Source organism: Scyliorhinus torazame, chromosome 17, assembly GCF_047496885.1.
Source record: "Scyliorhinus torazame isolate Kashiwa2021f chromosome 17, sScyTor2.1, whole genome shotgun sequence".
NCBI classification, from domain to species: Eukaryota; Metazoa; Chordata; class Chondrichthyes; order Carcharhiniformes; family Scyliorhinidae; genus Scyliorhinus; species Scyliorhinus torazame.
In genome coordinates, this window is record NC_092723.1 from 64,034,482 (window position 1) to 64,106,570 (window position 72,089).

Below are 72,089 nucleotides of genomic sequence, written 5' to 3' on the forward strand. Positions count from 1 at the left end.
GGGGAAGGGGGATGTGGGGGACAGGGGGATATGAGGAAAGGGGGATATGGGGAGGGGATATGGGCGATGGGGGGATATGGGGGAAGGAGATATGGGGGAAGGGGCGATATGGGGGAAGGGGAGATATGGAGAGAAGAGGGATATGGGGGAAGGGGGTTATGGGGAAGGGGAGATGTAGGGCATGTGGGGGAAGTGGGGATATGGGAAAGGGGATATGGCAGAAGGGTGTATATGGGGGAATGTGAATATGGGGGAAGGGCATATGGAGGATATGGGGGAAGAGGGGATATGGGGACGGGGATGTGGGGGGAAGTGGGACATGGAGATATGGGGGGATATGGGGAAGGGGGGATGGGGGAAGGGGAAAGGGTGCAGGCAGTGGGGCGTCTCACTTGGCGTTGCGCAGCGAGCTGCCATTTTGGCGGGTCTCCGGGAGGGGGGAGGGGGCGTCTTTTGTGCAGTCACTACTAGCCCATTCCCGGCCGGAGAATTCGCGACATTTCGGGAGGCCCCACGCCGGAGTGATTCGTGCCGTTTTTGGCGCCGGGTTCAGGAGAATCCTGCCCTATGACTTCATTGCTCAAAGCTGGGAGAATTTCCCCAGGTACTTTAGGCACAAGATCACTGTCATAATATACACCAGTATATCATGGTGCAGACACACACACTGATGGACACACAGCAAGACCAATCAACACACACAACACCGCAGCCAATAACCAGTTAGAGCACACTCACTATAAAGACAGAGGACATCAGTTTTCCCGCTCATTCGGGATGCAGCCTCTCAGAAAGACAGAGTTTACAGCACAGATCTTCACCATGTGCTGAGTGCATAGACTGGTTAGGACAGGCATAGGTCTTCAGTTTAATCTAACATCGTGTTAACCCACAGTGAAAGTATGTTCAACAGTTTGTAGCTTAATAAAATAGTGTTGTACTATTTTAAGTGTTGGTGGCCTGTATGTGTTCCACGGATCCAGAGCACCCAACACATCAATCACTTCTGAGATGATCAAAGTGGTGAAGGTTAGGGTGCCCAGGGAGCAATGTACTCAAATTTCAGTGATGTAGAGTGTGAGAGGCAGGGCAAAAAGAGTTGGGTGTTCTGTTGTCTTTTCTTCACTTAATTATGCTTTGGCTTAAGCAAACAGTCAATGTAGAGCTGGGTTTGCAGAGATCGCGCCAAACAGATTTGGATTTAGCATTTGCTTTATGTTGAGTGAGCTAGTCGAGGCTGTAGTCCCCACTTTCCAATTCGTGTCGGGTTGGGGTATGATGTGGAGTTACAGTGGTCATAATGTTGATACTGAAGTATGTGGAATTATCATTTGGGAAGCATGTGCACAGACTATAATAGTTTGATAACATACATCTCTCAATGGACAAAACTTCACTACACAAAAGGAGAAAAATGACACGCAAGTAAATAATGTCTGGGATAATTTGTGCAAATGGAAATCAGTGAAATCATGTACAAGGAAACACAGTCCAATTGTCTTGAATGGCTTCATATTCATGTTCACTCCTAAACCTTCTCAAATTTTGCCAGAATGCTTGGGAGTGGATGAGGCTGAATCACTCACTAATAAAAGATCACAAGTTTTTATTTGCCCAATTCGACTTTACCATCATCCTGTTTCTTGCTTTATTTTGCTTCTCTACTGAATGAGGCAATTTCCTGCTGAATATTTCTTTTAGATTTCATGTTCAAAATTCCTGTAAATTCCAGGGTTAAAGCTCCATTCATTTCTGACAGCCCACAGCCTCCACCACTTCCTGCAGTTTGCCCAAATGCATTGGCCATCATATAGAATCGCAACAATTAATGTCACCGGGACTGTGGCACAGTGGTTAGCTCAAGGTCCAGGGACCAGAGTTAAATTCCAGCATCGGGTGACTGCGTGTGTGGAGTTTGCACTTTCTCGCCGTGTTGTTTCACCCCCACAACCCAAAGATGTGCAGGGTAGGTGGATTGGCCACACTAAATTGCCCCTTAATTGGAAACATTTATTGATTCTCAATTTTAAAAAATGAAGCCAATGATTTAACAATTAGGCTGGCATGAGACAACGAATGCTGGGCCGTACAAAGTGGACACAATAGGCTTATTGCCAATGCTTATGAGTTTCAGGCATCGTTTGACAGTCAATGTATCAACAGAGAAACCCTAGTGCAGAAGGAGGCCATTCAGCCCATCAAGCCTGCACCGACTCTGTGAAAGATCACCTTACCTAGGTCCACGTCCCCCACCCCATCCCTGTAACCCCACCTAAACTGCACATCCCTGAACACTAAATGGCAATTTTACCATGGCTAATCCACCTAACCTGCACATCTTTGGACTGTGGGGGAAACCAGAGCACCCGGAGGAAACCCACACAGACATGGGGAGAACGTGTTTGTCATAGCAATAGGCTTCAGCCACACAGCCAGAGGTATCAGCCCTCAGGTGGGGGTTATTTGTGGCCGTTGAGGCAGAAGGGCAGGGACAAGGGTTGCCCCGGAATGGGTGCACACAATCCAGATGTTGGCATGGTGGTGCCACGAGCAGTTGGTTCCCAGCGCCTCCTCCCCACCCTCCCTTGGCGGCCTACCCTGCAGAGGGACCCTCACCCCCCACTGAGCACTGGGATGGCAAGCCCCTCACCCCCAGGCTCTTTGCCTGTGAACTACTCACCTCCTCGACTGCTGCCCGGTTCACATTTTTCAAAAGAAGTACTAATCGGCGCCAGCATAAACATTTGCTGGGGAGGCCGCTGATTGGCAGGAGGTCGTTGGATATAGGGTGGCTCCTGTTAATTGTATGGAAATAGGGTTTAAGTGCTGATAATTGGTTTCTCGCCACACTACGGCGAGATCCCGATTTTGCCTACAGGATTGGGCCAGTTGGATCACAGACTGTTTGGTGCCTGGTGTAGATGTCATTTTTGGCCTCTCCCGCTATTTACCAGCCTCGTTTCGCTCGAGCGAAATGAGGCCAGAGAATCGCACCCTACATGTTGAAATGCACAGTATACTGATAAGAACGGAGTCATCACCACCTTCTGAAGAGAAATTAGGGAATGATAATAAATGCGCACCTTGCCAACAACACCCATTTTCTGTAAAATTCATAAAACATGCTAGCATAATCACGATATGTTGAAATGCCTAATAACTATACAGTGATTGGCTCAAGTACCAGTCCTATCACAAATGTGATAAACCAGGGGCTGGTTTAGCACAGTGGGCTAAACAGCTGGCTTGTAATGCAGAACAAGGCAGCAGCGCGGGTGTAATTCCCGTACCGGCCTCAGCCAGAATGTGTCGACTAGGAGCTTTTCACAGTAACTTAATTGAAGCCTACTTGTGACAATAAGCAATTATTATTTTATTATTATTATTAAACGTATAAAACAAGAGCTGATGACACTCTAAGCAGGAATCTAGAGCCAGAGCACCTCAGCAACACTTCCAAGAGTCAGGTAAGAGTAAAATAGTTATCTCTTCAGTTCTTTTTTAATTAATATGTACTACCTAAGTGAATGTGGGATGATGCATCGCTCTACAATCACAGTTTAGGTCATGAGCAGGAGATTTCACAAACTTCTTCAGTCTGAGGGAGCGGTGATGTTGCAAATCCACACCTCAGATCCACAGTTGATGCTGCCATCCTGCCTGGATGGCCTGGACATGTCCTGAAGTGGGGCCTGCGCCATCCATAAATCAAAGTAAAATCGGAATAATTACCCCACTGTTCTTTCATTATTAACTAATTCAATTTTCATGAATATTCCCCTTGATGTGGTTTCAAATAATGAAGCAATTCCTAACAGTCCTCCTCCGGCACTTCCTGCATTTAGTTGTAAGATTTGTTTTTGGTTTTGATTTAATTCTGGTTTTTGTGAAAGATTTATGAACATGCTTTTCATTTTGATTTTCTTACAATCTCCAGAGACCAGTAAATATTAAAAATGATTTGAACTACCAGTTATTAACTGAAAGAGTGACATGTCAAGATTTCTCATTTGAAAACTTGTATTGTATCATATAGCTAAAAAAAAAAACACTTCACTAAATATTATTTTCTTATGTAGGCAATTAAACATTAAATTATATAAATAAATCAGTTCTTGTTATTTATCACATAGGGCATTCCATGGAATTGTAGCTCTGACAGCAAACAGTGCACAGTCTTTCACAGCTTCAAGTGGGTTGATCCTTTTTAATCTCCCCACCCGATAACTTTGAATCCCAGAACTATCTCACCACGAGGGTAACTTCCACCAGCTCCAAACAAGACAAATCTTCCAGCCTCCTCCAACTCCACGAGAACTCTTTAAAGTCTTTAAACTGAGCATGAGCACTCTGTTTATTAGAAATCGGTGTTGGTGTCTCCACAAATAAATATCTTGCACTCCCCACTCGGTAAAACAATCTGAGTCTTCCTCACATTTCTGACAATTAATCAACCCCGAGTTACTGTAAAACAGACTCCAGCACATGTCACATGACCCATTTCATCTACCCGAAAGTTAAAGCTTCAGTTACAACATATAATAATCTCATAAACCAAAAGATCCAGTCTTAAAATATAATCTGATAAACCGCATAATTGCAACAATATTTTTCTGGAAATTGCTTTTTTTTTTTCCTCTCAATTTTCTGTATCCCTGTTCTGTAGCCCCAAAATGGCTCAGGTATCCAGGAGCACTCCTTGGCTCTGATATATCGCCCTTCATATGTGAGCCTGCATGGTAAACCACTGCAAGCAACTTAACCAGAGGACTATCATTATAGATTTAAACTGATCTTTAGATATGAACTTTTCAGGTCAGTAGATACGTCACAGAAACATGAGCCCAGCCTGATGTTACCCTGTTCCCAGCACAGGAGCTGAAAGGTCTGTTGGAGCACCACCATCGCTGTCCTTGCTGGGGTCAGTAAAGTCAGCTCGGACCACTGATCAAACATGGGTTTTCCTGCTGTGCACGGCTCGGTTTTACACTGGTCAGTGCTCTTATAAAACTATCCATCAGGTCAGATGCCAATTCCAACTAAATGTATTCCTGGAGATTGCTTCAAATGATCTCCCACCCTGTCCACCCATTCCCACACTCCCGCCAATAATCGGCAAACTCACCAACCTCAGAGCACACCACATTCCCATTAACAATTAGGAGGTGAAAGAAAAAATGAATTGTCTGACAGGATGATTAGTGACTGTGAGGTCAATAGTCACTTTTCTAATCTCTTCTTAGAAGTAATAAAGAGGATAACTTCTGGTGACGGTGATGTGCTGGGCAGACGCACATCAGGTGGCTCTTCTCTAAATCAGACCCAAAATAGTGAATGTTTTGAGTTTTTTGGCCCCCAAAAAACAACAAAACTCTCCCAAACCCAGACGGGAGCAGTGGAGAAGAAGATGCCAGAAAATGGCCGTTCAAAGAGCCGACGAGAAGGCAGAAGCTAAACCAGCCCCTATCGGAAGGGAGACTGGCAGACAGAATGGAAATAGGGCTAAACCAGCTCAGGGAGGGGAGCCACCATACCAGCAGAGAGGGCTAGCACGGAAAGACAGGCAGTAAGAGGGGCAGCGCCACACATCTCAGGGGAGAGGGAGCATCTGGCCAAGGTGGGGGTGAGTGGGGGGGGGGGGGGGGGGGGGGGGGGGTCGGGGGGGGGGGGGCAGGGCAGGAGGGAGGGAGGGAGAACTCACAGAACAGACAGGAGGCAGAAAGATAGGAAAGGGTTGGTAGCAAGACAGAAACAGGCCTCAACGGGGGCCATGGAAAAGGCCAAGTGTGTTGAATGGAACTACTGTTAATTCACCTGTGCACTGTGATATCATGTTACAGCTGTATCGTGTTACGTTACAGCTGTATCGTGTTACGTTATGTGTTTAACCCTGTGGGCTCCACCTATGGGCCATTGTACGGCTTGACCCACAGGGGGATATGTCGGGGCATATACGGGCTCGCCCATGGCTCCACCCCTTACAGGAAGTATAAAGGCAGCTGAGCTGCGGTGCTGCATTCATTGTTGTACCGGTCACAGGCAGGCTCAGTTGTAAGCTGATTAAAACCACGGTTTATTTCTCAATGTGTCTCTCAGTGAATTGATGGTCGCATCACCAAGAAATCAAGATGGAGCCGCAAGCAGCCACTTTGGAGGGTCCCTAAACATATGGAGAGTGCAGGGGTGCACCTGCATGTTGTACATATAGCTGGCGGCCATGTTGGGTGCCCCCTGGACAAAGGGACACCCTGGAGCGCAGGGGTCCGACCTCATGGTGAGAGCGGCGACCGTGGCCATTTTGGACGGCCCCCTAACAAAGGGAAACCCTGGAGTGCAGGAGCGCATCCAACAGGTAAGTATGCTTGATCCCGCAGGAAATGGAGGACAGAAGCCCTCCCACCAGGATAGTTACCTGGAATGTAAGCAGTGAAAAGATCCAGAGTCTTCACCCACCTGAGAAGCCTGAAGGCTGACAGTCTACCTACAGGAGACACACCTGAGGGAGAAGGACAGACCACTGGTAAGGAAAGGCTGGGTGGGACAGTCGCACCATTCATGTTACGGGACAAGGGCTAGGGGAGTAGCCATACTGATCAGCAAGAGGGCAAGATTTACGGAGACCAGGACGGTTGCGGTTATCGTGGAGGCTCCCAACTGGGACAACACAGAATTTATAAAAAAGACCATGGCAGAAATCCTCGACATTGACACACACCGACTGATTATGGGTGGGGGGCGGCTTTAACTGTGTACAGGACCTGCTGAGACTGATCGAACCCCAGAACGGGGAAAAAGACAGGCATGGCTAAAGAAGTGGGGGTGGTGTATCCATGGAGGTTCCTACACCCGGGAGACAAGGAGTTCTCATTCTCTTCACAAGTACACACGGTATCGGCTTCTTTGCAGTGGGGAAATCGGTGCTTCCAGGAATTGGAGGAGCGAAATACTCCATGATAGTCATCTCCGACCACGCTCGACACTACATGGATGTGAGGTTGGAGAGGGGCTGTGCCCAGCACCCCATATGGAGGTTGGACATGGCCCTCCTGTCCGACAAGGCCTTCTGCCAGAAAACGTCGCAGGCCATAGGTGACTACGTGAGTAACAACCAGAACGGGGAAGTCTCATCTTCCATGTTCTGGGAGGCACTGAAGGCTGTGATCAGAGGGAACATTATAGCCGACAAGGCACGTAGAGTCAGGGAAGAGAGGGCGGCCAGGCAACAGCTGATCGATTCCATCTGGGAGCTCGACAGAAAGTACTCCGAGGCCCCGACCATAGGAAAAAGCTAAAAATGGACTTTAACCTGCTATCTACTAGGAAAGTCCCAAAACCCGGGGGATCCTCTACGAACACGGGGGGGAAACACTTGGCCGCCTACTGGCTCACCAGCAAAGGCAGCCACGAGGGGAATAGCACAGGTAAAGGATTGCAGAGGCAGACTGGTAGCGGAACAAAAAAGGTCAATCGAGCATTCGAGACATTCTACCGAGGGTGTACACCTCTGAGCCCTTCGACGAGGACGCGGGGATGAAACATTCCTCAACGGACTGGATATGCCAGTTGTGGGAGAGGACAGGCGGGTGGAGCTGGAAGCACCAATAAATCTGGGAGAAATCATGGAGAACATCAACCCCATGCAGGCGGGGAAGGCACCAGGACCCGACAGGTTCCCAGCGGATTTCTACAAACAATTTGTGCCGGCCCTGACTCCTCATCTAAGAGATATGTTCACAGACTCACTGGCTAGGGGCACTTTGCCTCCTACACTAGCGCAGGCCTCAATTTCATTGATGCCCCAAAAAAACAAAGACCCAACAGAATGTGGGTCATATAGACCCATTTCACTATTAAATTTGGATGCGAAAATACTGGCAAAGGTCTTAGCCAAAAGGCTGGAGCGCAGTGCACCAGAGGTGCTCGCAGATAACCAGACAAGCTTTGTCAGGGTAGGCAGCTCACTGTGAACATCAGGCGGCTGATGATTATAATAATCATCCCCCCTGGGGAGAGAATACCAGAGGTGATCGTCTCCCTGGATGCAGAAAAGGCCTTCGACTGAGTCGAATGGAACTACCTCCTCGAGGTACTGGAAAGGTTTGGGGTAGGAGCAGGATTCGCCGCCTGGATGAGACTCCTGTACAACGCTCCCAAGGTGAGCGTTCGACCCAATACCACCAGCTCTGAATACTTCCAGCTACAAAGAGGCACTAGGCAGGGATGCCCACTGTCCCCGCTCCTGTTTGCACTAGCAATCAAACCCCTGGCGATAACTCTGCGGGATGCAAAAAGCTGGAAGATCATTCAAAGAGACAGAGAGCATACAGTTTCACTCTATGCGGATGACCTGCTCCTATACGTCTCAAAGCCATAGGAAGGACTGAAAGCAATCATGCAGATCCTGAAAGAGTTTGGAACCTTCTCAGGTTACAAACTCAACCTGGGCAAGAGTGAGGCATTCCCAGTGAACCCAAATGGGGGAGGGACAGAGCTAGAGGGGCTCCATTTTAAAATAGCCCAAAATAGATTCCGATACCTGGGGATCCAAATAGCCAGAGACTGGTCACAGATCCACAAGTGGAACCTGATAAGCCTGGTGGAGGAAGTCAAAAAGAACCTGCAAATTGGGGCACACTCCCACTCTCCCTGGCGGGGAGAGTGCAGAAAATCAAAATGAACATGCTGCCGAGGTTCCTCTTCCTGTTTAGATCCACACCGATCTTAATCCCCAAGGCCTTCTTCCAAGACGTAATCAGCTTAATTATGGCGTTTGTGTGTGTGTGTGTGTGGAGAGGGGGGGGGGGGGGGGGAGAGAAGAATCCAAGAGTCCCCAAACCAACACTGCAAAGGAGGAAAATTAAGAGAGGCCTGGCATTACCAAATTTGCAATATTACCACTGGGCGGCAACAGCGGAAAGAATGAGGGGATGGGTACACGAACCAAACTCGGAATGGGTGTGGATGGAGGAGGCTTCCTGCAAGGAGATGACCCTCTGGGCCCTAGCCACAGCAGCACACCCATCCCCCTCAGCAAAATACGCATCAGGCCCAGTGGTAGCGGCCACACTGAAAATGTGGAACCAATTAAGACAGCATTTTGGTCTGACCGAGATGTCCCCCATGGTCCCCATCTGCGGAAGCCACAGGTTCCCACCAGCCATGCTCGACACAATCTTCAAAAAATGGAGGCAGGACAAGGGAACACTGACAGTTAAGGACTTCTATATAGGAAATAGACTAGTTTCCTATATAGAACAGACTAGCTGAACGAACTGATGGAGGAATGGGAACTACCGGCAGGACAGGAAATGAGACACCTACAAATAAAACACTTCATCTGTATAGAGACAGTAGGATACCCCTGGGCCCGGAGACAATACTATTAGAAGACCTGATGAACACGGACAGTAAGGAAGGGGAACTCTACGGGAAAATATATGGACAGTTACTGGACAGAGCCTGAACATCACTGGACGAAACCAGACAGAAATGGGGGGACGAACTGGGGACAGACGTGGGTTGAGGACTCTGGAGCGAAGCACTGAGTAGGGCTAACCCCACCTCCTCCTGCGCAAGGCTCAGCCTCATGCAGTTCAAAGTGGTGCACAGAGCACACCTGACCAGAACCCAAATGAGCAGGTTGTTCCCGGAGGTGGAGGACAAATGCGAAAGGTGCCAGAGGGGCCCGGCCAACCACACCCACATGTTTTGGGCCTGTCCCAAACTTGTCAGGTTCTGGACAGCCTGTTCTGAGACAATGTCCAAAGTTGTGGGGATGAGGGTGAAGCCATGCCCAAATGTGGCAATCTTCGGGGTATCAGAGCAGCCAGAGCTACACATGGGGAAGGGGGCCAATGTCCTCGCTTTCGCTTCCCTAATCGCACGCTGGGGAATCCTGCTCGACTGGTGACCAGCAGCACCACCCACAGCTGCAGACTGGCTAGCAGACTTATCGTAATTTTTCCACCTGGAGAAGATTAAATACACCATCCGAGAGTCGGAGGAAGGCTTCTTTACTGCATGGGGGCAATTTGCCGGCCTGTTCCAAAACCTGTTTGAAGCCAGGAACAGCTAGTAGAGAGGAAAATTGGAAAGTAAAAAAAAAGGACAAAGAAGAATGCCAGGGACACACAACCCGGGGGGGGGGGGGGGGGGGTGGTTAAAGAAGCAACAGGGTGCACAGTTTTAAAGTAAAGCTCTTTCATTCATCTTCTACTCCCAAAGGGTGTTTACAATTCTCCCCCCCAATTAGCATTGGAGGTTGGGTCATTGAATGTATTCGAGGCTGACTTAAACAGACTTTTGATTGACAAAGTGGTCAGAGGACATGAGATAGAAAGGAAAGTAGAGTTGATGGCACAATAGATCCGCCATGATCTAATCGAATGGTGGAGCAGGCCCAGGGGGCTGTATATCCTACTCCTGCTGCTATTTACTATGATCATTTGATATTGTTTCACTGTATTATTGTCCAGGTTGAATCCTTCAAATATATGGTCAACAAAATATATTGCTTCCTGACTATTTTAATGTCAATTGGCGTACTGATTAATTGTTTTGTGCTTTCACATAGAGATTAGGCCTATGAGCTGTAGCCGTAACTTGTCAAAAGATAGAAAATTTGCAGCTTGTTTTTTTCCCAAGATAATTGGTGACAAAACAGCAAAGAAATGACACAAGAAAACAGATATTTTGATGCTATGGATCATCCTATATTGTTTAGGTACTTGAAATTGAAGGAATAATTTTTATATATATCCAAGTTCTTCACTTCGGTAACTAAATTTCACAAAATCCGTGAAGTAAAAATTATTAAATTACTTGTGTCTGTCTACCGTGCCACTGTTGTTTTGTGGTGCCATCGTTGAGCAACATGTTTCATAATGGGTTTGTTTGATGTTTCAATGAGAAGATCTTGAGACTTGTATGTTTAAACATGAAAAAGTTATTGTTGATCCTTTAACTATGTACTGATCACATCTATAACCCTGGTATGCTTGATGCTGCTCCATGTAGGCTGGTTCTTTACAAAGTTCTTTCTAAACTGTTCTCTCAGTCAATTACCATGTGACCCTATACATCTTACTGTGGGTGGAACTAATCTCCAGTCCCATGTTAATCCTTGCTCAACCAAGCACCTTAACATTACAATGCCATGCAAGCACTTACAATATTATACAATAGCCACCACACTGTCCATTCCAGCTGACAAACTGTTCAACAGGGAATCTATTGGAGCAGCTTTTCCATTTTCATGCCACAGCAAAATCCCAGCTCTTCCAGTCTCCCCACACAACCTGCATCTCTGGTGCCATTTTAATAATGTGGAGAATCCGGCGTTGGACTGGGGTGAGCACAGTAAGAAGTCTTCCTGCGCCATTTTCATGAATCTCCATTGTATGTACTTCAAAGCCTTGTTATCGTCGCTGAGGTATGGTGCCCAGAATTAGACACAATTCTCCAGCTTGGGTCTAACCTCTGTTTTATAAGGTGGAAGCTGTAGTAGATACAATACAATGTCAACATTTAATAATAGGTTAGATCGATACAGAAGAGAATTAAGGACAATGAGAACAGGGCTGGCAATGAGATTAGAACTCACTATGGAATCTGTGGGCACCATTTGCTCCAGTGAGTCTGGTACAAATGTCCGCATGGATAATCAGTCTCCAGAAACAATTTAACCAGAGGGCTATCACCACGATTTCTATACAATATTCATAGATGTGGGGCGGGATTCTCCGTTTCTGAGACTAAGTGTGACACCAACACAGAATTCGTGGACTTTCACGACAGAAAAACTGGCGCCGAACCTGGACCGATTCCACTACTATTGAGGGACTAGCACCGGAACATGTGGAACACAATCGATTCCAATGAAAGATGGTGCGGGATTCGCTGGGTCCGTGATTGACACTCAGGAGGCTGACAAGCTGCAGCCTTTTATACACACTTCGCTCCCCACACACACTTATCCCAGCTAACAAGATGGCACTGGTTGTGCTGGAGCGCGCCCATACAGCTGATGGGTTGGCTGGGGCCAGAGGGCACCTAGAGGGGGTACCCTGGGGGGGGGGACCTATATGACCCTAGGCACTAAGTTCAAAGTGGGTGTTACCCGGCTGCGGCAATGGTGTTCCGTGCCTGTCCACCCTGACCCCCATAGCCCACCTCCTGGCAACGCCCCGCGAATCCCCCCGGCCCTGGCAGAAGCCCCTCGGCCAGCGGCTTAACTGTCAGCAAACTATGGCAATGTTGGACACTTTCCATACCCTTTCTCTCTCCCTCAGCAGCCGCCATGCCAGTTTCACAATTTTTAAAAGCACTAGTGAACCACACCGTCGGGAACTCGGCCCATCGGAGGATGAGAAATGTGGAGTCCCCGGAGAATACCGGGTCGGGCCCGCTAATGATATGCAAACAGTGTTTACTGTATGTGTGTTCCGGAACGCATTGGCTTCGCTGTTGAGATGAAGAATTGTGATTTGGCATCAAATTACCGCCTGCCGCGATTTTCGCGTCGGAACTGATTCTCCACCCAATCGCCTTTCCTGATTTTGGCATCGGCTAACGGAGAATTCCACCTATGAACTTTCCAGTATCAACAGAACTAAGAGCTCAGGCTGATTTTATTCCGAAGACAGGAGAGATTGAATGACAGACGCATTCGTCCTCGAGGGCCAAAGAGAACGGAGATGGGGCAAGAAACTGGCCGTTCATGCCTGTTGAAGGCGCACCTCCGCCACGGTTTTCCCGACGCCGTTGGGTGGAATCAATAGTAAATCCCATTGACAGCAGCGGGACAAGCCGTCCCCGCCACCGGTGAGGAGCACACCGCCTCCTGCCACCGAGAAACAAGCGGTAGTGAAGCCAGAGAATCCCACCCAAAGAAACAAAAGATATGCCGAGAGCAGCTTTGCTGCTGGCTGAACTAAAAATAAACAAACGAAGGAAAGGAAACAAAATGGAAGACAGAGATTACAGTGTGAAATTGCTAAACCCAATGTGGAGTCCAGAAGGCTGTGAAGTGCCTGATTGAAAGATTGGAAAATGAGGGTCCTTCCTCAGCTTGCATGTTTTTTCCCCACCCTATCATCTTTCTACCATGTTGCTTAAAGCCGGATCCTAAAGGTTAATCTTCAATTCCTCAAATCTCAAGGGCAGTCCCAGAGGTTGAGCAATTCAGCCTGAGTGATTTAATTTCCATTGTATCTGACAGTTACTGTGTATTCTCTTTTACAGCAAGCAGGCTAGTGCCATAACTACCTACATTTATGTCAAAAATGACACCAAAACTATCAAGATGACTGACCCAGGGCAAGCATGTTCACAACCACGGCAGTAGTACGTGTGTGACAATCCTAGGGGCTGGTTTAGCACAGGGCTAAAGAGCTGGCTTTTAAAGCAGACCAAGGCAGGCCAGCAGCACGGTTCAATTCCCGTACCAGCCTCCCCGAACAGGCGCCGGAATGTGGCAACTAGGGGCTTTTCACAGTAACTTCATTTGAAGCCTACTTGTGACAATAAGCGATTTTCATTTCATTTCATGGAGCTCAATGTTTCCAGTCTGGGGATGGGGTGAACTGTACTGAAAATCACAAGTGTGAAAGTTGAACAGACTCGGATCAGTTATGTTAATTTCCATGTTAAACTAACCTTCAGCATGTTTAACAATGGAGATGACAATATAACGTTGTATAAGCTCACACACTTCCCTGCAGTTGAAGGACCTTTCCTCCCAAATTTATTTGGGAATCGTTTTGGGTGGAGGGGATGCATATTTCGGTAAAGACAATCCTTCACCCCATGAATGTGGACCTGCCCCATCCCAATTCCTGTCGTTGGTGATATGTGACCGTATGGGGTTGGTGCCAATTCACTGGGACCACTGGACACCAGGCACTGGAAATTCAGAATCGATGCACACAGCAGTAGTCGGGTATCTGGAGGAAACTAAACATTTGCTGCTCGTGTTAAATGGGCCAGTTTCCGTACCAGAATCAATTTCTTGAGATGAATTGCAGCGCAAAACTCCTGCCCTCTTATAATTGGAAAGCCTTCAATGGCCTGTTCCTCAGGCACCTTGACGGCCCAGTGTTGATGAGGAAACAATGGTACGATTGACCTCATTCCCACAGCTCCTGCACCATCCCCAAATGAGTCAGAAATGTTGATGGATGAGTAAAGTAATAGGGGCCTGTTGTGGGTCAGGGCTTAGAAACTCCAAAATGTATTATGAAGTTCACCTGATGTAAACTTTAATGTTGAATTTGGCGAAGGACGAGTACAAAAACCTTCACTGCGGGTGGATTTATCAGACTTCCTAGACACTTTAATCAAAACAAGGTTTATTCTAAGAATGTAGTTAACACACACACACATATATATATATATATATAAAAAACACAGGAAGAATTTTTATCAGTTACAAATAAAAAGACACCACACAGCTACAGTAACCTATATATGTAACACTTAATGAAAACCCCCTTAGCAGTTCCAATTCAATAACAAAATCCAATTAAACCAAAACCCCTTTACAAGGGCATGGCCCAGCACACTGTATTCTCACTTGAATGGGACTGCTCCTTTTCCTGAAATTCTGATCCAGTTCCAATCAGCAGATTCAAACTCCTTCCGGAAAACAACTACATCTTTAATGTTACCAATCCCACAGTCCAAAGACGTGCAGGTTAGGTGGATTGGCCATGATAAATTGCCCTTAGTGACCAAAAAGGTTAGGAGGGATTATTGGGTTACAGGGATAGGGTGGAAGTGAGGGCTTAAGTGGGTCGGTGCAGACTCGATGGGTCGAATGGCCTCCTTCTGCACTGTATGTTTTATGTTCTATAAGGCAGTTAGCCACCAATGGGCTTTTTACTGGAAGCTTTTAAAATGAAAACCGAGTAAAACATGGAAACACTTCTTTCTCCTTCTGCTGTCCAAAGCAGTCAAACTGAAACTGAAACCGAAAAATGCCCTCTCACCTAACATCCACAGCCCAATGTGCTACAATTCACATGATGAGAGACTAAACCTTTTCTGAAGAGACACTCACATGACAGGGCCCAAGCAAATGGGTCTTACCTGATACCTGTCTGACTTGATACAAGATCAGCGACATTATGCTGAAGAAAAATTATTTTATGTTTCATTGCTGAATTCTCTTATTTCAACAATGTAAAATGAATGAATCAATGTTCTTTACTGTTTATCGTGACTGGAAAGGCAGTGCCATCACTAGAGCATGCTGAACAAGGGGAAGAGAAGGAAATTGCCTTCACGAAATGTCCAGATGGAGATTGTGCAGGGCTCATCAGCTACCAGTGTGGTGACAAGCAACTGGTGGTACTCCTCTGCAAACCATCCACCTTCAAATGATTCAGACCCTCCAGTGTGCGCGTTGAGTATTTGAGATTACAAAATAATTCTGGATGAGAATCTGTACAAAGCCAGGCTTCAGGAGAAGGAAAGTGATAGCATGTTTAACAAGAAATCAATCACAGCAATGGAACATTTGCAAGTCCTGGAGGCTAATGGCCTGAAAGTCACTGTTATATTAGAGGATACTGCTTCCATAAGTATAACTGTAACAAATTAGAAAATGAGTCACAAATAATCATCATTTTAAATCTCAAATGTTAATAGCCAGACCCTTAATAAACGTTTACAAAAGAAATATAGGATTATGCTTGTGTGTTATCTGTGAAGTTTCAATAGTGTCTTGTAATCTAAGTGCTCAATGTTTTTCTTTGAATAACTAGAACTATGCGCATTTCATATTTTCTGATGTCATTCCTGTTTTAATTGAGTCCACATTGCTCGCGCACACATATTTGATCCTTTGACCTTTACAAAGACTCACATACACTAGAACTCCACAGATAATAGTGTAATATGTATCTGGAAAAGCCAGTCTCAGCTTAAAACAAACATTCTGGAATATTTTACATCCACTGAATTAGTTGAACAGCTCATCGGAAAGGCGAGATTTTCAATAGTACAGCATAACAGTGCAGGGGAGGGGGCGCGGTGGCGTAGTGGCACTGTCGCTGGACTAATAATCCAGAGACCCAGGATAATGATCTGGTGACCTGGGTTCAAATCCCACCACGGGAGGTGGTGAAATTTAAACTTATCTTGAAATAAAAGTCTAAGGATGACCATGAAAACATTGTTGTTAAAAACCCATCTGGTTCACGAGGGAAGGAAATCTGCCATCCTTACATGGTCTGGACTACATGTGATTGGAAATTAGCAAACGTGACACCACTGTTTAAAAAAGGAGGTAGGCAGAAAGCGGGTAATTATAGGCCAGTGAGCTTAACTTCGGTAGTAGGGAAGATGCTGGAATCTATCATCAAGGAAGAAATAGCGAGGCATCTGGATGGAAATTGTCCCATTGGGCAGACGCAGCATGGGTTCATAAAGGGCAGGTCGTGCCTAACTAATTTAGTCGAATTTTTTGAGGACATTAACAGTGCGGTAGATAACGGGGAGCCAATGGATGTGGTATATCTGGATTTCCAGAAAGCCTTTGACAAGGTGCCACACAAAAGGTTGCTGCATAAGATAAAGATGCATGGCATTAAGGGTAAAGTAGTAGCATGGATAGAGGATTGGTTAATTAATAATTAATAGAAAGCAAAAGAGTGGGGATTAATGGGTGTTTCTCTGGTTGGCAATCAGTAGCTAGTGGTGTCCCTCAGGGATCAGTGTTGGGCCCACAACTGTTCACAATTTACATAGATGATTTGGAGTTGGGGACCAAGGGCAATGTGTCCAAGTTTGCAGACGACACTAAGATAAGTGGTAAAGCAAAAAGTGCAGAGGATACTGGAAGTCTGCAGAGTGATTTGGGATAGGCTAAGTGAATGGGCTAGGGTCTGGCAGATGGAATACAATGTTGACAAATGCAAGATTATCCATTTTGGTAGGAATAACAGCAAAAGGGATTATTATTTAAATGATAAAATATTAAAACATGCTGCTGTGCAGAGAGACCTGGGTGTGCTAGTGCATGAGTTGCAAAAAGTTGGTTTACAGGTGCAACAGGTGATTAAGAAGGCAAATGGAATTTTGTCCTTCATTGCTAGAGGGATGGAGTTTAAGACTAGGGAGGTTATGCTGCAATTGTATAAGGTGTTAGTGAGGCCACACCTGGAGTATTGTGTTCAGTTTTGGTCTCCTTACTTGAGAAAGGACATACTGGCACTGGAGGGTGTGCAGAGGAGATTCACTAGGTTAATCCCAGAGCTGATGGGGTTGGATTACAAGGAGAGGTTGAGTAGACTGGGACTGTACTCGTTGGAATTTAGAAGGATGAGGGGGGATCTTATAGAAACATATAAGATTATGAAGGGAATAGATAGGACAGATGCGGGCAGGTTGTTTCCACTGGCGGGTGAAAGCAGAACGAGGGGGCATAGCCTCAAAATAAGGGGAAGTAGATTTAGGACTGAGTTTAGGAGGAACTTCTTCACCCAAAGGGTTGTGAATCTATGGAATTCCTTGCCCAGTGAAGCAGTAGAGGCTCCTTCATTAAATGTTTTTAAGATAAAGATAGATAGTTTTTTGAAGAATAAAGGGATTAAAGGTTATGGTGTTCGGGCCGGAAAGTGGAGCTGAGTCCACAAAAGATCAGCCATGATCTCATTGAATGGTGGAGCAGGCTCGAGGGACCAGGTGGCCTACTCCTGTTCCTAGTTCTTATGTTCTTATGACCCAGATGCACAGCAATGTGGTTGACTCTTAAATGCCCTTTGAAATTGCTTAGCAAGCCACTCAGTTGTATTCAATCGCTACAAAAACACGAAAAAGGGATGAAACCGAATGGAAGGACCGCCCGGCGTCGACCCAGATACCTGAAATGACAATGGCAAACTCAGCCCAACTGACCCTGCGAAGCCCTCCAAAGTCCTCGTTACTAACATCTGGGGGCTTGTGCAAAGGTTGGGAGAGCTGTCTCGCAGACTAGTCAAGCGACAGCCTGATATAGTCATACTCACAGAATCATACATTACAGACAATGTCCCAAATACCGCTATCACTGTTCCTGGGTATGTCCTGTCTCACCGGCAGGACCCAGCGGAGGTAGCAGCACAATGGTATACAGTTGGGAGGGAGTTGCCTTGGGGGTCCTTAACATCGACTCTGGACCCCGTGAAATCTCGTAGCTTCATGTCAAACATGGGCAAGGAAACCTCCTGCTGATTACTGGCAACAATCAGCTGATGAATTAACTCCTCCATATTGAACACCACTTGTAGGAAGCACTGAAGGTGGCAAGGGTGCAGAATATGCTCTGTGGGTGGGGACTTCAATGTCCATCACCAAGAGTGGCTCAGTAGTACCATCACAGACTGAGCAGGCCAGGTCTTAAAGGACATAGCTGCTAGACTGGGACTGCAGAAGGTGGTGAGAGAACCAGCAAGAGGGAAAAACATACTTGACTTCTTCCTCACCAATCTGCCTGCTGCAGATGCATCTGTCAATGAGAGTATGGGTAGAAGTGACCACTGCACAGTCCTTCTGGAGACAAAGTCCCGTCTTCACATTGCGGATTCAGCAGAATTGTATTCAACCACAATCTGCAACTTCATGGCCAGGCTTTCTAGTGGTGTAGCCCGCGCCTACTTTAAAGAGGCTGGACACACAGACGCAACTGAGCAGTGCTGGCTGAAATCTTTCCTCACCGGTTTCACAGGGAATGGAGGGGCACGTGATCCTCTGATCCCTCCAAACACAAAAAAAGGTGATGATGAAGGTGGCACTTTACTGCTGACATGAAGGTGACCATAGCAAGCCTCAACATCAATGGCAGCAGTGACGCACTCCGCAGGTTCCAGAACTTCTCGGTCCTCCGGGACGAGAAGTATCTTGGGTACTTCCTGCAAGAAACGCACACCCCTCCGTGGGAAGAAGCCACGTGGCTCCTGGAATGGCGAGGGGGGGGTGTCTACATAGCGGGGCCGCTATCTTGTTGGCCCCACATTTTCAGACGGAGATCTTTGGGGTCAAGGGGCCAGTGCCAGGCCGGTTGCTGCACCCGACAGTCTGCGAGGAGGGTGAGGTACTTCACTTTACGAATGTCTACACTCCCCAGGCTGGCCAGCAGCAGATGACTTTCTTTGAGCAAGTGTCCACTAATCTTGGCACCATTGCCGCAGGTGAGTGCATCGTGCGGTGGTGAAATTAAGGAAACTGGTTGGGTTCTTTGACTTGGTGGACATCTGGCGGACTCTCCATCCCGACTCCAGCGTCTTCACCTTCGTGAGGCCTAGGGTAGGAGCGTCCAGAATCTACCCCCTTTACATTTTAAGGGCGTACCTGTCCCGCATCCCAACGGCGATGTGCAGCAGGTGCAGGACCATCATCTGTTGTGGGTGGGGCTCGCCCTGTCTCGCGCTCAGTTGCGGTCGGTCCATGCACTGGTACTTTAACAATCTGCTGCTGGATGACGAGCAGTTCCTGGGCTCGTTTCATTGCTTCTGGACCAGCTGGAGAAGGAAGCGAGGAGGCTTCTGTCAAGGGTACGGGAGAGGGTCGACAAAGAGGCGGAAGTCCAGGGTCGAGGAGTTGGAGAAGGAGGTGCTCGACATGGAGTTACATCTCGGACAGCCCGATGAGGACCCGGCCCTGCAGCTGGTGTACAGAGAGAAGGGCGCGCTGCGGGACCTGCAACTTGTCGGGTCCCACAGCGCATACATGAGGTTGTGGATCCAGATCCTCACAGACAGGGATCACGGCTCCCCTATCTTCTACTCGCTGGGAAAAAGCGCATGGTCCGTCAGCAGCTCCTTACTCTGCTGGCTGATGACGGATCCTTCATCTTGGATCCAGAGGAGGTCAGGGCCCAAATCCGAAGCTTCTACAGTGCCCTATTCTCCTTGGATCCGTCCAGCGAGGATGCTTGCAGAGTTTTGTGGGATGATTGCCGCAGGTCGGCCCGGGAGGCTTGATACCCCTATAAGCCTGGGGGAGCTGACCAGCACCCTCAACAGCCTGTCCAAGTGTAAAACCCCAGGGCTGGATGGACTGACCGTGGAGTTCATCAGAGTGTACTGGGACGTCCTGGGGAGTGACTATGTGGGGGTCCTGGGGGAAAGTATCGCGACTGGGAGATGTCCCTCTCGTAGCTCAGTGCCACCATTACCCTGCTGCCAAAAAGAGGGGGGACCTCTGCCACCTTAAAACCTGGTGACCAGTCTCCCTCCTCAGCACAGATGTGTTTGCACCTTGGCATCGTGCTGGACAACATGATCCACCCTGACAAGTCCTACATGGTCCCAGGCCACACAATCCACGAGAATATCCATCACGTCCATCATTCCCAGAGGGCTGGTCTGTCGAGCGCCTTCCTGTCCCTTGATCAGGAGAACGCATTCAACAGGGTGGATCACAAATATTTATTTGGGACCTCTGCAAACATTCAGATTTGGGATGCATTTTGGCTCCCGGATCCGACTTTTGTACACTGCCGCAGAGTGTTTCATTAAGGTTAACGGGTCCCTGATGGCGCCCTTCGCTTTTGGAGAAGAGTGCATCAGGGCTGCCCCTTTTCTGGCCAACTGTATTCTATTTGTGTGGAGCCTCGCCTGCACTTCCCGCGAGGAAGTTGCCAGGACTGTTTCTGCATGGGCGATGCATTGGGGTGGTCCCCTCGGCTTACACTGATGACACTTGCGCCTCATGTTCACCGACCCTACTAACCTGCGGAGGATGAGAGAGTGCCAGGCTGTGTAATCATAGAATCATAGAAGTTTACAGCATGGAAACAGGCCCTTCGGCCCAACCAGTCCATGCCGCCCAGTTTTTACCATTGAGTTAGTCCCAGTTGCCCGCACTTGGCCCATAACCCTCTATACCCATCTTACCCATGTAACTATCTAAATGCTTTTTAAAAGACACAATTGTACCCGCCTCTACTACTACCTCTGGCAGCACATTCCAGACACTCACTACCCTCTGAATGAAGAAATTGCCCCTCTGGGCCCTTCTGAATCTCTCCCCTCTCACCTTAAACCTATGCCCTCTAGTTTTAGACTCCCCTACCTTTGGGAAAAGATGTTGACTATCTACCTTATCTATGCCCCTCATTATTTTATAGACCTCTATAAGATCACTCCTAAGCCTCCTACTCTCCAGGGAAAAAAGTCCCAGTCTATCCAGCCTCTCCTTATAACTCAAACCATCAAGTCCCGGTAACATCCTAGTAAATATTTTCTGCACTCTTTCTAGTTTAATAGTATCCTTTCTATAATAGGGTGACCAGAACTGCACACAGTATTCCAAGTGTGGCCGTACCAATGTCTTGTACAACTTCAACAAGACGTCCCAACTCCTGTATTCAATGTTCTGACCAATGAAACCAAGCATGCCGAATGCCTTCTTCACCACCCTGTCCACCTGCGACTCCACCTTCAAGGAGCTATGAACCTGTACTCCTAGATCTCTTTGTTCTATAACTCTCCCCAACGCCATACCATTAACTGAGTAGGTCCTGGCCTGATTCGATCTGCCAAAATGCATCACCTCACATTTATCTAAATTAAACTCCATCTGCCATTCGTCGGCCCACTGGCCTAATTGATCAAGGTCCCGTTGCAATCCTAGATAACCTTCTTCACTATCCACTGTGCCACCAATCTTGGTGTCATCTGCAAACTTACTAACCATGCCTCCTAAATTCTCATCCAAATCATTAATATAAATCACAAATAACAGTGGACCCAGCACCGATCCCTGAGGCACACCACTGGTAACAGGCCTCCAGTTTGAAAAACAACCCTCTACAACCACCCTCTGTCTTCTGTCGTCCAGCCAATTTTGAATCCAATTGGCAACCTCACCCTGGATCCCATGAGCTTTAACCTTCTGCAACAACCTACCATGCAGTACCTTGTCAAAGGCTTTGCTAAAGTCCATGTAGACAACGTCTACTGCACTGCCCTCATCCACCTTCTTGGTCACCCCCTCAAAAAACTCAATCAAATTTGTGAGACATGATTTTCCACGCACAAAGCAAAGCTGACTGCCCCGAATCAGTCCTTGCCTCTCTAAATGCTTGTAGATCCTGTCTCTCAGAATACCTTCTAGCAACTTACCTACTACAGACGTTAGGCTCACCGGTCTGTAGTTCCCAGGCTTTTCCCTGCTGCCCTTCTTAAACAAGGGCACAACATTCGCTACTCTCCAATCTTCAGGCACCTCACCTGTGGCTGCCGATAATTCAAATATCTCTGTTAGGGGACCCGCAATTTCCTCCCTAGCCTCCCACAACATCCTGGGATACATTTCATCAGGTCCCGGGGATTTATCTACCTTGATGCGCTTTAAGACTTCCAGCACCTCCTCCTCTGTAATATGCACACTTCTCAAGACATCACTATTTATTTCCCTTAGTTTCCTAACATCCATGCCTTTCTCCACCGTGAATACCGATGAGAAATATTCATTCAGGATCTCACCCAACTCTTGTGGCTCTGCACATAGATGTCCTTGTTGATCCTTAAGAGGACCTACTCCGTCCCTAGTTACTCTTTTTCCCTTTATGTATCTGTAGAAGCTCTTTGGATTCTCCTTTGCATTATTTGCCAAAGCAATTTCATGACCCCTTTTTGCCCTCCTGATTTCCCTCTCAACTCTATTTCTACAATCTCTATACTCTTCAAGGGATCCACTTGATCCCAGTTGTTTATGTACGTCATATGCCTCCTTCTTCTTTTTGACCAGAGTCTAAATATCTCGAGTCATCCAGGGTTCCCTACTTCTACCAGCCTTGCCCTTCACTCTAAAGGGAATGTGCTTACCCTGAACCCTGGTTAACACATTTCTAAAAGCCTCCCATTTACCAGCCGTCCCTTTGCCTGCCAACAGTCTCCCCCAATCTACCTCTGAAAGTTCCTGTCTGATACCATCAAAATTGGCCCTGCCCCAATTAAGAATTTTAACTCTTGGGCCAGACCTATCATTCTCCATAGCTATCTTAAAACTAATGGAGTTATGGTCACTTGTCCCAAAGTGATCCCTCACTAACACTTCTGTCACTTGCCCTTCCTTATTTCCCAAGACGAGGTCAAGTTTTGCCCCCTCTCTAGTCGGTCCATCCACATACTGAATGAGAAATTCCTCCTGAATACACAACAAATTTCCCTCCATCCAAGCCCCTAATGCTATGGCTGTCCCAGTCAATGTTGGGAAAGTTAAAGTCCCCTACTATTACCACCCTATTTTTCTTGCAGCTATCTGTAATCTCCTTACATATTTGCTCCTCAATTTCCCGCTGACTATTTGGGGGCCTGTAGTACAGTCCTATCAAGGTGATCTCTCCCTTCTTATTTTTCAGTTCCACCCATATAGACTCAGTGGGTGAACCCTCGGATATATCCCCTCTAAGTACTGCCGTGATGTTCTCCCTAATCAAAAACGCCACTCCCCCTCCTCTCTTGCCCCCTGTTCTATCCTTTCTATAGCATCTGTACCCCGGAACATTGAGCTGCCAGTCCTGCCCCTCCCTTAGCCATGTTTCATTCATAGCTATAATATCCCAGTCCCATGTGCCCATCCATGCCCTGAGTTCATCCGCTTTGCCTGTCAGGCCCCTTGCATTGAAATAAATGCAGTTTAATGTAGACTTTCCTTGCTCTCTGCCCTGCTTTCTCTGGTCATGCTTTACACACTCTCCCTTCCTGCCTTTTGTTTCCGTCCCCACTGACTTCCTACATCGGTTCCCATCCCCCTGCCACATTAGTTTAAACCCTCCCCAACTGCACTAGCAAACACACCCCCGAGAACATTGGTTCCGGTCCCACCCAGATGCAGACCGTCCGATTTGTACAGGTCCCACCTCCCCAAGAACCGGTCCCAATGTCCCAGGAATTTGAAACCCTCCCTCTTGCACCATCTCTCAAGCCACGTATTCATCCTAGCTATCCTGTCATTCCTACTCTGACTATCACGTGGCACTGGTAGCAATCCTGAGATTACTACCTTTGAGGTCCTACTTTTTAGTTTAACTCCTAACTCCCTAAATTCAGCTTGTAGGACCTCATCCCGTTTTTTACCTATATCGTTGGTACCAGTCACAAGCCAATCACTTACCTGCTGGCTGTGATGTAATTGCTCCCGAGACTCCCTCACAGGTCTGCTTCTCTGCACCTCCTTGAGATGAGCACCAAATTCCCTTAACCAGTTAATTAATTTACTTAATCAATTGTTTTTTTTTTTTGGAAACTCAACCCCAAACACCAAACTCCAAAAAAACACAGCCCTCACTCACCTCTTCCCCGAACTCAGCCTTACCCAAACTCAGATACACTCTGTTTGCTTCCAGCACTCTGTTTCTAAAGGCACTTCAGCCACACCTTTTGTATCCTTCCTGATTTACAGTCAGCCAATAGGCCTGCTCCCGGAACTGATCTCCCAAAACTAACAGCTGACCTGCAAGGTAAGGAAGTTTTTAAACAGTACTTACCTCTCCCAGCAGCACTTGCTCCCTGTGGCCGCTCCCAAAACTGATCTCCCAAAACTAACAGCTGACCTGCAGGATGCGCAGATGTGCAGTGGTATCCCGTCTGGGCAAACCCCTAATCCGCGTCTGGGCAAACCCCTAATCCGCCGCATCCTCTGCCAGATTCAACTGAGCCAAGTGTTCCGGATTCCTGGTCGGATCATGGCAGATGGACCCTCTCCCAGAGGAGCTCAGGCCTTTCACCTGGAGCAGGAACAGCTTCCTCTACTTGAGAGTCTATCTTTGCCTGGCTGAGGAACCCTAGCCAGCTAACTGGCGGGAGCTGGAGGCCAAGGTCGCTTGAGACGCTGGACAGGACTGCTCCGAGTGCTGTTTTACAGGGGTCGAGTTCTCGTCATAAACGTCATAGCTTCCATGTTGTGGTACTGGCTGGTCACTTTGACCTCCCCCTGACTTTATCACAAAGCTCCAGAGAATGCTGTGGAGTTCTTCTTGGGCAAAAGACTGCTTCTGGAACAAGAGACTGCACTGAATTATGATGTGCAGCTCCTTTTCATAGACCTGCAGGGTCTTTGTTACCCACTGCAGGGGCTGCCCGCATTTTACCAGAACCTGCTTAAAGTCTGGAACATGGTTGCCTTGCATCGCAGCTCCCCCCCCCCCCCCCCCCCGGGGCATGAGTGGTGATTGTCATCAGGGAGCCGCTACTCAGGAATTCGCACCTCCACCAATACCATTTTGAGTGGCTGGCGGAGAAGCGAGCTGCGGCTGCCGAAGTGACCAGGATCAGGAATGTGCTGAGTGGCAGAGGAGTGGTCTGGATGACACCCCACAGGTTAGCACAACACGCGGCGGTGAATTTTCGACTCACGGCCAATGCCATCCGAGACCTCAAAACGATGGCACTCGCGGTCTGGAGGATGCGCAGTGGTATCCCGTCTGGGCAAATCCCTGGCTGGACGGAATTCCCCCAGGCCCCCACACCTCCCACAGGGGCTGAAGCCCCACAATCAAGCCGCCTCACGGAAATGCCCTTTGTGCCTTTTCATATTGCACGGAGGAATTTCCTGTACCAGCTGCTGCACACCCTTCACCTCCTTACCCTTGCCCAGACACGCCATGGTTTGCCTTATTGCCATCCGGCGGGAGATGTCCCCACTGGTGGCTCCTCTATGGAAGAGTCCTCCCCCTCAATCTTGGGGATCTCGGCTGGGGGTATTGCATGCAGTAGTGCCGTACAATCACCAAATGTACCGGTTCACGGACCCCCAAGAAGCCTGCCATTTTTGTGGCCCTGTGGAGTCCGTGGACTACGCCTGTGTAACGTGTTATAGGCTGCACCACCTTATTAGTTTTGTCAAATCTATTGTTGGAAGTTTTGTTTGCACTTCAGCTCCACACTCCTGATCTACAGGCACCCGGTGAGGAGAGGGACAAGGATGGCAGAGGATCTCCTTGTGAACCTGCTCCTGGGCCTGGCGAAGCACGTAATTTATACGTCCAGGCAGTGGGCAACCGAGGGGGTTGCCTGACCAGACTGCCTGCCCCTTTTCTGAAGCTACATTCACAGCTGAGAGTCCCTAGGAAGGGGGCATGCGGTGCCCACGTGCACCATCGAGGCCTTCCGTGCCCAGTGGGCACTGCAGGGGTTGGGTGCTTTATTGATCCATTTAATTGCACTCTCATTTGATGATTTAAGTTTCCGTTGATCTTTGTTACGTTTAGGCAGTGCCCCTAACAGGAGCTGCCCCTTTTGCTTTGTCCCAACGTTTATTTCCTTTATTTTATTTTGTTGGTGGACCTGAAAAGAGTGGCCAATCCGCCTACTCTGCACATCTTTCGGTTGTGGGGGTGAGACCCACGCAGCATTGCGCAGTGTTATCAATTAGTCACAAACTAATGGGACAGTATAGAGGAACAAATGTGCAGGGAAATTACCCAGAGTGATGCAAAAATGATAAGGTTGCTATAATGGAGACTTTAATTATCAGAATATACAAATATACCATTAGGAGCAGGAGTAGGTCACTCAGCCCCTTGCGTCTGCTCAGCCATTCAATAAGATCATGACTGATCTAATTTTAATTTTAACTTTAACTTCACATTCATGCCTACCTTCGATAACCTTTCAGCCGTTTGCTTACCAAGATTTATCAAGAGAAAGGCTGGCAACACTTAGAATGTATAGGTAAATTGGTTCAAGTGGCTTGCTTCTCATGTCACTAAAGAGAGAGAGATTGAGAAAATCAGCAGGAACTTGGAGTAGTTTGAGTTAATTAGGGATTTGTAAAATGTAAATCATGTCTGAATGATTCAATTTAACTTTTTGATGAAGTAACAGAGTGTTGATGAAGAGAAAGCAGTGTTTGGTATTGATATGGATCTCAAGAAAGCATTTGACAAAGTACCACATTAAAGCCTGGCTAACAAGATTGTAGCCAATGGAGGGGAGTCTGTGTCAGCTTTGATAAAATTGGCTTTAGGACAGAAAAAATTGAATGGTGGTCAATGGCTGCTTTTCAGCCTGTAAGATGGTAGACACTGCTGTTCCCCACAGTTCAGTTCTAGCACCACTGCTTTTTAATAGACATGACATAGACATTGAAATGGAATGAAATTTCAAAATTTGCTGATGACACCAGAATTGGAATTGTGTTAGACAGTAAGGATGATACGAATCAAATACTCCAGGGCTATCAAAATGGGTACTGAGGTAATATATTTTTGCCCTAATTGTAGGGCGAAGCATTATAGTATATATGCAAGAACAGAGGGATTTGGGGAGGTTCACATGCACAGATCTCTGAAGGCAGCAGATCATATTGTGCTACTAGTTTGCAAAGTACAAGGGATCATGAACATCATAGAAATATTAACCTCAAAAAAAGGAAAGTTATATTGCTGATATCTCAACTATATCACTGCGCCTATTTCTAGTCACCACATTAGGAAGGATGTGAAGGTGCCGGAGAGAATGCAGAGATTTACCAGAATGATTCCAGAGATTAGGAATTTTATCTACAAGGAGTAGCTAGGGTTGTTCAGCTTGGAACAGGGGAGACTGAGAGGAGATTTCATACAAATGTACAAGATTATGACAGATTTGGATAAGGGAGGCAGAGATTAACTGTTCCCTTTGGCTGATGGTACAAGGACCAGGAGACGAATTGTAATTTCATTCCACAGCAAGCTACCATGGTCCCACTTAGAACCATAGAATCCCTACAGTGCAGAAGGAGGCCATTCATAGAAACAAAGAAAATAGGAGACCATTCAAACCTCACCAACGTGATTTACAATATTCTCTGAGAGGGAACTTTTTAAATAGATGCAAATGTATTAAAATGTATTCCGCCCCCCCCCCCCCCCCACCCCGAACGTTACATCACCAGCGAGGGAAAGGTAAAATAGGGAAAACTGGTCTTGCCGGCAAGAGTCACATTTGCCGATTCTCGTAGATATTGTGTCCGCTTCGCTGTTCCTACTGATGGCAAATGCAGGAGGGGTGAGTGAGGGGAGTGAGTGAGTGAGAGAGAGAATGAGTCTGGCTCACTCCCTGGGTTCACATTCACCATCACCCGAGTCTGCACTGACACTCTGAAAGAGCACCCTCCCTAGGCCCACGCCCCCGCTCTATCCCCTCAACTCCGTAACCCACACAGTTTTAGACACTAGGGGTCAATCCATCTAACCTGCACATCTTTGGACTGTGGGTGGAAACCGGAACACCGGAGGAAACCCACGCAGACACGGGGGGAAAGTGCAAATTCCAGTCACCCAAGGCCGGAATTGAACCTGGGTACCTGGCACTGTGATGCAGCAGTGCTAACCACCATACCACCGCTTCGGTCTTAGTTCGGTCAGTAGAGACTAATGGGGGAGGGGCATGGAATTTTCCCATTTCCAAGGAGGGGTGGGGGAGGGGGGTGGTGGTGGGGGGGGTGGGGGCGGTGGTGGTGGTGGTGGTTGGGAGTAGGACATCCCACAGGAATCCCAAAGCAGGGGTTACGCCAGTGGGATTTCACATTCAACTTAGCCAATGACATAACGGGATTCCCAACATTGAACGTCAGAATCCCCATTTGAATGCATTTAAATACAACTATCAGGCCTTTCCGGGTGTTGCGTGAAGACTGCAGCGGAGGAAGCCGCCTGCCCCAAAGGCCGTTTTTCACGCCCACTGCGATACTCTGCGTAAAAATGAGAAAACCCCACCCTAAGTCAACTGTTGGATCCTGGGGATAGCGGTTACATAATCTGGTCAATGGTATCCACGCAGATGTAATTGAGCATGGGAATAACGAAGTACATGCATTTACCACATCCATCACAACAGAGACATGGTTAATCAATGATTTGGATTCACTGACATGCGAACACACGGTAGAGCCCAGCCAACATGTCCAGTATCATCAGTCTGTTTCATTCTCTACGTATTCACAATTTGATTAAATATCGACAAGGGGGCAAGCAAAGCACAATCCTTTCTTTTAAAAAGCGTATCTTCACACACACTTTTTTCCTTGGGGAAGTGACGGAAGGATTCCTGAGCTGATTATCAGCCCGTTGAAGCACATTACAAACTTTTCTTCCATTGTCAAAAAGTCCTGGCATTGGACTGAACCTGCAGTTTCTGATCCAGATAGGAATGCTACCACTATGCCTCAAGACCTCCACGAAACCCTCAACAGCAGGCACAGGATGTCACTGGGTAGATTAAGCAAACAATGGATGCAGCAGCATCAACAGCTTTGGCACCTGCAAGAGTCACTGTTGGGGAATTTCTTATTTTAATCCCATAACTTTCACACCACCAGTTTTTCCTGTATTTACCCCCTCCTGTGCGATAAAAATAAATTGGCATTTACATTGCCACAGTGCTTTGCTTTAAGTTATCCCATTCCTCTTCCCTGCTGGTGCAAGGTGGACAGCAGTGGTTCCCGCTGTGCATCAAGCCACACTTGAGCGAGTTATGAAAACACTTGTTTTCGTTGGCTGTCCCTCTATTCAAGTATGACATTTACCCAGGTTCCTGGGTTTCTGCCATGAGTCTTCATTGACCTTCTTGACCTACAGGTCTTTGGGCAATTGGGGAATGATGTCCCACAAGGTAGTGGGATTGGGAGTGCATGAATGGGTTTCCTTTTTTTCCTTTTCTACTGCCACTCTGCCTCATCAGTAAGACATTTGGACTCAAACAGTTTGATTGTCACCAATTTGAACAATTGGTAGTAAGCACCTCCCAGTCATTAATGCTGTGCTTCAAGGAGAGCTTGAATGTCTGTGAAACATTTTCTTTGTTCTTCTCTGGAACGATCGGCATTTGAAAGTTGAGAAAACAGGACCTTGCGGGGGTGATGCTTTTTGGCCATTTAGGCAGTGTTCATTCCATTGGAGTTTTGCGTACATGTTTGCAAATCTGGATTCAAGATGGGCACTGGCATTTGTTCGACAGTGCTGCCATTGAATCCAGGGGAGGCGGCACTCCTTGTGTCGTTGATGCACGTTTGAGGTCTCACTGTAGTACAGAATCGTACACTATGACCTTTGTTGACTTCTGGAGGTCTTTGTTATCAAACACTCACTGCCGCCATTTGTAGAAGGCGGAGGTGCAACAGCTGATCTGGTGTTAGGTCTCCTCATCAATGGTAGCCTTTTGAGAGAGGTGGCTGCCAATGTACAGCAAGTGCTCAACATCTTCCAGAGACTCCCCTTCAACATAAAAAGGAGGTGGAATATTTGAATGACCAGGTCAGGGTTGATATGAGTTTTAAAAGTAAATTACTGCAGATGCTGGAATCTGAAACCAAAAGAGAAAATGCTGGAAAATCTCAGCAGGTCTGGCAGCATCTGTGAGAGAAAAGAGCTAACATTTCAAGTCCAGATGGCCCTTTGTCAAACGATATGAATTTTATTTTGGCAACAAAGGGCAGAGGGCAGTAGAGCTGAGCCGCTGATTGGCTGTTGTGGGGGAAATTTGCAAACGTGCATTGTGCTCACCCTAACTTGAAGGTGTACCTGAGCAAGTGACCCTAGGTGTTCAAGTGAAGGCAAGCATCCAGCAGAGGGCAGTAGAGCGAAAATGTTGATTGCCTGTTGCGGGGGAAGTTTGCATACATGCATTGTGCTCACCCTAACTTGAAGGTGGTTTGTGGAGGAGCTGTTGTCAAGTGACATTTAAACCCGAAACACTAACCAAAAAAAACCAACCGCTGTAAAGATCAAGAGGAAGGCCCGAGGGCACGTAGAAGTAGAAAGAAGTTGAACCGTGACGTCACAGCCTGCACAGTAAGAAGTCTTACAACACCAGGTTAAAGTCCAACAGGTTTGTTTCGATGTCATGGGCTTTCAGAGCACTGCTCCTTCCTCAGGTGAATGAAGAGGTATGTTCCAGAAACATATATATAGACAGATTCAAAGATGCCAGATAATGCTTGGAATGCGAGCATTAGCAGGTGATTAATCTCCACATCACAGCCTGCAGTAAGTGATTGGCTGGGGACTGGTAAGTAGTTTTTCTTTTCTTTTCCCTCAGGTGTTATCGTGCGGGGCGCAGAGGTTGCTGAGTGAGTGCTTGCTGAGAAGGGGAGTAAATTTAAATAAATAAAAATTACTGTAGGGAGTTTCCAGCTGAATCCGGTCGGAGTGAGGACAGAGTGACTGCTGGGTAAGTAGTAAATATTTAAATTGTTTGCGCAGGCCAATAACAGCTGATTGCTGTTTGAGTGTGGGGGGCAGTGGTTGCTGGTTAAGTGTTTTATTTTTACCTGTATTTAAGTTGGGCAGTTTCTAAACCCTAGACACTTCACTTGTAGTGTCCCCCACCCTTCCACCTCCTTTAACCTAGGGGTAGAGTGAATAACAGGCAAGCTCTTTCTTTCTTTTTCTTTTTTTATCTAGAGGGAATGGCAGAGAAGGTAGTGCAATGTTCCTCCTGCAGAATGTTTGAGGCGAGGGATGCCGTCAATGTCCCTGCTGATTTCATCTGTGGGAAGTACATCCATCTCCAGCTCCTCAGAAACTGCGTTAGGGAACTGGAGATGGATGAACTTCGGATCATTCGGGAGGCAGCGGTGGTCATAGATAGAAGCTTCAGGGATGTAGTTACTCCGAAGAATAAATATAGATAGGTGACGGTGAGAGGGGCTGGGAGGAAGCAGTCAGTACAGGGATCCCCTTAGTAACAAGTATGCCGCTTTGGATACTGTTGAGGGGGGGGGGGGGGACTTACCAGGTGTAAGCCATGGGGTACAGGTCTCTGGCACAGAGTCTTTCCCTGTTGCTCAGAAGGGAAGGGGGGTGAGTAGAGCATTAGTCATTGGAGACTCCATAGTTAGGATAGATAGGAGATTCTGTGGGAACGAGAGACTCGCGGTTGGTGTGTTGCCTCCCAGGTGCCAAGGTCGGTGATGTCTCGGATCATGTTTTCGGGATCCTTAAGGGGAGGGGGAGCAGACCCAAGTCGTGGTCCAGATAGGTACCAATGACATAGGTACGGATAGGGATGTAAGGCAGGAATTCAGGGAGCTAGGGTGGAAACTCTAGGACAAACAGAATTATTATCTCTGGGTTGTTACCCATGCCACGTGCTAGCGAGACGAGGAATAGGGAGAGAGAGGAGTGAACACATGGCTACAGGGATGTTGTAGGAGGGAGGGTTTCAGATTCCAGTATAATTGGGGCTCATTCTGGGGTAGGTGGGACCTCTACAAACGGGATGGTCTACACCTGGACCAGAGGGGTACCAATATCCTGGGGGGGAAATTTGCTAATGCTCTTCGGGAGGGTTTAAACTAGTTCAGCAGGGGATTGGGAACCTGAATTGTAGCTCCAGTATACAGGAGGTTGAGAGTAGTGAGGTCTTGAGTAAGGTTTCAAAGTTGCAGGAGTGTACCGGCAGACAGGCAGGTGGTTTAGAGTGTGCCTTCTTCAATGCCAGGAGCATCCAGAATAAGGTAGGTGAACTTGCGGCATGGGTTGGTACCTGGGACTTCGATGTTGTGGCCATTTCGGAGACATGGATAGAGCAGGGACTGGAATGGTTGTTACGGTTGCCGGGGTTTAGATACTTCAGTAAGCTCAGGGAAGGTGGTAAAAGAGGGGGAGGGGAGGCATTGTTAGTCAAGGACAGTATTACAGTGGCAGAAAGGACGTTTGATGAGGACTCGTCTACTGAGGTAGTATGGGCTGAGGTTAGAAACAGGAAAGGAGAGGTCACCCTGTTGGGAGTGTTCTATAGGCCTCCGAAAAGTTCCAGAGATGTAGAGGAAAGGATTGCAAAGATGATTCTGGATAGGAGCGAAAGCAACAGGGTAGTTGTTATGGGGGGACTTTAACTTTCCAAATATTGACTGGAAACGCTATAGTTCGAGTACTTTAGATGGGTCTGTTTTTGTCCAATGTGTGCAGGAGGGTTTCCTGACACTGTATGTAGATAGGCCAACGAGAGGCAACGCCATATTGGATTTGGTACTGGGTAATGAACCAGGACAGGTGTGAGATTTGGAGGTAGGTGAGCACTTTGGTGAGTTACCACAATTCGATTAAGTTTACTTTCGTGATGGAAAGGGATAGGTATATACCGCAGGGCAAGTGTTATATCTGGGGGAAAGGCAATTATGATACGATGAGGCAAGACTTAGGATGTATCGGATGGAGAGGCAAACTGCAGGGGATGGGCACAATGGAAATGTGGAGCTTGTTCAAGGAACAGCTACTGCGTGTCCTTGATAAGTATGTACCTGTCAGGCAGGGAGGAAGTGGTCGAGCAAGGGAACCGTGGTTTACTAAAGCAGCCGAAACACTTGTCAAGAGGAAGGAGGAGGCTTACGTAAAGATGAGACATGAAGGTTCAGTTAGGGCGCTCAAGAGTTACAAGTTAGCTAGGAAGGACCTAAAGAGAGAGCTAAGAAGAGCCAGGAGGGGACATGAGAAGTCTTTGGCAGGTAGGATCAAGGATAACCCTAAAGCTTTCTATAGATGTCAGGAATAAACAAATGACTAGGGTAAGAGTAGGGCCAGTCAAGCACAGTAGTAGGATGTTGTGCTTGGAGTCCGAGGAGATAAGAGAGGTGCTAAATTAATATTTTTCGTCAGTATTCACACAGGAAAAAGACAATGTTTTCGAGGAGGTGCTAAATGAGGCAAGACTTAGGATGCATCGGATGGAAAGGAAAACTGCAGGGGATGGGCACAATGGAAATGTGGAGCTTGTTCAAGGAACAGCTACTGCGTGTCCTTGATAAGTATGTACCTGTCAGGCAGGAAGGAAGTGGTCGAGCAAGGGAACTGTGGTTTACTAAAGCAATCGAAACACTTGTCAAGAGGAAGAAGGAGACTTATGTACAGATGAGACATGAAGGTTCAGTTATGGCAGTTGAGAGTTACAAGTTAGCTAGGAAGGACCTAAAGAGAGAGCTAAGAAGAGCCAGGAGGGGACAGCAGAAATATTTGGCAGGTAGGATCAAGGATAACCCTAAAGCTTTCTATAGATGTGTCAGGAATAAAAGGGTGAGAATAGGGCCAGTCAAGGACAGTAGTGGGAAGTTGTGCGTGGAGTCCGAGGAGATAGGAGAAGTGCTAAATGAATATTTTTCGTCAGTATTCACACAGGAAAAAGACAATGTTGTCGAGAATACTGAGATTCAGGCTACTAGACTAGAAGGGCTTGAGGTTCATAAGGAGGAGGTGTTAGCAATTCTGGAAAGTGCGAAAATAGATAAGTCCCCTGGGCCGGATGGGATTTATCCTAGGATTCTCTGGGAAGCTAGGGAGGAGATTGCTGAGCCTTTGTCTTTGATCTTTAAGTCACCTTTGTCTACAGGAATAGTGCCAGAAGACTGGAGGATAGCAAATGTTGTCCCCTTGTTCAAGAAGGGGAGTAGAGATAACCCCGGTAATTATAGACCAGTGAGCCTTACATCTGTTGTGGGAAAGGTCTTGGAAAGGTTGAAAGAGATAGGATGTATAATCATCTGGAAAGGAATAATTTGATTAGAGATAGTCAACACGATTTTGTGAAGGGTAGGTCGTGCCTCACAAACCTTAGAGTTCTTTGAGAAGGTGACCAAACAGGTGGATGCGGGTAAAGCAGTTGATGTGGTGTATATGGATTTCAGTAAAGCGTTTGATAACGTTCCCCACGGTAGGCTACTGCAGAAAATACGGAGGCATGGGATTCAGTGTGATTTAGCAGTTTGGATCGGAAATTGGCTAGCTGGAAGACGACAAAGGGTGGTGGTTGATGGGAAATGTTCAGACTAGAGTCCAGTTACTAGTGGTGAACCACAAGGATCTGTTTTGGGGCCACTGCTGTTTGTCATTTTTATAAATGACCTGGACGAGGGCATAGAAGGATGGGTGAGTAAATTTGCAGATGACACTAAAGTCGGTGGAGTTGTGGACAGTGTGGAAGGATGTTACAAATTACAGAGGGACATAGATAAGCTGCAGCGCAGGGTTGAGAGGTGGCAAATGGAGTTTAATGCAGAAAAGTGTGAGGTGATTCATTTTGGAGGAAGACAGAGTACTGGGCTAATGGTAAGATTCTTGGCAGTGTGGATGAGCAGAGATCTTGGTGTACATGTACATAGATCCCTGAAAGTTGCCACCCAGGTTGAGAGGGTTGTTAAGAAGGCGTACGGTGTGTTAGCTTTTATTGGTAGAGGGATTGAGTTTCGGAGCCAGGAAGTCATGTTGCAGCTGTACAAAACTCTGGTGCGGCCGCATTTGGAGTATTGCGTGCAATTCTGGTCGCCGCATTATAGGAAGGATGTGGAAGCACTGGAAAGGGTGCAGAGGAGATTTACCAGAATGTTGCCTGGTATGGAGGGAAGATCTTATGAGGGAAGGCTGAGGGACTCGAGGCTGTTTTCGTTAGAGAGAAGGTTAAGAGGTGACTTAATTGAGGCATACAAGATGATCAGAGGATTAGAAGGGTGGACAGTGAGAGCCTTTTTCCTCGGATGGTGATGTGTAGCACGAGGGGACATAGCTTTAAATTGAGGGGAGATAGATAGAAGACAGATGTCAGAGGTAGGTTCTTTACTCAGAGAGTAGTAAGGGTGTGGAATGCCCTGCCTGCAACAGTAGTGGACTCGCCAACACTAAGGGCATTCAAATGGTCATTGGATAGACATATGGACGATAAGGGAATAGTGTAGATGGGCTTTAGAGTGGTTTCACAGGTTGGCGCAACATCGCAGGCCGAAGGGCCTGTACTGTGCTGTAATGTTCTATGTTCTAACATCCGAAGACAGGCTGAGTCTCGTGTATGCAGAATTGAACAGCTCAAGAGTGACTTGAAAATCTGGTGCCAAGTGGACAACAACACTGCAGTCACCTACATAATGTAGATCAGGTTTGTCTGTGGTGGTCAGTTTAGCTTTAGCACCAAGGTGACCTAGATTAAAGGGTTGCCCATTTAGGTGGTATTTAATAATCACATGAGAGGGCAGTTGATCTTCGAGGTGAATGGCCACAGTCAGGTAGACTGTAAATAGTATGGGGGTTATACTATTCCCATTCGTTAAAAGGATCAAGAATGAGAGGGCATGGATTTAAAGTGATTTGCAGGAGAATCAAACGTGATGGGATTAAAATATTGTTCAAACGAGTGGTTCGGGTCTGAATTGCACCGACTGGAATTGTGGAGGAGGCAGGTACCATCAAGAGGACATTCGATGATTGAATAGAAACGATGTGCAGGGGTATGGGGAAAAGGCAGGGGAATGGCACAAAGTCAAAAGCTCCTTTGAAGTGCCAGTGCAAACATGATAACCTCCTTATGCACGGTAACAATTCTGTAATCTCCTCTCTTGAAGATAGATCGAAATGTCGTATTTCTGAAGTCGGTGAGCGGTGAGAGGGGTCTCTCTTTCCTCCCAAATCAGCAGTGAACCTTTTTTGTATCAATAGACAAAAAATATAAAAAATGTCTTACTTTGCTTATTTTGTTTAGTCAAAATTCTCCACCCGACTTTCACTTACTCTTGTTTTACTTTATACCTCCTTTTTGGAAAAATAATTGCTCCGCACTTTATCGAAATGGCAAGCTGGCTGTGTCCAAACCTGAATTAATGCATTAAAAAGTTTTCTTTCTCTCTCTCACCCTGCAATCACTTCTAGTAATAAAGGTAAAATAAATTATGCTAAATTAAAATCGGAATACCCAGTATGCAGTATTAGAGCCTAATAAATTCCTAAAAACTATGGATGGCCGAGTAGCTGGCTCCCACCTGCTCATCAATCGACTGAATGTAGCATGTGCCATGCAGAAGGTAGGATTCTGCTTATTAATCATTAATATGGCCGAGAAAATAGCAAGGTGCACTGCAGCCTTTGAACTGAAGGTGATAAAACAATGTTGACAGAGCATGGGCAGCATGCAAATTCAATGTTGACAAGGCAAACATTAGACTTTAGCTTGTCCTTTGAGATACATCAAAGTCGCAATGTGTGTAAGCCACTTGGACAGCCAGAGGACTTCCTAACAGTCCATTGGATCAAAGGGTAGGATGCCATTAAACTATTTCTGATCCTGCCATGAAGAATTGTTGTTTCATAACTACCATAGATGGATGATGATGACATTGCTGAGGTGGTTGACAAAGATGAAGAGGATGTCTATGATGAGGTGGTAGAGGAGCTGCATAAATTATTTGAGTACAGTGATTCAGACACAGCATCGAGAGACTTCAACATATGTAAATAAACATAAATGTGAAAAACTTGAAGACTTACCGGTAGCTTCTTGATCATTTCTTTCAAAAATTAAGTTTATAAACCCGGTTGTAAAAAAAAAAAACTGTTTTTGATTTGTACCATGTATAATACTCACACAAATGTTTAGGGAAAGCATGTGCGTTTTATTCAGGAAATTTTAGTAATTATTTTTGTGTTTAAACATCATAATATTTAATAAGCTATTAGGGTGGCACAGTTTAATGTAATAAATTTCCAAACTTGGCTGTATCATCGAGCAAAAAAGATACCAGTAGAAAGTAAGGGAAATTACTGGAAGGCGAGTCAGACTGATCAGCTTTTGCATAACTGGCCTCAAGAGGTTCACAGCTAAAAATTTGAGGTATAATAGTTATTTCCAGTGATGTATCAATTTACTTCGCTGTTGCTCAACAAAGAATCTAGATATGGAAAATCATGTTTAAAAAATAAATCCATTCATGATCTATCAATTCCCTCATTAGCTACCTCTTTGGAACAGTCTGATATATTGGTACTCTCAAGCTTTACTAGTTGCTATCTCATCCTGTTTGTTTTAGTCAGTTTTATAATAGGACTTGGTTCCCTTACTCGGTCAGCTTTGAGGAGGTGTCTCTTTAATTTCTCTTGGCTGTAGCATTTTGTTTTATTTCAGAAATGACAATAACCTACAGTATTGAGCTCTTCACTCTGAATAAAAGAATCAGAAATTGAACAAATAAAATGAAATTTTTGTTTATAATTGAAGGCAATTTACCATTCTGCATTAATCAAACTTGTATGCTTGGCTAGGTGGAAGTGAAAGCAAGGTTAGTCGTGGTACAAACTGTTTTAAACATCTGTGGCCCAGCAATAATGAGTGAAACCAGTCACAGGTTTATAATATACAGCAGTCTTTCTCCAATGCTCAAAGATTGATGTTCTAACTAACTGCAATGAAGTAAAAGTGATGGACCATTTATACTTACATCCTTAAGCCAATGTCTACTTTCTCACTAACTTTAACGGAGAAGGGAAATTATACTCCGACATGGTGCAATGGGGAACTGTGCACCAACAAAGTCACATTTCTCAGAGCTGCTCAAAAGATGAAGCAACTGCTTTGATGACCAGGAATCGTCAAAATGGAGTGGAAGGGTGCAAATCTCGCTGAAAAAAATTGTCAATTTGGAAGTGCTGAGCTTTGTGCATTTGTTAAGCATTTCAGAAATTTTAAACAGTTATATATACACACCATCAGCCACCACAAATAATTGGAAGTACCCAGGAATTGTGAACTAGCACCATGGACAACTGGGAGGGAGAATAAACGTCCTTTTACAAAGCACCAAATTGCTGGTTAAACAGCATGCACTTAGGCCATACCTATTGTCTATGACAGTCTAATCCACTGTGTTTTTCACAAGTATTTTGTTTCTCTTCTTAAAATATTGTTCAACCATGGCATCAAAAGATTTTAGACTAGCATAATACCGACTCTGAACTGCTGGTAAACAGCTTTCATCAGTTAAACTTTGTTTACTTTTACCGGTCCTGTCAGTAGGCAAAATGGAAGCTGACCCAGATTCTTCAAGTTTATGTGGTTCTCCATTCTCTTGTCCCTTACAAATGTCTGGTGATGAACAAGGCACGGTTGCTGCCAATGATTTGTTTACATTCATTGCTGGTACCAGTAATAGCCTCGATGATTGCTGTAGATGGAGGTCACTGTTTCCAGTTTTTTGCCTTACTAAATGGTGACGTGCAGATTTCCCATCTTGGTACCACTTCAGTAATGAAGCCTGCCTTGCCTTTACTGGCACCCCAAACAAAGATGCCTTCAATTTCTGTTCTTTGAGGAAGGGAACTTTGGTTTTGTTCATCTTTTTTTCATAAAATTTACCCTTATTAATATCAGAACTCTGCCCATCTGTACTCAGATTATCGGCTTCATTACAATACAGCTGGAAACGTTTTGCTGGGACCTGTATTTTGTCGTTATTCGTTTCCACTTGGATTAGCTCCTCATTCGTGTCAGAATTTACCCCTTCTATAGCCAGGTTGTCAGTTATCTTCCTGTCTTGCCGTGTCTTCTCTGGTGACTCAAACACTACACCCTTTGGAATATTTAGAGTTCTTAACCCGAAGTCCTGTTGAAGCAGCTTTTTATTGCGTTTTGCATTCTCCTGCATACATCTTTTTACTGTTTCTGGAACTTGAATTTGCTTCAATTCATTGAACGGACTAAGATACTGGTAGAAGTACACCTCACATGCCTTACTTTTCACTACAGGGATAATTGTGCAGGGTTTCAGTCTTGCCACAAACTCTTGCAACTCCTGAAATGAAGAGTGGTCCGAATAGGGAATCACATGTACATCACGGTGCCAGATCTTTATTCTTCGGCTTGTTGGGATAATAGCAATCGTGGGACACATCTGATTCCATTTGACCATGTTGAAGCGATTAATCTCGTTCTGGTCTACCACTTGGATTCTTCCGGCCCCCACCTCTGAAGTGAAGACATCGCAGAGTCCCAAGAGCTGAAACATCTGAAGTCTCCGAGGACTCACCACAATCCAGGTTTTAAATGCCAGGGCCAGCTCTATTAATAAGGATTCTTTGCCCAAGTTATACAGACCTGTAATTATAGATAGAACCATCACTCAGATACAATGTGTTTAAATGGTTAAAACCCAAGAGAAAAGGACAAAAAGGGGAGAGCGGCAAAAATATAAAAGGAGGAAATTGGGTATCTATCTTTCACATTCTTAAGATGTTCACAACCAATTAAGTGCTTTTTAAGTGTCATAATTGTTGGAATGTAAGAAAAATGACAGCCACAAACAGAATTAGACAATATTCAGATAATCTAGTTTTGGTATCATTCTAGAATCATTGGCCAAGACACCATGCCTATGGTTCAACTCTTCTACGTACCATGATGCCCACCAGAGCATTAATTTAACATCTTATTCAACAGACAGTATCGTTGACAGTGTAGCAACCCCTAAAGTTTCAGACCAGGCTGTGAGTTCAAGATTTTGGAATAGGGCTCAAATCCATTGCCTACATATTCAGTGGCAAGATTGTTATGACAGAATAAAATACAAATCTATTTCTGCAATGTCTAATCCAGAAAATTCCCTAAAATCACTGATGTGATTTTTCCATTTCTCAAACCAAGGATTGGATCACTGGGTGTGCTTTCAGCTGGAGGGCGTATAAAATAGGGCAGTGCCCAGCATGCCATCTTATCACTCACCACCGAGCTCACCCCCATAGCATGGTAGGTGGGCAAGTGCCAAATTTGGAAGCCTACCTCATTAACAAGCCAACTGACTCCAATAATATTCTGCGTATGCCATAACACAGTTTGCAGGGGCAGGCAAACAAGAGTGGGTAGAACACTTTTTTCAAAAAGGGAAAGAAATCTTCTGTCCTTACTTGGTCTGGCCTATATGTGACTCCTGACTAACAGCAATCTGGTTGACTCTCAACTGCTCTTTGAAATGGTCCAGCAAGTCACTCAGTTGTATCAAACCACTACAAAGTCAATAAAAAGCGATGAAACTGGATGGACCATCTGGCATTGACCGAGGCACCAGAAATGACAACGGCAAACCCAGCCCTGTTAAACTTGCAAAGTCCTCCTTGCCAACATTTGGGAATTTGTGCGAAAACTGGGAGAGCTGTTTCACAGACTAGTCAAGCAACAGCCCGACTTGGTCTTACTCACAAAATCGTTTGCTGATTATCACGCATCGTACCCCCACAGCTGATGAATCAGTACCCTTCGACTCACCTGCAGACTAGGTCCACCCAAAAACCCAGTCTCGAGTGGGTGTTGTACCGACGCCAACCACTGCCTCCCATCGCCTCTGTTAAAACCGCCCAATATTTCAAGCCAAATATGAATCTTCAACAATTCTCTTGAACGGTCAATCAACTCAAGATGAGGGGGGGTGGGGTCACTGTACGGGGCCCTCCGTATTCCAGCAGCAGCCATCGCCAAGGAAACCAACCGCTACAGCGAGCGCTAAACATCAAAACATTCCGGGAGGAATGCATCGCTTGTCAATCAGCTCCTCTTGCCTCCCCCTCCACCCCACCCAAAGCCAGCCTGCCCTTTACAGGAAACTCCCCCTTAACATTTCTTTCTCCCGCCCCCCCCCCAAAAAAAATCCTCTTGCTTAAATTACTCTCCTTCAGTGCGTTATGTGGGATTTGACCAAGGGCTGCAGTGGATTCTGTATTTCGACACGAGAAATCGTATTGTCGTATTCAAGCAGATTTTCCATATGAAATACGAGAAATCTGAGCTAGTTGAGTTAACAGTGCTTCTAGTAGGACAAGGGCTGCAGCTACATGAGATTACCGCAATCTGGAAATTCCCCGCCAAGTCACATCATCCTGAATTGAAAATATTTTGCCGTTCCTTCACTATTGCGAGGTCAAAATCCTGGAATTCCCTCCCTAAAGCACTGTGGCTGTAACTACAAACGGACTGCAGCTGTTCAAGATGGCAGCTCATCACAACCTTCTCAGATAAAGTGCTACAATTATGATACAAACAAGCCAAGTGTGAATTACTACCTCCACTCTCCATAATAAGCAAAGAAAGCAGTAATTTCTCACAGACAGGGGATCTTAATAATTAGTCAAATGTCTGTGTGGATTCTTCAAATCTATGGCACGTTCTCCCCTTACCTCTCCCATGCTGAAGATTGTCAGGCATGCCAGGAACAATTTCACAAATGGCCTGCCAATGAGGGGTACTCGCCTGGCAATTTTCTTAGATGTTAACTAGCCCCAGACTGTGGCAGAGCCCTTGGGCAGCCAGCCCCAGACTGCACGTGTAACCCATATTGTCTGCGTGACACCACAGAAAGGAAGTGAATATGGCAAAATACATGACAAAAAACAAGAGGATTCCTCTTCAAACACAGATATTGAGGATTTTTATTATACGTGTCGGTGTCCTGCGTCTAGTCTATTTGCACAGGTATCCAAACAAATTGGGGACTAGACATGCGCCATCAAGTTTCATCAGCCACCCATATCTGATATTTCATCAACACAACAATGACTGCAGGAAAGGAACAGAGTTCTTTAAATCAAGACAAGGCGCAGGAACCTAAAGGGTTACCACATTCTTACCAATTACTACATTGTGTTCTGGGTGAGCGTCGATTATTGCTTTGATCTGTTCAGTAGTTTCTTGACGAGAAGGCACCATGGACTCAGGGTCACAGTTCGTGTTGTCCAGATATAAGATATCTATCCGTTTTTGTGTGTTCAATGGTGGATGGCTAAACATGGTGGGCGTGTATCGAAAATCCGCTGCATTAAAAAAAAATCAAATCAAAATCTCCATCGGTGCCTTTGGGCTGATCTTTAGCATATCTTGTTTCTTCTATATTACTCACATACTTTGATTTCAGTATAATGCAAATTAAACAAAACACAAATCTCGATTTTTCAGCAAAAAAATGACAACTTGTCACTGAATAAATAAATCATCAGTTTTGCTGTAGTTAAAATAATGGTCTAGATCTTACACAAAATGGTAATTATGAACAGATTGCTGCTTCCCTCCTACTTTTGCCCACCTCAACATTTCACCGGGTCTTCCAAGCCGGACTTCTTCAGAAATGCAGAGCAGTATCCATCCAAGAGCCCCATCAGATCACTGTGGCGTAGGAGAAAGACAAGCCATACCCCCTTTTTTACAACAACAGCTGCCGTAAAGGGTGGATGGTGGGTAGAGTAGGTCAGGGGGTAGTCAGGACAGGTCGCAAAAGCGTTGTCAGGTCAGGGCCTTTCTAGGTAAGGTCAGATGTCGGACAGGGCTAGTCAGACGGGTCAGTGAGAGTGACTGGGAGTCAATTGTGCATTTACCTAGGAGGAACATTAATTAGCAACGAGACTACATTTTTGAAGATAACTGTAACTGTAGGGCACTGAAATCTACTTAGGCTAATTGCTGAGAGTTTATTTTCAGCTCCTGAAGATACGGAATAAAAAAATCTGTACTGGATAACATGACTCTTGTGCATGGTTGCCAGAAAATTTGATTCACCAGCTGCATAGTGTCCAGTTACTTCTAAAGCTACAGTGATCTGAAAAAGATTGCTTAAAATATATATTTTAACTCCAAACTTCCAGTCCTTTGTTATTTATGTCTCTCCTATCCAGCTGCATCCCTTTCACTGTGACACATTCAAATTCTCTCTGCCCAGCTATCTCCTTATCCCTGCCAAGGGTGTAATCTTATGTACTTTTAAGGATTTATTTGGGATGAAAGTTTTGAAGAACTTTTTATTTTGGCACAATGAGAAGTAATATGCTCCAGCCTACTGGGATGAATAAAAAGATTGGAATTTTCATTATATTTGAAGGGACAAAGGAGCAGTATGACATGCCCTGTTGTTTGACCAAAATGAACAAGTTCAAAGCTAAAAGGGAGTGGCAATATGAATATTCAGCCTGCAACCTTTAGTAAAGGCCTTCTCACAACTTAAAAATCAGTATAGTAGTAACAGTTCATTTTAAATATCATAAAACTTAATCTATTTTCAACCTGTAGCCATTGAATTTAAAATACTTCTCTGTACTTTAGATAAATATAAATTTTCCATTTCCTGGGAAGGTTCAGCTCCTCGGAGGCCAGACACCATCCTTAAAACAGATTACTTTCAGGTTACCAAGGCCTTCCTAACCCCTACCCTCTGCAAAATGACACAGCAGCCTCTGAATAATGCCTTATTCCCACTCAACATAGCTTAGATAGGGATATCAACTTCCTTTTGTCACATTTAGCATAACTTGGCCTTTCAATGATGAGTATACAAATAATTTACCACAGATAATCACTGCATACATTCAATTTTGAAAATATTAAAAAGAAAAAAGTAAAAATATTTGCCATACCAGTGTACAGAACTGTGCCAAAATAACCTTCAAAGAGAAACATGACAGAGCCTGGACAGTGATTGCTGTCAATCAATGTCACGGTCATAGTCTCTTTGCCAATTTCGTCAAGCTTCAAGAGGTGGCTCTCTAACTCTAATGGGTGGATCCAGATTTCATCTACCTGATGAAAGAAAAAAAAACAGCTGATATATTGGAGACATGTTAACCAACTATAATCAAACTGGACTTTTGTCACACTCTAAATCACATCTGTAATGCTAAAATGAGTTCAAAGTTAAGACAAAGACGGGGAGATACAATGCGTTCCTGACAAAAAGAACTTTAAAGACTCAAAAATGAAATCGACTTAAGTGCATGAGGCAGGGGCGGCACGTGGCACAATGGTTTGCATTGCTGCCTACGGCGTTGAGGACCCGGGTTCGAATCCCGGCCTTGGGTCACTAGCCGTGTGGAGTTTGCACATTCTCCCCGTGTATGCGTGGGTTTCACCCCCACAACCCAGATTAGGTGGATTGGCCACGCTAAATTGCCCCTTAATTGGAAAAAAAATAATTGGGTACTCTAAATTTATTTTTTAAAAGAAGAAAAAGGAAAAAAGAAAAAAAAAATGGGTGAGGCTGAAAGAGCAGTTGAAAAGAAGTTGCTAGTAAGCTTTTGAAAGCAGAGACAAAGGAGGTGGAGGCATCTTTAGAGAGCTTCTGGGGAGGTGTTGATTTAGTGGTAATGTTTCTGACTAGTATTCCAGGGGTCCGGGCTAATGTTCTGTAGACAAGATTCAAATTTCACCACAGCATCTGGTGATATTTGAATTCAATTAATAAGTCTGGAAGTGAAAACTAATCTCAGTATTGGTGACCATTGCTACGACACCCGGGCTAGTGCATGGTCAAACAAAGCGACAGAAAGTGAGAGAGAGAGAGAGACAGAGCAACAAAACTTCCACTTTCGGAGTCCAGAGGCTTCCTCCTGGGTCCTCTGAAAACCCCATCTGGCACCCAATAGCTGTCTGCTGACGGGCAGGATACTGTCCCTGGCCAATCTATTGGTCACCAGCCAACCAATCATTAAGAGCCAAAGAGGAGGCTCTTAAAGTTCTGTGTTCTAGTGTTAGCTCCCCCGGAGGTTCCTGCTAGTTTGCTGATCAAATTATTGAGAGTCTTCAGTTTAGCTGAGGCTTTCAGGTATGGCATGAAGGTCAGTGTGCAGTCCAAAGCGACATCAGTATAGTAGAAGGGGTCATTAACAATGCTATCAAGCGGCACTTGCTTAACAATAACCTACTCACTGACACTCACTTTGGCTTCCGCTAGGGTCACTAAGCTCCTGGCCTTATTAGCCTTGGTTCAAATGTGGACAAAGAAGCTGAACTCCAGAAGTGAAGTGAGAGTGGCTGCCTGAACATGGCTGTATTTGAACGAGTGAGGCATCAAAGTACCTTAGTAAAACTGGAGTTAATGAGAAATCGGGAGGGGGGATCTCTCTGCTGGTTGGAGTCATATCTTGCATGAATGATGATGATTGATATTGTTGGACTTCAATCAGCTCAGCTCCAGGACATCACGGAAAGAATGCCTCAGGGTAGTGTCCTAGGCCCAGCCATCTTCAGCTGCATCATCAGTAACCTTCCTTCCATCATAAAAGGTCAGAAGAAGGGGTGTTCAGTAATAATTGCAAAATGTTCAATACCATTCATGACTCCTCAGATATTGAAGCAATCCATGTCCAAATGCAGCAAAACCTGGACAATATCCAGACTTGGGATGATTAGTGGCAAGTAACATGTGTGCCGCACAGGTGCCTTGCAATGACCATCTCCAACAAAGAGGATTCAATGGCTTTACCATCACTGAATAATTAATAATGTTTATTATTGTCACAAGTAGGCTTACATTAACACTGCAATGAAGTTACTGTGAAAGTCCCCTAGAATCTCCCACTATCAACATCCTGAGGATTAGAATTGACCAGAAACTCAACCGGACCAGCCGTATAAATGTTGCGGCTACAATAGCAGGTCATTAATACTGTGCTTACAAGAGCATGTCCAAGGCTAGGAATACTGTAGCAAGTAACTCAACTCCTGATTCCGCAAAGCAGGTCCACAATCAATAAGGCACAAGTGAGGAATGCTCTCCACTTGCCTGGATGAGTGCAAGCCCAATAAAGTTATCATCCAGGACAAAGCAGCCCATTTGATAGACACATCATCCACAAACATTCACTCTCTCCAACACCGGCAGCAGTGTGTACCATCTACAAGATGCACCACAACTCACCAAACCTTCTTTGGCAGTGCCTTCCAAACCCACGCCCACTGCCATCTAGAAGGACAAGGGCAGCAGTCACATGGGTTCAAATGTGGACAAAGAAGCTGAACTCCAGAAGTGAAGTGAGAGTGGCTGCCTTATTAATTGCTCCCCTCCAAGCAATTCACTACACCAACTTAAAAATATCGCTGTTCCTTCACTGTCACTGGGCCAAAATCCATGAATGCCTAGCGGTTCAAGAAGGCAGCTCGCCACCACCTTCTGAAGAAATCAAAATGGGCAATAATGTTGACAAAGCCAGTGATGCCCACATCCCTTGAATTAATTTTTAAAACACCTCTGCCATCATATCCCTCTCGTAGAGATTTGCAAGTTTTCAAATTGATCCTTCCTTCCCTAATTCAGCATCATGGATAGGGAGTGGGAATGAGCATGGAATGACATAGTCCGGTGCAAGGACATCCTGCTCCCATCCTTCGGAAGAGGGCCTCCTGACTTTCCTGGATGGCCTGAAGAGTCACAGGGAGGTTTTCCTGAACCATGGTGCAGAGGGTTTGCTTTGCTTCGGTGCCATTGTCTTCTCTGCCAAAACACCTGAGCTACAGTGAGTAAATGTCTATCTAGGTCCTGTTTTTATATTGACCTTCGATCTCTTGAAATAACAGTGGGGCAGGTGACGTCCTGCCTGCGTCACCATGAGTTTCGCCAAGCTCCTTGCTGATGAATAATTAATGCACTGAAAAGAGGAAGATTGCATATCTTCAGCCATCCATGCGGGAATCACACCAACCTCCCCGCCCATTACCGCAATTAGTGTCCAGAATGGAAAATTCCACCTTTATTGTCTGTACCGCAGTAGGAAAATGATACAACAACCTTGGAATTGAAAAAGATGGGTCAGTGATGAAGTTCGTATTGTAGATGGAAAAGTAGGGCCCTGGCTACCTGGAAAAGTACAAACAAAACTAGGAGATCCCAGTGCCACAAACCTGGACTGCCAGTGAAGAGACCATAAAGGCAAGCAAGATGAAGTGACATAATCTCAAAATATGCAGCTTCTATATGTTAGACGTTTTAGTTGCTGATATGAAGAGTCTAAAGTTCTGTTCCTTTTTCACCAACACACGTTTATTTCATTCCAACAGACTTTGCACAAACTCTAACTACACATCACCTGACAGAGGCCACCTGAAGCCCCTTTACATATCAGTGTCAATTAATGGATACTTAACATAAATGAGACAACTAATTGCAACGTCTCTTAACCCATTACTTAATACTATATAGCCCAGTGTATTGTGCTCATGAAGAAAATTAAATAATAGGGGAGGTGGGCAACCAATTGTGAAGTAATGTGTATTAGCACATTGCAGATGGCAGAAACAATTGGGATGGTAATCAAAGAGGGGGAAAACAGGATTTAATATATTTTTAGTGAGTGGTAACTGATGTTTTGGAAGAAATTGGGATCAAACCAGAAAATAGAATTCGGTTGATGATGATCCATGGCTGAGTGGCAAAGCTGTATGATGAGGAACAAAGAGAGGAGGGGATCAAGGCAAATTTCATAGTGAAGATAGAAGAAAAAAGATGCATTGATTAATGGTAGGGGCAAGTGATTGGAGCAGAGATGGAAGGACCAGGGCAGTCAGTCACAGGTACAGGTCCTAATTCAAATAGCTTTGATTTTTGAGAAAGTCCAGATTTTTGATACAGCCCATTCAAAATGTGAAAAAAGGAAGAAGGGAAATGGTAGAGAAAATGAAAGGGGTGACATCGGTAGCAAACAATAGGAGTTTAGAAATGCTTGGAGTAATTAAAGAACATTTTATAGTAATAACTGTATTTAGCCAAGAAGAGAATGCACAGCATTAAAAAAATGGAGTGAATTATTAGGCATGTCACAACTAGATACGTTCGAGCTTAGAACCAGGTGTCTCTGTTCAGGGGTTGGGCTTCGAAGTGGTGGGGGAATCAATTTGGAAGTGAAGTTGAAGGAAACAAGGGAATCAGTGATGATAGGGAAGGTGGAACTTGAAATTACTGAAGATAAAGGAATCACTCACTGCAGAAACCGAGGAAGGGCACCAAACAGAGCATTTTAGTGAGAAAAGCATCCACGAGCCTCACAAATATAGAAGTGGAGAATTCTGAAGGAAAGTTGGACACAATAATAAAGAATGGCATGTTCAAAAATGGAAAAGAGCCAAAAGGCTCAAGGAACGGTCAAAGTGGGATTTGGAGCAAATCTGAGCAGCCCGCGGCAATTTTAGTGTGGTGGAATGAGAAACGAAAGGGACGGAGTGGAAAAAAATCACTTTCGTAATCGGAATCTACAATGAAACTTGGGAATGCAGAGAAAGAAGCTCAGGGGAGAGATAAAGCAGCTTAAGGTCCAGATGAAATTCAGATGTAAAAGGGAGGTGAAAAAATATATAGGGTGGGTGGTAAGAGAGGCATTACAATGGTCTAATGGTTATGGAACTGAATTAGCAGTCCAGAAATCTGAGCTCACAATCTCACCACAGTACACTGGAAAACCAGATTCAATATTTTGGGCATGTGTGGGCAAATAGCAGGAAGTTACTATTAAAGGTACTGTATAGTTATAACAATGCAACTGATTCATTGTCCTTCAGGAAAGGGAATCTGCTGTTCCCACTAGGTCTGTTCTACATCTAATTAAAATTCCACACAGCATCATTGACTCTTAATGACCTCAGGGCAACTTCTTTGTCACCAACATCACAGCTGGGACAACAAGCCATTTCACACATCTTTATGTATAACTAATGGAGCAGGATTTTTCTTAATGGGAAACAGTAAATGCACTTGATGCTGTTCATTGGAAAGGACAGCACTGTACAAGAAAAGGTAATTAAGTAATTTTATTGGGGGTGTTTTTTGGTCCATGGACCCATATCCAGAATGTGCCTTTAAGCAGTGGTCTTAAGCTGAGGCAGCATGCGAGTCAGGACAGTGTGTTTCGGATTTTGTATTTTGGAGAGAAAAGACTCTTCGGCACGGAGGGAATTTTAAAAACTAGCTGTGAAGGAAGTTGGTTCGATTGGCTGGCTGGCAACTTGTGGGTTTGTCAGGGACAGTATTCAGGCTGACAACAATCAGTGATTGATTCCTGTGTGATGCTTCTGAGAGATCTGGGCAGACGTGATTAGACCTTGAAAGAAGGAACTCTCTTTCTATCCTTTCCCCTTGAACCACTGACTTTCCATCATTTAGCAGAATTTCTCAATTTTAATTTATTTTTTGGTGTGAGTGTTAGGGTATTTGGAAAGAGTAATTATTTTACTTATCATATTCCATACTGTAAAGCTTTGCCTTTCTACTTGACAGGACTGGTTTTATGATAAACATATAATTTTGTTCTTTATTGAAGACGTGCATTGAATGGGCATTCTGAGATTAATAAGTAAAGCATATTTAGACCTATAACTAGCTGGGAAAATCATTTAATTGTATGCCGTGACCCATGGAGCAGCAGAATGGAGAAAGACAGTGCACTCCTCGCATCTCGATCGTAACATTCAACTGTTGGATCTTCTGCAGCTGAACAGCTGGCCATTCAGAGTTCACAGGTGTAGAACAGTTGGAGGAGCAAAGTAACATATAAACTGCTGAAGTAAAGAACTGCTTTATTGTTCTAAAACCAGTGAGTGCCGGGGACATCTTCACTATATATTTGAAATGATCTTGAATCTACAGAGAAAGTAGACATCTTTGCCAGAGAAAACCATCTAAAGCCTAGAAGGAAGAAGTAGCAAAACAAAATCTTGAACTCTTAAAGGACTTTAATTGGAGCCACCCTAGTGCATCAGAGATCCTGATTGTGTGTATATATAGGGAAAGGGGGTATTAGGTAGTCAGTTACATTTTTGTCAGTTTACTTGTATTACTGTTAAAAAAAATAAAAGGTTATTTGTGTATTAAATTTACAAACCTGCTGACTGCAGTTAATAATATGATATAACAAAAGAGTTTATGGGGATAGCCAAAGTCCTCAGGTATTTTTCAAATAACATCTAATTTCACTTGTGTTGCGACTCCAGGTCACGTGGGGCTGGAATTGACCTCACTATAACAATAATAATAATAATCTTTATTGTCACAAGTAAGCTTACATTAACACTGCAATGAAGTTATTGTGAAAAGCCCCATAGTCGACACATTCTGGTACCTGTTCAGTGACACTGAAGGGGAGTTCAGAATGTCCAATTGACATATGGAATATGGAAAGAGTAATTATTTTCCTTTCATATTCCATACTGTATATTAATAAGCTTTGCCTTTCTACTTGACAGGACTGGTTTTATGATAAACATATAATTTTGTTCGTTATTGAAGACCTTTAACCTTGAGTGGGCATTTGGAGATTAATAAGCGAAGCACATATTTGGACGTATAACTAGCTGAGAAAATCATTTAATTGTATGCCGTGACCCATGGAGTAGCAGAATGGAGAAAGACGGTGCACTCGGTCATAACATTCAACTGTTGGATCTTCTGCAGCTGAACAGCTGGCCACTCAGAGATCACAGGTGTAGAACAGTTGGAGGAGTGAAGTAACATATAAACTAGCAGTACTCCCTTGCAGGAATATATTCAGCATAGGTTACAATCTTCATGCCAGACGAGAAACGCTAACAGTCTGACATCCTCACCTCTTTGCCTCACCTGAAACTTCCAACGCAACAATTTGGCAGTAATGGGAGAGCAGTATATGGGTCTGCACCAGGTAGAGGACAGACCTGAAGTATGATCACTGTGCATGTGGGACAGGAAGAACAAACGGACATGGCTGCACTTCCGAACCTGCCAGAAATCCACAGCAAATGGAGTGTTTGGGATCAATGTTCCATTCATTGCTCAGTAATCCTGAACAGCCAATGCCTAAACAAGATAAGATATACTTTAACATCTATCACACTGTAAAAACAACCAAACGTGTAGTTAGTCTATTACTGCTGGACCAACACAAAGTGAAAGTCACCATAGTCCCAGAGGACCATATGCTGCTCTCCCTTTGAGAGACAGAGATGACTGGTGGTGATTTAACCTGAAGGTCACCACACCTCAGGTGAGGTGCAAGATTGAGAAGACGGAGCCTTCACAGTAACCTCAGCCGATACAGGAATTGAACTCTCGCTGTTGGCATCCTCGGCATCACAAACCAGCCGACCAGCCAACTGAGCTAAACAACCTCTCCAACACAAAGTAGCCCTTCACCCAATTATTCTCAATAGATTCCAATTTAGGAATTAGCATGCTAAGCTGTCCAATCCCTCTACAGGCTTCAACTTATCTATTATATAATAAAAGCACAGGAAGGGTCTCAAGATTCCATTTCAAAATGCGCTGAACAGCCTCATATCTGGCTCAGATTATTTTTTAAAAAGCAGTCAAAGTGCATCTGCTAGGCAGCATGGTGGCACAGTGGTTAGCACTGCTGCCTCACGGCACCAAGGACCCGGATTCGATCCCAGGCCCAGGTCACTGCCTGTGTGGAGTTTGCACATTCTCCCCATGTCTGCGTGAGTCTCACTCCCAGAACCCAAAGATGTGCAATGTAGGTGGATTGGCCACACTACATTTCCCCTTAATTGGAAATGTCTTTATATAATGCATCTGCAGTATCGGATTTGTACACAGGTGCCTCTGTAAATGGCCACTTCCAGGTTAAAGGTGTTGAAGGAATCTTATTACAGAAAAGTCAAAATGTCTTGGCTGTTAAAACTCCAAGCACTGGATACTACCCTTCTTCAAGGTTGATACTTCCCTTGGGTTCCCAAAGTTTGGTACCTGCATCTCTCCCACCAAAGTAGCCATAAGTGTCGAGGACAGCTGCAAAATTTGCCTCTCTCTCCACTCCCCCACGAGTAGATGATCAGCCACAATCATAGTGAACAGCAGAATGTCTTGTATTTGCATGAAGCGAAGTGGAACAATGTTAAGTGGAAATTATCTACTAAACAGTCCTGCAACACCAGTCAACATAGGTTCCCATCCTCACATAGTTGAGTTAATCTTGAGAACCACCCCCCCCCCCCCACTTTATCTTGATGATCCTGTTTCTGAGCACCAAGGCCAATGTCAATACAAGTGCCCATTTTCTCCATCCTTACCCCCTATCCCCAAACTCCCAATATATTTTGGAGGGTTGCTCTATTTTCAATGCACAGCCAAATCCCTTGCTGCAAGTGTTCCTGGGTCACCTAGGAAAGTCAGCCTCCATTCCGGTGATGATTTTGCTACAATGCAAGTCGGGTGTGGTCATGGGTCCTCAATGCAATCAGCCAGACCGAATTAGTGGGCACAATGCATGCATGATCCAGATTGCCACCTCTGGTCACTCAACACCCCCAGGGATCACATACCATCAGTGGGCTCACTGCACCCATCAACAGCACCCTAACAGTCACCAGTCTGCACGTTTGAGCTGCCACATCCCCACCAGTGGGGCAGCATCTATAAAGCAAACCCCTCCCCCACCACTGGCCACAGCAGCCATAAAGCAACTCCCTCCCCCCCCCAAAAAAAAATGGGTCAAAGAACTCATAAAACAAACCCTTCCCCCACCATTGGCCACAGCGCCCATAAACCTTCCCCCCCCCCCCCCATTCACCACAGCACCCATAAAACAAACACCCACCCACAGTGGACACAGCAGCCAGCGGGGGCACGGTAGCACAGTTGCTTCACAGCCCCAGGGTCCCCGGTTCGATTACCGGCTTGGGTCACTGTCTGTGCGGAGTTTGCACTTTCTCCCAGTGTCTGCGTGGGTTTCCTCCGGGTGCTCCGGTTTCCTCCCAGTCCAAAGGTGTGCAGGTTAGGTGGATTGGCTGTACTAGATGCCCTTAGTGTCCCAAAAAAAGGTTAGGTGGGCTTACTGGGTTGCAGGGATAGGGTGGAGGTGTGGGTAGGGTGTTCTTTCCAAGGGCCGGTTCAGACTCAATGGGCCGTATGGCTTTCTTCTGCACTGTAAATTCTATGAAAACACCCACTCCCAATGACCACAGCACCCATTAAAAAAAACATCCCCTCATCCATTAGACAGAGCACCCATGAAGACGTCCCACCAATGACTCCTCATCACAAGAGACAGCACCTTTGGGTGGGTTGAGGCCTGTGTCTGTCACCCCGGGTGGGAGGGGCGGAGTTGATTTCCAATCACCTGAATATTTGTTTTCAGCCGGGAACCACGTCCTGTTAAAATTAACAGCTGAGCTCCCACCGCTCTTTAACCGTCATTACATCCTTTTCCCGCCGCCGACCGCGGGCTTCACTTTGTGTTTGAAAGACACCTGTACTGGCCACTCAGCCTGCGGCTCCGAGAGAGGCTGTCCACTCAACCGGCCAGGCCGACAGCAGAAGGCGCGCGTCTTTCCAGTTTGAACGCCGTGTTGACATGAGCGCCCCCTGGGGCGGAGGACTTGGCGTTGGCCAGTACTGCACCCGCTGGAGATAAACTGCGGAGTAAGCCAGACAGAGCCTCAGATCAGCAGGAGGGCCACTGCAGTAACTGCTCTATCAAGTGTGCATGGTACATGGTGCTGACACGACAGAATACAGGAAAATATCCTGTACCTCACAGAAACATCGTCCGAATTGATCTGCACCAAAATAATGCTGCTTGTTTTTTTTAAATAAATAGAAATAATCAAACCGAACAACTGCTAGGTTTACTTTAAACATTCAATGGGAAGGACATATTTTGGCTGCAAGAACAAAGTCGCTTAATCGTATGAAGTGCTCTATATTTTCCGAAATTAATTGGTCTGCATTCCACTGTATAAACACAATAATTGCAGCCTCTCTCTGTTACTTGTGGTTTCATCTAAACAAAATCCTATACTGGTAAGATGTACAAGGTAATCTATACCATGTGTGGTGCCTGTGTAAACCGCAGCTAGCTAACATGTAACTATTTCTACGCAGCTGCAATTAGCTGACATGGGTAATGATGTGTTATGTACTCTGGGATAACAGGCTGCAACTCGATGCAGCTTTGACCAAAAGATACTTCAGACTTTGAAGTAAGTTCAATGTGATTTATTGAACCATCAGCACAGTTCTCTATGAGGTCGACTCTCCTGCTAATCTTGCTATAGTAACTCAGTCTAACGAACCTGTCTGCTCTAAGCCACGTGGTGAGTGTGATGCTTCTGATCTGCCCCTGTCATACTCTCTGAGTGTCGCCTGTGGAAAGAGACAGAGCATGTGTGCCCTGTCCTTATATATGGGTTGCCCCCTTGTGGTAGTGTCACCTTTGGGTGTCTTGACTGCCCATTGGTCGTGTCCTATTCTATGTGTTCATTAGCTGCATGTCATGCCATGATGTCTCTGGTGCTCCCTCTAGTGTTTACTTAGTTGTAGTGTATTTACATTAACCCCTTGTGTATTTACAGTGATGCATATCACCACAGGTAAATACCCCACTCTTAAATAATGTATTAAATTTATGTGGAAAAATTCACATTCGATGTCTTCCATGATTAAATACATTATCGGAAGTCACTCAACAACAATCTGTATTTGTATAGCAACTTTAATGTAAGAAAATACCCCAGGATGTTTCACAGGACATTAGCAAGCAAACTTTGACACCAAGCCACATAAGGCAATATGAGGCAGTTGGCCAAAAGCTTGGTGAAAGAGAATGAGCATCTTAAAGGAAGTGTTATTGGCAAGGTGTTTTCAGAACCCCAAAATGTATCATGAAGTTCAACCAACCTCACCCTTTAATGGATTTGTTGCTTTTCCGAGCACACGGCTTTTCCCTAGGTGTGGGATTACAATTATGGACACGTGGGTTTTTAAACACAAAACACTGTTTATTCCATGAACTCAACATCTTAAATAAACATTGGATCTCTTAACACCCCTTATTCAAAGACAACTCAGAAAATATTGCAACAGTAAATACTTCCTTAAAATGTTCCTTCAAACTTCCAAGAGACGTAACACCTTTAAACAAAATCACATCAGGTTAAAGGCTTTACTTTAAATCACTCAAATGATCCAGAGATAGTCTTTCATGGCAGATATCCAGTTCCCTGCAAAACACAGACACTCACTCAGTTCTTTTAAAACTTGCAGCTCTCTGGAAAAACACAGACACACACACACACACTGGGCGGGATTCTCCCCTACACGGCGGGCGGGGGGTCCCGCCGTGATGGAGTGGTGGGAACCACTCCGGCGTCGGGCCGCCCCAAAAGTGCGGAAGTCTCCACACCTTTAGGGGCCAAGCCCTCACCTTGAGGGGCTAGGCCCGCGCCGGAGCGGTTTCCGCTCCACCGGCTGGCGGGAAAGGCCTTTGGCGCCACGCCAGCCGGGGCCGAAAGGTCTTCGCCGGGCGACAGCAGCGTTAGCGGCTGCTGATGTCATCCCCGCACATGCGCAGGGGAGGGGGTTCTCTTCCGCCTCTGCCATAGTGAATACCATGGCGAAGGCGGAAGAAAAAGAGTGCCCCCACGGCACATGCCCGCCCGCGGATCGGTGGGCCCCGATCGCGGGCCAGGCCACCGTGGGGCACCCCCCCGGGGCCGGATCGCCCCGCGCCCCCCCCCCCCCCCCCCAGGACCCCAGAGCCCGCCCGTGCCGCCTTGTCCCGCCGTTCAAAAGGTGGTTTAATCCACACTGGCGGGACAGGCATTCAAGCAGCGGGACTTCGGCCCATCGCGTGCCGGAGAATTGGCGGGGGTGGGCCCGCCGACCGGCGCAGCGCGATTCCCGCACCCGCCGAATCTCTGGTGGCAGAGAATTCAGGTCACGGCGGGGGCGGGAGTCACGCCAGCCCCCGGCGATTCTCCGACCCGGCGGGGGAGTCGGAGAATCCCGCCCACTGTTTTTTAAACTGAAACTAAAAACCTGCAAAATGGCTGACCTAAAGCCCAGCCCCACCCACTCTCTGACATCACTGTTTTCTTAAAGGTACATTGCTTAAACATCCATGTCTGAAAGGTACTCTCACATGACAGAAGCAGTGAGTTGGAAGGTGGAGATAATTAGGGAGGGAATTCAAGAGTTTAGGACCTAGGTTGTTGAAGGCATGCCTACAAGTGTTGGCACCCAATCCCTCGTCTCATACATGAAGAATAGTTTCAGAGTTGGAATTTTACTAGCACAATGTAACCGCAATGTGACTCAGAGACAATTTTATGAGCTTGCATTACGAATAGGAAGTACATACCAGAAGGTCATGACTAATATTTTCCACCCATTAAATACTTAGCCATGAATCTTCATTGTTGCTGTGTCAAACTCCTGAAACACCCTATCTAAAAGCATTGTGGGAGTACCATCATAATACCGGCCTGCAGTCATTCCAGGATGTCACCTTCCCATGAGCAACTACAATTCAGCAACAAATGTCAGCGTTGCAATTAATGCTCGAATTCAAGACTGAATTGGGGTCAATAGCAAGGCTCCCTGCTAGTCACTCAATGCCTGTTCTAAAGTTAACAGTCTTTCAACTCTCTTTGCAATCTCACTTCATCTAACTCCAAGGTATTTGAGTTCCCCACCTGTTTCCATAAGAATACTGCTAGGCCTCCTGAGTCAAAGACATTGCTGCCTCGTGGACCATCTACACGTCTGCTGGTTCCATTATACTGGGCCCATTTCCAACTCCATCAGAATGATGCCAACCTCACCATGTTGGCAAATGAAATCACAGAGATTATGCTTTCATCCATGAAGATATACTAGCTTTTTAAAGGGATACATTTTTACTGGTATTTTCAATTTGTACACAGTAACACTTTTAATACTTACAGCACGTGTGGCTCTTATATACAGATTGATATTGTCTGCCTACGTGTGACTTCCTTCCCCCCTTCCCTTCTCCCTGCCCCCCCCCCCCCCCCCCCCCGAACCCCCGGCCCCTCTTTGGTATCCTCTTTTTTTGTTCAGGGTGTCCTATCCCCTGGCTCCTATTCTCCCCTTCTCCCCCCCCCCCCTTCCTTTTATGCTTTCTGCTGCCTGCCTTGCGGGTTGCGGGAGGTGGGGGGGGGGGGGGGGGGTGGGGGTTGGCTTCCGCCCCCCCTCCCCCTCCCTCCGTGCTTCTCCCTGTAGATCCCCTGAGTTCTCTCCTCTCTTCCTCCCCCAGAGTTGTGTGTTGCTGTCTGTCTTCTCCCACCTCTCACTTTTCCCTTACTCGCTGTTGGCTTTGAACAGCGCTTGGAACAGGCTGACGAATTGTCCCAGGTTTTGAGGAAGCCCTCTTCCGATCCTCAGATGGTGTATTTGATCTTCGCCAAGTGGAGAAATTTCACCAGGTCTGCCAGCCAGTCTGCAGCTGTGGGTTGTGCTGCTGATCGCCAGTCGAGCAGGATTTCCCGGAGTGCGATTAGGGAAGTGAAAGCTAGGGCATCGGCCCTCTTCCCCATGTGTAGCTCTGGCTGTTCGGATACCCCGAAGATTGCCACTCTCGGGCAGGACTCCACCCTCACCCCCACAGCCTTGGACATTGCGTCGGAGAAGGCTGTCCAGAACCCTGCAAGTTAGGGAAAGGCCCTAAACATGTGGGTGTGGTTGGCTGGGCCCCTCTGGCACGGTTCACATTTATCCTCCACCTCCGGGAAGAACCTGCTCATTCGGGTTGTGGTCAGGTGCACTCTGTGCACCACTTTAAACTTCATGAGCCTGAGCCTTGCACAGGAGGAGGTGGAGTTTGCCCTGCTAAGTGTTTCCCTCCAGAGTCCCCAGCCCACGTCTGTCCCCAGTTCATCTTCCCATTTCCGTCTGGCTTCATCCAGTGGCAGTCTCGCCCTGCCCAGTAGCTGTCCGTAGATTTTCCCGCAGTTTCCCCCTTCCTTACTGCCCGTGTTTCTCAGGCCCTCTAGTAATGTGGTCTCCGGGGCGCTGGGGTATCCGACTGTCCCCTTGTGGAGAAAGTGCTTTACCTGTAGGTATCTACTTTCCTGCCCTGTCGGTAGTTCCAGCTCCTCCTTCAGTTTGTCCAGTGTCGCTAGTCTGTCCTGATGTGTTGGGTGTTCTGGATCACAAACAGGTCACCAACACTGGAAGTGGTGCAACTCTATTTTATTATAAGGTTAACTATATTAACATACTTGAACTGTGGGTAAATGCAATAGCAGCTTTAACTGTTGACCCTTGCCTAGTCCTAACCAGGTGATGCACTCAGCACTGGTGAATGTCTGTGTTGCAGGCTGTGAGCTCTGTGCTCCGAGCTGGCTGCTACTAGAATGAGCGGGAACTCTCCTGTCCCCTGTCTTTATGGTGCGTGTGCTCTCACTGGTGATTGGCTGTGATGTTGTGTATGCTGATTGGTCCCACTGCATGTCCATCAGTGTGTGTGTGTGTGTCTGCACCATAATATACTGGTGTATATTCTGACATCCCCCCTTTTATATAAAGAACATGTGCCTGCGTGACAATAAATATCGTGTAGTGTATGTACCTGACTATGTGTGTGCGTGTTATTAACAGGACTATGTACATGAGGCTAATCTATTTACACGGGAAGGTGCCTGGTGCAGAGAAATAGGGTGTCACACCAACAACAAAATGAACATTATATACAAACTACTGGAACGATGAAACAGGATAACAGAACAGATCAAAGAGTCCAACATTTTACAACTCATAAGTCAAGTCTCTGAGGTGGGCAACAAATTCTGGTTGACCGTCAGGGTGGCACACCACTCATCGTCTGGATCAATGCTGTGCACCGACAGCGGCTTGTGGTTTTGATTCGTGGACAGCCTGTTCTTTGTTATAACAGCGGCTCAAAAAGGCTCCCTCGGATCCTCGGTGTCACTGGTCTGCGGGAAGTCGGAATCAGACTCGGTGAACAAGGGTTGAATTGCCCGAACGTTCCTGCGAGGCTGGCTGAAGCGATGCGAATTGGCAGGCTGAGCTGCTCAACAGCAGGCAGCATAGTGGCCAACTCTGCCACATTGTAGGCATTGTCGCGATTTTGCAGGACATTGCCGCTTTAAATGGGCAGAGCCACAGTTGCCGCACGTCGTGACGTCAGTACGTTCGTTGCGCCACTGCACATGCGCGGTGCAGTCCTGCGTGGTGCGTGCCTGCACATCACATTCCTCCACGTCACCGTCCCCCCGTTTGGCGTGTACAAGCGCGGGAGGCAACGAAAAGCGCGCAAAATGGCCGCCCTCATCCAGGCTGCAGCCTTGGAGGTGTTCAATTGTTTGGACCCGTTCCGTCTCGTGGAGACCTTGCTGCGCCGTTTCAGCCGCCTGTATGTGGGAGTACCAGCTGGTGGCATTTCCATGCAAGTCACAGGTCTCGATGGCAGTCGCTAGGGTGAGTTGCTTAATTTTGAGGAGCTGCTGACGCAGGGGGTCCAACAGAACACCAAATACGATCTGGTCGCGTATCATGGAGTCGGAGGTGGGCCCGTAGCCGAAGGACTGCGCAAGGATGCGGAGGTGTGTTAAAAAGGATTGGAAAGGCTCGTCCTTACCCTGCAAGCGCTGCTGGAACAGGTATCTTTCGAAGCTTTCATTGACCTCTATGCTGAAGTGGGTATCGAATTTGAGGAGAACCGTCTTGTACTTTGTCTTGTCCTCGTCGTCTGCGAATGTGAGGGAGTTGTAGATGTGGATGGTGTGTTGCCCGGCCGTGGAGAGGAGCAGAGCAATCTTCCTGGTGTCCGAGGCGTTCTCCCTGTCCGTGGCTTCGAGGAAGAGCTGGAAACGCTGTTTAAAAATCTTCCAATTGACCCCGAGATTGCCGGCGATGCAGAGCGGCGGCGGCGGGTTGATGTTCTCCATACTTCAGGATATCGGAATGCTGATTAGTTGCAGGTAGGTCTCAGAAGTGCTAGTATGCAACCACTCCTTGTACCATGATGTGTTGGATGTTCTGGATCACAAACAGGTCACCAACACTGGAAGTGGTGCAGCTCTATTTTATTATAAGGTTAACTATATTAACATATCGAGCCAGGGAGAGTGGGAGTGTGACCCATCTCTGTAGGTCCTTTTTAACTTCCTCCGCCAGGCTGGTCAGATTCCACTTATGGATCTGTGTCCAGTCCCAGGCTATTTGGATCCCCAGGTAGCGGAATTTGGTTTGTGCTAGTTTGAATGGGAGTCCCTCCAACTCTGCCCCTCTCCCGTTTGGGATCACCGGGAATGCCTCGCTCTTGTCCAGGTTAAGTTTAAAACCCGAGAAGGTTCCGAACTCTTTCAGGAGCTGCATGATTGCTCTCAGGCCTTCCTGTGGTTCCGAGACGTTGAGGAGGAGGTCATCCACACAGAGTGAAACTCTATGACCTTGGTCTCCTCTTTGGATGCCCCTCCAGCTTTTCGCATCTTGCAGAGCGATCGCCAGGGGTTCAATTGCCAGGGCGAACAGGAGTGGGACGGTGAGCATCCCTGCTGAGTGCCTCTGTGCAGCTGGAAGTATTCAGAGCTGGTGGTGTTGGTTGGAGCACTCGCCTTGGCGGCATTGTACAGGTAAGATATACTAGCTTTTTAACATTTACCCATGGGATGTGAGTGTAGATAGCAAGGGTTATTTATTACCTATCCCTAATTACCCTTGAGAACAAGTGGGGAGTAACTTTCTTGAATCTAGCTATGCCCACTGTGTTAGATTTAACTGTACTTCTTTTAATTTAATGTGAGCATTTGCTGCTCGTGATGCAATCTCCTCTACACTGGTTTAGCAAGTGAACGGTTGCAATGATTCAGACTTGAATAGATTAGGGGGGCTGGTTTAGCACAGTGGGCTAACAGCTGGCTCGTAATGCAGAACAAGGCCAGCAGCGCGGGTTCAATTCCCATACCAGCCTCCCCGAACAGGCGCCGTAATGTGGCGACGAGGGGCTTTTTACAGTAACTTCATTGAAGCCTACTTGTGACAATAAGTGATTATTATTATTATTGCTCATGACACTGGCAAAGACATAGGATTACAAAATTCTCAAATTAACTTTATTAAATTGCGCTTCAAAATCACAGGGATATGAATAAAAGCTGATGAACAGGTGAATAACGCCATGCAGGTCTCATTAATGTCAAACAAAATGCACAAACTGATCACTTTCACTTCGGTTGTGTTCGCATTTTATAAATACCTCATTTTATAAATACAGACGGCATGGTAGCACAGTGGTTAGCACTGTTGCTTTACAGCGCCGGGGTCCCCAGATCGATTCCCACTTGGGGCACTGTCTGTGCAGAGTCTGCACATTCTCCCCGAGTCTGCGTGGGTTTTCTCCAGGTGCTCTGGTTTTCTCCCACAAGTCCCGAAAAACGTGCTTGTTAGGTGAATTGGACATTCTGAATTCTCCCTCAGTATACCCAAACAGGGGATTTTCACAATAACTTTATTGCAGTGTTAATGTAAGCCTACTTGTGACAATAAGAAAGATTATTATTACAAAATACCCCACTGAATCCTGGAAGCTGAAGCCTTCCAATCCACAGGAAAACCAGCTACCTTACTGCAATTTATGAGATTAAAAATTTATGCATCCAGTTGTCTGGGCGATAGCCGCAAAGTTGAATTTTCCACGCAGTCCTCAGCCTTGCCCTTCAATCTCTTTTTTCAACCCACAGAAAACTGGTTTCTTTCATCCTGTCTTTAACTCAACCATGGTAAAACTGGCACTTCCTCCTCCAGCTGTCTGCTTCAATTCAATCAAGAGACTAAAGGGTTACATGTTCCCTGAACGATACCTTCAGGTTTTTATGTTACCCAGTCAAGCTGGTCCCTCCTAGTCTCTGTTCACACCGGGAGCACTGATCAGATGCCCAGGGTAAATGAAATGACTTGTGACGAGTTGACCTATGTCCGACTGTAAAGTGTGGACAAAGGAAGGGATACGTTTTTTATGCCCCCTGCAGATTTCTTTTGCAAAAATAGACTTAATTCGTAAAATTTCTGAAAGAACATTGTAAACATTTCAAAATGGGCATCACACAAAGTGCAATACTACCCAGGTTCTCTACATACTTCATGTTGCCCTGGAGGTGCTTCAATACAGTCAAAGTAACATTGCAGACATATCAAAATGGTCATTACAAATGGTACCATGGTAGTTAAGTTGCCTACATAGCTCAAGTTGCACTCCATACAATTGTGATGAATGTAATATTCATTGTATACATTCAATGTGAGTCTTATGGCCCGAGAGGTCTCTGTATAAATGTGGTAGTCACCACTGTTGTATTATATTGTATATATGGGTATTACAGTAATGCCCCTGGACTGCAGGTATGGGGGTAGATCCCTGCCTGCGGGCTCCGCCCAGTAGGCGGAGTATAAATATATGTGCTCTCCGACCAGCAGCCATTTCGTAAGCTGCTGTAGGAGGCCACACATCCCTGTGTAATAAAGCCTCGATTACATTCTACTCTCGTCTCGTCGTAATTGATAGTGCATCAATTTATTACACTGAGATTTTACAAAGATGGATCTCCGCATCAAGCCGGATCGCCTGCAGCTGCACCCTCAAGCAGACAACGCCAAAAACGACTTCCACCATTGGCTAGCTTGCTTTGAAGCATACATCGGGTCTGCACCAGACCCAATCTCAGAAGCACAGAAGCTCCAGATTCTGTACATGCGGCTGAGCTCCAACGTTTTTACCCTCGTCCAGGACACGCCTACCTACGCAGAGGCCATGGCGCTACTGAAGGAGAATTACGCTCAGCAGACCAACAAGATCTACGCCAGGCACATCCTATCCACACGGCATCAACTTCCCGGTGAGTCTGTGGAAGATTTTTAGCGTGCCCTGCTCGCCCTGGTGAGAGACAGTGACTGCCAGGCCCTTTCGGCCACTAAACATTCGAACCTGCTAATGGGAGCCGCGTTCGTTACGGGCATAAGGTCTGACTACATCCGCCAGTGCCTCTTAGAAGGGGCCACGCTTGACCTCGCGGCGACCAAGAAACTGGCGCTCTCGCTCACGGTCCCCTCACGCAGCGTACAGGCTTATGCCCCCGACCGCACGGCCCACCCCCCTGTGCATCGTGGACCCCGCCGGCAGCCACCCCATCGTGGACCCCATCAGCGACCGCCCTCAGCCAACCCCACGCCTGCGCCGCGTGGCAGCCAATCAACCCCGGGGGACACAAGTGCTACTTCTGCGGATAGACAAAACACCCCCGGCAGTGCTGCCCGGCGCGGAGCGCGCTCTGCAAGGCCTGTGGCAAGATGGGACATTTCGCTGCAGTGTGCCAGGCCCGCTCAATCGCCACTATTGTCCCGGCACCCCCCACGTGCGGCCAGTGCGCGCCCCCATCTTCCTCTCCTCAGACCACGTGTGGCCTGTGGGCGCCGCCATCTTCCTCTCCTCAGACCACGTGCGGCCCGTGGGCGCCGCCATCTTGCTTGCCTCAGAATCAATGGGCACCGCCATCTTGCCTGACCCAGGACAGGTGCGGCCCGTGAGTGCCGCCATCTTACCCGCCACAGGACCCCTGCCCATCGGGCACCTCATCGGGCCGCTCATCACCTGCAACCGCCAATGACCAGCCGCGTCTCGCCTCGGTCACAATCGACCAGTCTCGACCGCACAACCTTGCGACCGCTTCAACAAAGGTGAAGGGCGACGGGCACGAGATATCCTGCCTTCTGGACTGTGAGAGCACTGAGAGCTTCATCCACCCCGATACAGTAAGGCGTTGCTCCCTCGCGGTACACCCCGCTACCCAAAGAATCTCCCTGGCCTCCGGATCCCACTCCGTGGCAATCCGGGGGTACTGCATCGCCACCCTCACTGTCAAGGGTGTAGAGTTCAGCGGCTTCCGGCTCTACATCCTCCCCAACCTCTGCGCTGCCTTGCTACTCGGCCTGGACATCCAGTGCAACCTCCACAGCCAACACTGAAATTTGGCGGGCCCCTACCACCCCTTATTGTTTGCGGCCTCGCGACTATTAAGGTTGACCCGCCTTCCCTGTTTGCAAACCTCACCCCGGATTGCAAACCGGTAGCCACCAGGAGCAGACGGTACAGCGCCCAGTAGAGGACCTTCATCAGGTCTGAGGTCCAGCGGCTGCTGCGAGAAGGTATCATTGAGGCCAGCAACAGCCCCTGGAGAGCCCAAGTGGTAGTGGTGAAAACCGGGGAGAAAACCAGGATGGTTGTTGACTACAGTCAGACCATCAATCGGTACACGCAGCTCGACGCGTACCTCCTCCCACGCATATCTGATATGGTCAATCAGATTGCACAGTACCGGGTCTTCTCGACTGTGGACCTGAAATCTGCCTACCACCAGCTCCCCATCCGTAAGGTGGACTGCCCATACACCGCGTTTGAAGCAGACGGCCGCCTTTACCATTTCCTTGGAGTTCCCTTCGACGTCACCAACGGGGTTTCGGTCTTCCAATGGAAGATGGACCGAATGGTTGACCGGTACGGGCTTCGGGCCACTTTCCCGTACCTGGACAACGTCATCATCTGCGGCCACGACCAGCAGGACCACGACGCTAACCTTTCCAAATTTCTCCACACCGCCACACTCCTCAACCTAACTTACAACAAGGAGAAGTGTGTGTTCAGCACGAACCGATTAGCCATCCTCGGCTATGTGGTTCAGAACGGAGTTCTAAGGCCCGACCCCGATCGCATCCGCCCCCTCATGGAACTCCCCCTCCCCCACTGCCCCAAGGCCCTCAAACGATGCCTGGGGTTCATTTCGTATTACGCCCGGTGGGTCCCAAACTATACGGACAAGGCCCGCCCACTCATTCAATCCATTGCTTTCCCACTGACGGCCGAGGCTCACCAGGCCTTCAACCGTATCAAGGCCGACATCGCCAAGGCCGCGATGCACGCGGTCGACGAGACGCTCCCCTTCCAAGTCGAGAGTGATGCATCAGACGTCGCTCTGGCCGCCACCCTCAACCAGGCAGGCAGGCCTGTGGCATTCTTTTCCCGCACCCTCCATGCCTCCGAAATTCGGCACTCCTCTGTCGAAAAGGAGGCCCAAGCCATTGTGGAAGCTGTGCGACATTGGAGGCATTACCTGGCTGGCAGGAGTTTCACCCTCCTCACTGACCAACGGTCGGTTGCCTTCATGTTTAACAACACACAGCGGGGTAAGATCAAAAATGATAAAATCTTGAGGTGGAGGATCGGGCTCTCCACCTCCAATTACGAGATTTTGTATCGCCCCAGTAAGCTCAACGAGCCCCCCGATGCGCTGTCCCGAGGTACATGTGCCAGCGCACAAGTGGACCGACTCCGAACCCTGCACGACGATCTCTGTCACCCGGGAGTCACCCGCTTTTACCACTTCATTAAGGCCCGCAATCTGCCCTACTCCATCGAGGAGGTCAGGGCTATCACCAGAGACTGCCAGGTCTGCGCTGAGCGTAAACCGCACTTCTACCGGCCAGACCGTAAGCGCCTGGTGAAGGCCTCACGCCCCAGCGTAGACTTCAAAGGGCCCCTCCCCTCCACTGACTGCAACACGTACTTTCATAATGTGGTCGACGAGTATTCCCGATTCCCCTTCGCCGTCCCATGCCCCGATATGACGTCTGCCACCGTCATCAAAGCCCTCAACACCATCTTCGCTCTGTTCGGTTTCCCCGCCTACATCCACAGCGACCGGGGATCCTCATTTATGAGCGAGGATCTGCGCCAGTACCTGCTCAACAGGGGCATTGCCTCGAGCAGGACAACCAGCTACAACCCCAGGGGAAACGGGCAGGTGGAGTGGGAGAATGGGACGGTCTGGAGGGCCTTCCAGCTGGCCCTATGGTCCAGAAATCACGTGGCCTCCCGCTGGCAGGCGGTCCTCCCCAACGCACTTCACTCCATTCGGTCACTCCTGTGCACCGCAGCCAACGAAACCCCCCATGAACGTCTCTTTGCCTTCCCAGGAAGTCCACCTCCGGGGTTTCGCTCCCAACGTGGCTGACAGCTCCGCAAGCACGTGCGGCTCCACAAGGCGGACCCGTTGGTTGAGAAGGTACAGCTACTCCATGCAAACCCGCAGTACGCCTACGTAGCATAGCCCGACGGCCGCCAAGACACAGTCTTCCTCAGGGATCTTGCACCAGCTGGGTCCCCACACACCCCCCCCATGCCCCGGTGCCACCTTCCCCTCCCCCGGCGCACCCCACCGCAGCCCCCGCTCCAGGATAATCCGTCCCCCCTTTGCTCCCACCCGGGGATGAGCAGGATTTCGACACACTCCCGGAGTCACCGAAGACCAAGCTGACGCCTGAGTCGCCACCAGCACTGCGGTGCTCTCAACGACAGATCAAGGCACCCGATCGTCTAAATTTGTAACCTTCTCTGTAATTTTAAAACCAATCTGTATGTATATAGTTTTCCACCACCCCCGCTGGACTCATTTTTAACAGGGGGTGAATGTGGTAGTCACCACTGTTGTATTATATTGTATATATGGGTATTACGGTAAGGCCCCTGTACTACAGGTACGGGGGTAGATCACTGCCTGCTGGCTCCGCCTAGTAAGCGGAGTATAAATATGTGTGCTCTCCGAACAGCAGCCATTTCGTAAGCTGCTGTAGCAGGCCACAATCTCTGTGTAATAAAGCCTCGATTACATTCTACTCTCATCTCGTTGTAAATGATTCCATTACCCACAGTTCACTATGGCTGAAAGATCTTAGACAGCGATCTTCCCCCATTGCGCCTCTGTGATGGCTGCCCCAAGCTTTAGTGCATCCCTCAGCACGTAGCCCTGGGCTTTGAACTGTGCCAGTCTCCTACACCCGTTCAGGGACAACTCTTTGCACTGTACGATTAAAACGTTTCGTACAACCCAAAGAACGGCTTTCACCGAATTGATCCTCCAGCAACAGTTGATGTGGGCAGCACGGTAGCATTGTGGATAGCACAATTGCTTCACAGCTCCAGGGTCCCAGGTTTGATTCTGGTTTGGGTCACTGTCTGTGCAGAGTCTGCACATCCTCCCCGTGTGTGCGTGGGTTTCCTCCGGGTTCTCCGGTTTCCTCCCACAGTCCAAAGATGTGCAGGTTAGGTGGATTGACCACGCTAAATTGCCCTTAGTGTCCAAATTGCCCTTGGTGTTGGGAGGGGTTACTGGGTTATGGGGATAGGGTGGAGGTGTTGACCTTGGGTAGGGTACTTTTCCAGGGGCCGGTGTAGACTCGATGAGCCAAATGGTCTCCTTCTGCACTGTAAATTCTATGATACTGTGCTATGATGTTTGTCTTGCTATGTATCTTTGGGAACAGCCCGGAAAGCAGAGAGTCCCGCGTCATGGAGCTGCTCGGGAAGATCCTTGCCAAAAACCACCTCATCTCTCTCCAGATCTTATTTGCAAAGGCACATTCCAGGTAGACATTGGTCGCTTCCCCACCACACTCACCTCAGGCGACATGCGAATGGGGTGAGACACTGGGCATGTAGGAAGGATCTGACAAGGAGGGGCCATTCTCAACACCAGCCAAGCTAGGTCTTGGTGCATGTTTGAAAATTCTGGTGGTGCGGCATCCTACCAAATGACTTTTGACAGTGTGCTCAGGGAACATCCGACAGGATCCACCATCTTCTTTTCCGGTCGGACCTCTCGGATGTTACATGCAGATCACTGGCTGATGGACATGTGGTCAAAGATAAATATATTTTTCCACGAGGGACAGGTGGCACGGCATGGTCCAACTGCTTGGAGTGCTACACAGCAGCGTACCAGAACCATCCTTCCCAACACCAGTGATAGGTAGAACCTCAGCACGCAGTGACATTTGGGTGATTGTGTACCGAGGATCTATGCACAGCTTGATGCAGCCACACACAAAGGTGGCCATCAGGATTAGCGCGTCCCTTCGAAACCGGTCCATCTTTGACTCCCAGATGAAGTGGAAAATGGCTCGGGAAATCGCCACAGCGCAGGAGTGAAGCGTGGGCCAGACCTACACCACGTACAGCAACATTGAGAGGGCCTCCCACCTGATGACCAGGTTCTTACTTGCAATGAAAAGGGAGCATCACTCCCACATATCCAGTTTTTGGCTCCTTCCAGTTCTAACACAAGCACTGGTCCCTTCAAACCATATCCCCAGCACCTTTAGGTCGTCTGACCTGACGGTGAAAGGGACAAGGGATCTGTCAGCCCAGTTCCCAAAGAACACAGCCTCACCTTTGCCACAATTTACCTTGGCATCCAAGGACAGTTCAAAATGGTCGCAGGTGTTGGTCAGTCTGTGCACTGAAAGTGGATCCGAACAGAAGACGGTGACATCGTCCATGGAGGCTTTGACTTCAGTGCCTCCACTGCCTGGGATCACCCTCTTAGTCCCGTATTCTTCCTGATGGACTCAGCAAATTGTTCTCTACAACATACGAACAGGACAGGAGAAAGAGAGAGCGCAGCCTGTCTGACTCCATATATAATTGGAAAGCTTTCCGATTTCCACCCATTGAATGAAACTGCACTACATACTTACCCAGCAGGAGAGAGTCAATAATCAGGAAGGTTGATCTCCCAGGATACTGCTCATACTTCCCTCGGCATTCATGTGAGCGTTGATTTCTGTGAGTTTCATTCTCTTTTATCAGGAGGGGAGGTTTCAGCTGAAGTTCCTTTGCCTCTTACCCTTTGATGTTGGTGGTGTCCGTGCCCCTTGAAAAAGCTTCCGTGCCTAACATCAGGAACTTAAAGAAGTAATGGCTACAACCAGTCAAGCCACAAACCAGGAGGGACATAACACTGGTAGGGGTGGCGGTGAAAGACAGTGAAGAAGGTACACCCATTAATCGCGCCTTCTTCATGAAGAAAATCCTTCTCGATTCCTGTGGAATTGAAGCTGCTGACATCTGCTGTCTAAAGGACTTCTCTAGCGCTGGATACTTTGAGAATGTCTCTGCCTGAATCAGTTTCCTGAAAATGTTGGAGGAGAAGAGAGACCTACGACATCTGAGAGTCCTCAAAGCAGAGCCCCTCTATACTCTGCCAGCTCAACAGTATAACGAGGTGACTGTGCACCTCTACAACCCCAATGTTCCAGTTGTAGATCACCAGATACATTGATCAGGTTGACAACTGCTCTGAGGGCAAGGGCGCCTTTCGAAACTGCACTAGTAAATGCACTCAAGACCGTTGGTAAAGGTGTAATCCTCCAACCTCTGGAGGATTAAGCTGCGACTATCTCATCTATGCCGGGCAGCCCAAAGTTTATCGCTCGTACAGAAAATCTGGCCTTGTGGTGGCCAACTACAGCGCTCTCATCTGCAAGAACGGCAAGCGGGAAGGTCCTCAAGACAAAGGACTGCAAGTAGTCTAAGTGCTGAAACCTAAGTCGTGGAGCAGGCCATCTCTACAAGACTAGCCCAACTGTGGCCTTACTAACGCACAGGCAGCGAAAGCCAAGGAGGGCCAAGCAGATGCAATGACCAGCCTGACTACTGCCAAGGAGAGATGCAAATATCCAGCCAGTAAAGCCTCCAGCGAGCAAAATGGGACAAAGTTGAAGACAAGGGGAAAGGAAAGAGGAAGGCAACAGACGGCCAAACAACATCACTGTTCCCCACACCCGCCATCTCTCAGCAGACTGAACCAATGGAAGAGAAGCCACCAGAGGGCCAGTCGGCTGGGGCTTGGCAGCTGGTGAGGAGGAGCAGAGAGAAGGGGGAAAAAGACAAAGCCACCGCCCCCCCCCCCCCCCCCCCACCAAGTGAACAGCAAGAGACAGCTCCCAACAAGAAGGGAGGAAGGGATAAATCGGGTAACTACAGGCCAGCCAGTCTAACCTCAGTGCTGGGGAAACTGTTGGAAGAAATTCTGAGAGACAGTATCTGCATTTGGAGAGGCAGGGATTAATCAAGAACAGTCAGGTTTTGTTAAGGGGAGGCTGACCAACTTGCTTGATTTTTGAAGAGGTGACCAGGTGTGTAGATGAGGGCAATGCATATGACGTAGTCTACTTGGACTTCAGCAAGGCTTTTGAGGAGGTCCCACATGGAAGCCTGATAGCCCATGAGATTCAATGAAATTTGGCAACTTGGATCCAAAATTGGCTGAATGACAGGAAGCCAGAGGCCAGAGGACAAACGGCAGAGGCGAGGGCCCAGGGAGGCCCTCATACTCGCCCGCTTTATATAGGACATGGCCTGGTCCAGCATCACTACCCCTCCTCCCATTTCCCACCCTCCCAGGGTCAATGTTACATCACTCCAGGGTTCTGGAACTGTGTCGGTATTGTCAGCGGGTCTCTGTCGATGGCAGAGGGGTGATGATAACCCGCAGAGAGCTGTGCTATGCCAGTCTGACCCCTGCCTGTCTGCTGAGTGCTCACTCACACCCATGGATGGCACGATAGCACAGTGGTTATCACTGTTGCTTCACAGCGCCAGGGACCTGGGTTCGATTCCCGGCTTGGATCACAGACTGTGCGGAGTCTGTACTTTTTTCCTGTGTCTGCGTGGGTTTCCTCCGGTGCTCTGATTTCCTCCCACAAGCCCCAAAAGACGTGCTGTTAGGTCATTTGGACATTCTGAATTCTCCCTCTGTGTAACCGAACAGGCGCCAGAGTGTGGCGACTAGGGGCTTTTCACAGTGACTTCATTGCAGTGTTAATGTAAGCCTACTCGTGACACTAATAACGATTATTATTATCACCTGGACACGGTGAGCCCGGGAAAGGGTGGGGAGGGGGGGCAGGATCCCCACGCCTGGGAAGATGGGGTAAGTGTTTGGAGGTTGGCGAGCAATGCGGAAGAAAGTGACAGAGGCATCCGACTAGTTGTGATGAAGGATTTTTAATGTATCACACATAAGTGTCCACCACTGCCCCACTCCCCCGATGGTGCAACACCACTCTCCCCACCAACCCTCACCCCCTTTCCCCCAATGCACAGCCCCCTCTTCGCCCCTTCCTTCCCCCCCTCTACCCCCTCCCCCAAGTGCCCTCTTAGTGATCCTTGAAGTGCTTAGTCTTCTTTGCTCTACTGCTGCCTCTAGATGTTTCCCGAGGATGCACATCGGAAGTGGAGGCAACCTGCTGCTTACCACGCCCCGTGGCCTATGATGCCCCTGGCGGGTGTGTTCTGGGAGCTGTGGGGCCAGAGGACTCCGGCGCACTTGACGGCGGCACATTCACAGCCGTGTCACCTTGTTCCAGGTGCAGACTATGAGACGCAGCATCGTCAGTGGGGTGTACATCAGGGAAGCTGGTGACCACGATCGCCAATCCATGGGAAGGTAGCACAGTGGTTAGCACTGTTGCTTCACAGCGCCAGGGACCCGGGTTGGCACCCAGTGCCCTCTCCTCCCGGTCGGTGCTCATTGGGCCCTCGGGTTCACCTCAGGACTGCGGGGCAGCTGAATTGAATCCTGGCTGCCCCCGCGTCATCTGGCCCTGCCAGCCCTGGCAGCTCCTCAATGTCTGCACCATGGTGTCAACACTCTTGGCGATGCTCCTCAGTGACTGGGACATGCCCTGCAGTAGATGGTCAATGCTCACCTGTGACTAGGTGAAGATCCCCAGCATCTCGGCTCTTCCCATCTGAACTTGGACATGTCCCAGAGTGCCTCTTCATGGTCCGCCTGATACTAGGTCATGTCCCCCAGCGAGTTGGACAGTCTACCAAGGCCCTCAGCCATGGCCATCACCGACTGCGCGACGCCTTGGACATCTCCACTCATGTTGCTGACGTCATGCACCAGGCACTCCACTGTGGTCGCCACCCTAGCAGTGTTGGCTTTGGTGCAGTGCATTGCCGGTGCCAACTCCTGTACCCGTAGCCT

The 72,089-nt window shown here is 47.2% G+C and overlaps 1 protein-coding gene across 6 annotated transcripts; it reads right to left on the minus strand.

Annotated features, from left to right (window-relative positions):
• Nucleotides 1-37,317: 37,317 nt before the first annotated feature.
• On the minus strand, nt 37,318-53,779 carry dclre1b (DNA cross-link repair 1B). Of its 6 annotated transcripts, none has more exons than XM_072480535.1 (5): nt 53,498-53,779; nt 51,067-51,282; nt 44,105-44,267; nt 42,332-42,514; nt 37,318-39,812 (listed from the first exon to the last, which is right to left on the minus strand). In XM_072480535.1, exons 2-5 carry the CDS (start codon nt 51,253-51,255, stop codon nt 38,575-38,577), a joined length of 1,773 nt encoding a protein of 590 aa, XP_072336636.1. In that variant the 5' UTR covers nt 51,256-51,282; nt 53,498-53,779; the 3' UTR covers nt 37,318-38,574. The 6 variants fall into 6 exon arrangements, with proteins under 6 accessions (XP_072336636.1, XP_072336635.1, XP_072336638.1 ...); XM_072480534.1 differs by having other exon boundaries at nt 53,564-53,778; XM_072480537.1 differs by lacking the exon at nt 51,067-51,282 and having other exon boundaries at nt 53,564-53,779.
• Between the last annotated feature and the right edge of the window lie 18,310 nt (nt 53,780-72,089).

What these genes read in the sequence shown, in the direction of transcription:
- dclre1b (XM_072480535.1), bottom strand. Translation starts at nt 51,255, where the DNA reads ATGAATGGAACATTGATCCCAAACACTCCATTTGCTGTGGATTTCTGG. An exon ending in TGTTGCGTTGGAAGTTTCAG is followed by an intron (nt 44,268 to 51,066) that starts GTGAGGCAAAGA and finishes TTCTTTCATCAG; the next exon opens with GTAGATGAAATCTGGATCCA. An exon ending in AGAACACAATGTAGTAATTG is followed by an intron (nt 39,813 to 42,331) that starts GTAAGAATGTGG and finishes CTATAATTACAG; the next exon opens with GTCTGTATAACTTGGGCAAA.